This window comes from Hibiscus syriacus, unplaced genomic scaffold, assembly GCF_006381635.1.
Source record: "Hibiscus syriacus cultivar Baekdansim isolate YM2019G1 unplaced genomic scaffold, ASM638163v2 tig00000340_pilon, whole genome shotgun sequence".
NCBI classification, from domain to species: Eukaryota; Viridiplantae; Streptophyta; class Magnoliopsida; order Malvales; family Malvaceae; genus Hibiscus; species Hibiscus syriacus.
Window position 1 is genome coordinate 3,612,317 of NW_024061783.1, and position 72,089 is coordinate 3,684,405.

Below are 72,089 nucleotides of genomic sequence, written 5' to 3' on the forward strand. Positions count from 1 at the left end.
TGCATTCTCAAATCCACAAACTATCTACAATGGGTAAAATTTTTAAATACACACCAGCTTACGTGAGTACATTCTCAATCCACCTCCACACCCACTACCCAATTGAATACCCATCATCCATCCCTTATCTGTCTGTACTTGTTCATATCCAGCTAGCAACAACCTCACAGATTACATAAACGATAATCTTCAATTCTAAAAATGTTTATACCTTAACATTTAGTTAAATTACAAGTCACGTCCTATAAAATCTTAAGATTTACATAATAGTATCTGAAATTATGTCTAAATTAATAATGTTCCAGATTTTATATGGTGGATAGTTAGTGGGCCTGCACATGTGAGGCGGGCAGATGCGGAGCATGTAAGGTCTCAAACCCATCACCTACCCACTATCCACAGTCGGTATGACTTTTTACATCTACATCCACCTACTACTCACTAAACTTATACCCATCTCCTCCCTAATTAGAAAAGGTGCAATGTGAAATTCACGAAATTATACTCGTCTGTCATCCTAGGTATATATTATTTTTTACTAACGTGAAAATTATTTATTGTTTATTTAATTTTTTATTTCTACATTATTATTTGACTAATAAAATACTATTTGATCACTTTAAATTCCGGTAAGATTATCTTGTTATCTTTTATTACTCTATCACTTAATATTATATTGGTCAAATATAAACTAGTAATATATTGGTATAATGATAAGAAATACACATAACGTTTGATTAAATAGTCATTTTTGCCCCAATTTTATTTTTAGAGCATTTTGGCCCCAACATTTCATTTTAAGCAAAAAAGTTCTTTCGTTGATAGAAATCGTTGGTTAACAAACATGAAACACTCTAAACCATGGATCGTTTTACCTTAAAATGAAATGTTAAGGTTAAAATGCTCTCATACAAAAGAATAAGGGATTAAGTGACTACGTAGTCAAACATTAGGGGTCTTTTTAGACAAAAAAGTAAACTATTAGAAACTAAAATAATCATTTAATCAAATGTTAACGATATTTTTAATATAATACCTAATATATTAAAAAACTCATTATAAAAATATTGGTGGAAATTAACTCAAATAAATATAAACCATTACTTGAATGAAACCCAACTCAAGTCTCGGTTGATTTATTTATTTATTAAAAGAAAAATATATAGTTTCCAAAACATAAAGCACTCGTGATGGACCAATATTAGAGTATATTAGGGGGGGGGGGAATGAAGTGTCAGTGAAAGAAAAAAACGATGACAATGAAATGAGAGTATATTAGAGTTCTGGAAATGATAAATAATTTTACGAGCAAAAGATTTTTTTTCCGGTGTTTAAACGGAGTGTAATTTTTTATTGATAGTTTGAGCAATCACGATTGCAAGATGTGCATCCGTCGTCAATGGTTAAGAAAATTTCTGAATAGATATTACTCTTATAATCCTCCCAAACTATTAAAAAGTTTAGAGAATTATGAAAATATTTTTTGGGTAAATAATGCGTTTAGTATATAGATTATCCGTTTTGGTCCGTTTTAATACCTAAACTTTCAAAAAAAAATTAAAACATACATAAAATTTAGTTTTTATTTCATTTTAGTATCATACCGTTAAAAACTTTAGGTTTTTTTGGTTTCATTTTAGTATCCCATTCAAAATTTAACGTTAAGTTTTGAAAAAAATTCAAAGTTTAGGTACTAAAACGGACTAAACTGGTAGTTTAAGTACTAAATACGTTAAGTTTTTAATGATCGGGTACTAAAATGAAATGAAAACTAAATGTTAGGTATGATTTTGAAAAAGTTGAAAGTTTAGATACTAAAATAGATTAAAACTAATAATTTAAGTACTAAATACGTAGTTTACTCTATCTTTCCAAATAGCTTACATGAAGTAATTGTCACAGACCGCCAGCTCAAGACCGAGCCCAGTTCGTTCAAGGCTGCCAGAGACTATCTTTGCTACATATTGGGCCTTCTAGAAGACCCAGCAAAGCTGACCCATCCACCTTGGAGAGAGAAAAGGCATGATAATTATTTGAAATTATCTTAGAGATAATTCCCACTGATTATCCTTTAATTTAGAGTTGTAGATAGAGTAGGGCTCTTTTCTGACCGTTGATGTAATTTAATCTTAACCGTTGATTGTAGGGGGCTCCAACTATAAAATGAGGCTCACCCCCACCTCATTTACTCACTTCATATTGAGGAATACAAGTTCGCATTCACTCTAAACTCTCTCTTCTCCATTTGAACGCCAATCTCTTTATTTTTCCCATTTCCTTTATTTTCGCAATGTTCTAAGCATTCTTGCTTAGTGGAGGTTTAAGTTACTTAGCCGATTTTCAACGTTGAAAATGACTAAGGCCGCACGAGCTTGCTAGCAGCAATCTAGGCCCGTGACAAGTGGTATCAAAGCTTGTTTTTGCTAATTTTTGTTGGTTCGAGATGACACCACAACATGGCAAAGCGACGGGTTCCGATGGGAATGAAACTCGCAATGCTGGAAAAAAGAGAGCACCCTCGAAAGATGTTCTCACGTCCATCCAGGAGAATGTTACCAGGCTCGAGTATTCCATGACGGAAGCCAAGGTAATGCTGGACGTGCTGGAGTCCGTAGACCTTGAAAGGCTGGGATCGTTGGATCTCGATAAGCTGGAGTCCTTGGAGAGTATCAGGGAGGAGGTTCAGGATTCACTCAACGAGTTGGATGTGAAGGCAATTGATCGAGGTGATTCCTTAGAAGCCATGGTGGTGGCTTTAAGGAAGGAAGTTGAGGAACTCAAGAGCAAGGGTTCCGATTCTGAGGTGGTCGAGCTGAAGAGGGAGGTCGAGTTGTTCAAGACCGAGCTGCTGGTGTGCAAAGTTGCGTTCGGGAATAGTATAGCCACGGTTGCACCCAAAGCCTTGGGTGACATCCCTAAGCCGGAGAAGTTCAAAGGTACCAGGTCCACCCAGGATGTTGAGAATTTCCTTTGGGGGTTAGACCAGTACTTTACAACCACATGCATCACGGAGGATGCTAAGAAAGTAAGCATAGCTAGTGTTTATTTGTAAGATGTTGCCCTAATGTGGCGGCGACGCAGATGCAATGATGTGAAGGGTGGGAACGCTGCCATCGAGACATGGGCATAGTTCCAAGCTGAGTTCAAGGAACAGTTCTACCCGGAGTATGCTGAAGATGAGGCGCGGTCCAAGTTGAGGCGTCTCAAGCAAGAAGGGTCACTGAGGGAGCATGTTCGAAAGTTTGTCGAACTAATGCTCTAAGTCCCGAATTTGAGTGAAGAGGACAGGTTCTTCACCTTCATGGATGGGTTGAAACCATGGGCGAAGAACGAGCTAAGGCGACGTGGAGTTAAAGAGCTCTCGGTTGCCTTGACGACGACTGAGTCAATAATTGAGCTTTGCGTCAAGAAGGTGGACTCCAAACCAAAGCCGAAATTTTGAGGCAGCAGTGGTGATAGGGACAAGGCATCCAAATCCGACAAAGATTCGAGTGGCACTGGCAATCCATCGAATAGTAAGCACTCGGATAAGAAAGACAAACAAATTATCCAGTGTTACAACTACAAGGGCCAAGGGCATTTGGCGAGGGACTGTCCGCAGAAGAATAAACTCTCGGCCATCAAGGAGAAAGATGGGGAGGAGAGTGAGACTCTAAAGCTTGGCTCTATCCTTAGTACCATAGAGGTCAAGAGGGGTCGGAAGAAGAAGGGGTTGATGTTCGTTGACATCACCATTGTTGGCTAGAAATTGAGTGCACTAGTGGACACAGGTGCCTCAGAGTTGTTCATGTCAGAACTAGTTGCCAAGAGACTTGGTCTTCATGTCGAGAAGAAAAGTGGTTCTATCAAGACCGTCAATACCAAAGAGGTTCCGAGTCGCAAAGGGAATTAAGATAACCGTTGGAGGTTGGTCGGAAGGGAAGCCATCAAGGTGATTCCTCTTGATGACTTCGACTTCGTGCTTGGGTTAAGTTTCTTGGACCGAATCAATGCTTTCCCAGTACCTTTTGCCGATTGTTTGTGCATCTTGGATCCAAAGCAACAGTGCATTATTCTAGTGAGCTGAGGGCCCGGAGTAGGGGCCAAAGTTTTATCCGCAATTCAATTCTCGAAGGCAGTGTACAAGGAGGAACCAACATTCTTAGATGTCTTAGTGTGTGATGAGCTAGCCACGACCAAGAAAGTTCCCGACATGGTGAGCCACGTGTTGGCAAAATTCCAAGATGTGATGTCTGCCGAGTTACCTAAGAAGTTGCCTCCAAAGAGAGAGGTGGATCACAAGATTGAGCTTGTGCCGAATACAAAGACACCCGCTCGAGCCCCTTACCGAATGGTTCCACCCGAATTAGAGGAGATGCGTAGACAGTTGAAGGATCTCCTCGATGCCGGATACATCCGACTATCCAAGTCCCCCTATGGTGCCCCAGTATTGTTTCAGAAGAAGCACGATGGTTCTTTACGGATGTGCATCGATTACCGGGCTTTGAATAAGCTCACGGTGAAGAACAAGTACCCGATTCCTCTCATTGCGGACTTATTTGATCAGCTTGGTGGTGCAAGGTGATTCACCAAGTTGGATTTGAGATCGGGCTATTACCAAGTCAGGATAGCCGAGGGAGATGAACCGAAGATAGCCTGTGTGACTAGGTACGGTTCATATGAATACCTTGTGATGCCCTTTGGCCTCTCAAATGCTCCAGCCACTTTCTGCACCCTGATGAACAAGGTGTTGTAGCCTTTTCTGGATCGATTCGTTATTGTCTACCTCGACGACATCGTCATCTACAACAAGACGTTGGAGGAGCATGTTGAACACTTGAAGCAGGTGTTCCTGGTGTTGCGGGAGAATGAGCTCTTTGTAAAAGAATAGAAGTGCTCATTCGCCAAAACGGAGGTTCCTTTCCTTGGCCACATTAATGGAGATAGTAAGATCTGGATGGATAGGGACAAGGTTCGAGCCATTGACGAATGGCAAGTGCCAACCAATGTGACGGAGCTGAGATCATTCCTGGGGTTGGCTAACTATTACCGAAGGTTTATCAAAGGTTACTCAAAATTCACAGCCCCCTTAACCGAGTTATTGAAGAAAGAAGGCTTGGGATTGGGGCCCGAAGTATCAAAGTGCCTTTGACGAAATCAAGCTTGCTATGATAAGCGAACCAGTTTTGGTGTTGCCAGATCACACCAAGCCCTTTGAAGTATTCACCGATGCATCGGATGTTGCTATTGGTGGGGTCCTAATGCAAGAGGGACATCCGGTTGCTTATGAAAGCTGGAAGCTCAATGAGACCGAGAGGAGATACACGATCTATGAGAAAGAGATGATTGCGGTTGTCCACTGTTTGTGCACATGGCGACATTACTTGCTTGGGTCCAAGTTCATTGTGTTTACCGACAATGTTGCCAATAGTTACTTCTTAACCCATAATAAGTTGTCACTGACGCAGGCTCATTGGCAAGAGTTCCTTGCCGAGTTTGAATTGTCCTTGGGGCATAAACCAGGGAAAGTGAATTTTGTGACCGATGCCTTAAGCCGAAGGTGTGACATGGAGTTTGTGAGTTTGCCGACGGGACGGATGCAGGAGCGCATCAAAGAGGGGTTGTCACATGACCCGATAGCCCCTTCATTGATTGAGCTTGCCAAGGAGGGCAAGACTCGAAAGTTTTGGCTAGATGAAGGCTTGTTGTATGCTCGAGGACACCGCCTCTATGTGCCACAATTTGAAGGATTGCGAAAGGAGATAATGAGGGAATGCCATGATTCCAAGTAGACGGGACATCCGGGGATTCACCTGACTTTGGCCTTGATAGCAGAGCACTATTATTGGCCGCACATGGGCAATGATGTCGAGGCCTGTGTGAAGACCTGTCTTGTGTGCCAGCAAAATAAGATAGAGCAGAGGAGACCAGCTGGATTGTTGTATCCTCTGTCTATCCCCGAGAAACTATGGGAAAGCCTTTTCATGGATTTCATTGTCGATTTGCCTGTTTCTGACGAATTTTCTAGCATCATGGTCGTGGTGGATAGATTTTCCTAGTATGGGACCTTTATTCCAGCATCCAAAGTTTGTCCAGCCGAGGAGGCCGCTCGTCTTTTTCTCAAGTACGTGGTGAAGTACTGGGGTGTTCCAAAGATGATTATCAGTGATCGGGACACAAGGTTTACTGAGAGGTTTTGGAAGGAGTTGTTCAAATTGATGGGATCAAGCTTGAACTTTTCAGCAAGTGTTCATCCACAGACGGATGGGCAAACCGAGAGAGTGAATGCACTCGTAGAGACATACTTGAGGCACTATGTGAGTGCCACGCAACGTGACTGGCCAAAATTGTTGGATATAACCCAGTTTTCCTACAATTTGTAGATGAGTGAAGCGACCAATCAGATTCCATTTGAGATTATTACAGGGCAGCAACCGTTAACACCAAATGCGGTTGTGACCGGGTACCAAGGGCCGAATCCAACAACATACCAATTTGATAAGGAGTGGCAAGAAACACATGAACTAGCCCGAGCTTGTTTGTACAAGGCCGGGAAGCGGACCAAGAAGTGGGCGGATCGAAAGCGTCGAGACGTAAACTTTGAGGTTGATGATGTAGTCCTTGCCAAATTAAGTGGTATTTTGCGCAACCCATATCACAAAGGGCTTGTGCGAAGATACGAGGGGCCATTCAAAGTTTTGAAGCTAGTAGGTACCATGGCCTACAAATTGGAGTTACCTTCGACCATCAAAGCTCATCCTGTGTTCCATGTGAGTTTGTTGAAGCCATATCATCAGGATGAGGAGGAGCTAGATCGAGGCAAGTCACACCGAGCGCCAGTCAGGGTAAAGGTCTCATACGAGAGAGAAGTAGAAGCTATCCACGCAGAGAGAGTCGTTCATGGAGTGGGAAAACGACCAAGGCATGAATACTTTGTTCAGTGGAAAGGACTTCCAGAGAGTGAGGGTGGGAACCTTCCGAAGCCTTGTGGCAATTCCGAGATAAGATAGACCAGTTTCACTCTAGTCGCGCAACGAGGGAGTCGCTAGAACTAGTGGGAGAGAATGTCACAGACCGCCAGCCCAAGACCGAGCCCAATTCGTTCAAGGCTGCCAGAGACTATCTTTGCCACATATTGGGCCTTCTAGAAGACCCAGCAGAGCTGGCCTATCCACCTTGGAGAGAGAAAAAACATGATAATTATTTGAAATTATCTTAGAGATAATTCCCACTAATTATCCTTTATTTTAGAGTTGTAGATAGAGTAGGGCTCTTTTCTGACCGTTGATGTAATTTAATCTTAACCGTTGATTGTAGGGGGCTCCAACTATAAAATGAGGCTCACCCCCACCTCATTTACTCACTTCAGATTGAGGAATACAAGTTAGCATTCACTCTAAGCTCTCTCTTCTCCATTTGAGCACCCATCTCTTTATTTTTCCCATTTCCTTTGTTTTCGCAACGTTCTAAGTATTCTTGCTTAGTGGAGGTTTGGGTTACTTAGCCGATTTTCGACCTTGAAAACGACTAAGGCCGCACGAGCTTGCTAGCAGCAGTCTAGGCCAGTGACATAATCAAATAAACACATCCTTAGTAATATTGTATGGTAAAATTATCTTTTTGACCCTTCAATTTGATTACTTTAGTCATTTTAATCCTTAAAATTTATTGTAGTTTTTAATTATTGAACTTTTTATTATTATCAAATTAATCCAAACATGGTGAAACAACGATACCGTTTTATCCTTGTTAAAATGTTGGGGTAAACTATTTGTCCATTTCTATAAATATCGTTTTTGTTAAATTTCATTTAAATTTTTATGACATGCAGGGAAAATAAAAATTAATTAACGTTAATTTAATAATGTTATTATTCTCTACAGTAAAAAATTAATTAACAAAAAATTAAATAATAAAATATATCATTTTGACTCTAATAATTAAAAAAATAATTTAAATTTTTTTCTTGTTGAAATGGATAGTTGAAAATTCGAGAACAAAAAAAAAAAAAAAAATTAGAGAAAAGTGATTTGACTATCGATTTACAGTAATTTATTCCTGATAATCTTATATTTCTATTAATAATTTTACATTTCCATTTATAATATTATATTTTATAAATCAAACGCACCCTTAATATTTTTCCATTCCTTTTCTCGGCCACCAAACGGGAAAAACACGAGAAATAATAGAAAAATAAAAAGCAATTACTGGAAAACAGAAAAGTAAGAAGCAGATACTGTTAATCAAAGCAACATTTCCCATGAATTAATATTAATATTTTTTTGCTTGTATTTATATTTTAGCAATTAGCATTATCCCCGCTGTTATTTTCTTTCACTTTTCCGTTTCTTTCGCATTTTTTTATTCCCCTTCTCCCTCTATTCTACCACTCGTAATCAGATCATATTTTTACATTTTCTCAACACTTTCTCGTTTTGTATTCCTTTCCACTTCCCCCCCAGATTTTCTCTCCTTCCAAACACTTCCCTGCGTACATTTCCACCTTCATTCTCAATCGATTCTTTTTCTTTCATCCCCACCTTTTTGTTTGCTTGATCACTTTCACTACTGAAAACTTTATTCTGTCCGTATTACTGCCATTGGAATTCCGAAAGGGGTGTAAAAGAGTGAAGATTGGGGTTAGCGAAATTTTCTTGATGGTAGAAACCCGATTTTTTGGAGATTGGGTGGACTTTGAGATCTTGAAGTTAGGGCTCAGCTGTGGAGAGGAGCTAAAAGTGAAGGGTTATTTGGATGGAAGGGTTTGGTTTCGAAAATGGATGAGTTTATTTTGAACATTTCTTAAGGGAGTTCGTTTTTTCTTTACTTGTTTGGATCCTTGACTCTTTTGAGTGGGTTTAGGTGGTCAATTTGATTTGGTTTAGTAAAGTGTAGTTTCTTTTATGTCAAGAACGGACAGGATGTCTTCCGATCTTAGCAGAACCGGCCCCGTCGAAAGAGACATCGAGCAGGTTCTTTTTCCCCCTTTAGTTGCTGATTTTCCTTGTACTTCAATTACTGAATTTGATTTTGCTGTTTGTTTGATTGAATTTTTTTAGTTTTTTTCTCTCTCTTGCTGATTCCATGCCTTCAACTTGAGGATGTCTTAGTAGTAATTGAGACGTTTAACTGTTTTCCAGTGATGTGTATGGGTAAATTATGCTTAGTTGTGGGATCGAGTAGAGAAAATGGTAGCATATTCTTGTTGTAGCTTGTCTATGGTGAAGCCCCATTAGAAATTCTGAGCTTATTTTAACTGTAAGTTGCTTTTGCAAAGCTTCTACTGTTCGACTTTAGTAGTGCTAGTGAAGGGAGGGGGTGGGGGAATCAGCTGATCTTGTTATTGCGATGATTGAATGTTATTAGAATTCACCATTCGAATCACTATGAAACTAAAACCAGTCACGTGTCAAATGAATGGAATACCAAGCACTGTATGTTCTAGGAGTGATGAAATTTGTTGGCATTTTATTATGCGGCTACTTTACTTTCTGGACTCAAATCAAATTGAGTGCTGATACTTCTCTGCTGGTTATTGTTTTCTGTTTCACCATGAGTGATCATATCTTATTTGAATATTGTTATGAGGTTGCATTTAGGATATGTTAACAGCTTATGGCATTTTCTTGTTTTGTCTTCCATGAGTAATTTAATACTTCTGCAGATTATTTCTTCTTGGGTAGTTGAAATTTAAGTACTAAGTCAATGCTACGCAAATTGATAACTAGTAATAGATAAAGAAATGGAACGTATATAATTTCCATGTCACATCTATAGACACAAACCATCCTTTGTGAGAATCTTTTATTTGTCTCTGGATCCTTGGAGATCCTGATCTAAGCTCTCTGAAGTGTAGGCTGGAGGTAATTCTAATGTATGTATCTCTTTTTCAAGTTGAGATGGATAAATACATTGCTTAGATTTTGAGTATTGCTTGGTTGCTGAGCATTAATGTGGTGTTACATTAGTCAAGGCGGGAGTCGATCTGGAATTTGCTTTGGTCAAAGGGGATTTCCATAAGGCAAATTCCATAAGAGAGGTGGGCAAAAACACCCTTAGGTTGTTGACAGGGAAGGTCAAGGAACATAAAGAATCGTGGTGGTGGAACAACGAAGTCCAAACTAAGGTGAAGACAAAGCAAACTTGCTTCAAAGAGTTGCTACAATGTAATTGCGACGAAGAAAGATCGAGAGTTAAACAAAGATACAAGGAGGCAAAGCGGGAAGCCAAGAAAATAGTGGCTAAAGCAAAGGATAAGGCATACGAGGAAATGTACAAGAGATTAGACACCAAGGAAGAACAAAACGACATTTTAGGCTTGCAAAATTCAGGGAGAATAGGAAAAAGGATCTAGGTAGCATTAGGTTTATTAAGGATAACAATGATGTTCTTTTAGTGAAAGATCATGATATTAAGAGGGTTTGGGATAGTTACTTATTTGACTTATTTAATAACGGTGCCTCTCCCTGTAGAGATAGTAATGTTGATGGGTCAGCCGACCATCATACTACGACCAATGACTGCCATACTAACAGGATCGGGATTGAGGAAGTCAAAATAGCCCTCAGAAAGATGGGGAGGGACAAAGCTGTCGATCCAGATCAAATTTCTATCTCTGTGTGGTTGACCCTAGGAGAAGAGGGAGTTAAGTGGTTGACCAACATCTTTAATATTATTTTAGAGACTGCCAAGATGTCAGAGGAGTGGAGAGAGTCTACGGTGATACCAATCTATAAGAATAAAGGAGATCCCCAACGTTGTGGTAACTACAGAGGTATTAAACTATTCAGTCATACCATGAAGCTATGGGAAAGAGTGATAGAGGCTAGGTTGAGACAGGTTACTAGGGTTTCGGAAAATCAATTTGGCTTTATGCCAGGCAGGTCTACTACGGAGGCGATTCATCTACTTCGACGGCTTATAGAGAAATATAGGAAAAAATAGAGATCTTCACATGGCGTTCATTGACCTTGAGAAGGCGTATGATAGCGTACCATGCGATACGATCTGGAAGACCTTGGATACGAGACGGATCCCAACTGCTTATATCCGGGCGATTCGTGATATGTACTGTAGATCTACTACATACGTCAGGACTACAATTGGCGACACCTAGGCATTCCCGGTGGAAATCGGACTCCACCAGGGGTCGGCTCTTAGCCCTTACATCTTCGCCTTGATTATGGACAACATCTATGGGGCGACAGCAGACGGTGTTCCAGGGTGTATGCTTTTCGCTGACGACATTGTCCTAGTTACTGAAACAAAAAATGAGCTGAATAGTAGACTGGTTACCTGGAAGACTGCTTTGGAAGAAAAAGGTCTAAGGATCAATATTGAAAAGACAGAGTATTTATGTTCAAACTAAAGTGGGAACCAAAACGATGAAGATGTAGAAGTATGCGTCGAAGGACACGTTCTCCCCTCAAAGGATTGTTTCAAGTACCTAGGGTCTATGATACATAAAGATGGAGTGGGATGACACAATTTGAGAAAGCTGCTACTGGAGTCTTGTGTGACAAGAAGGTGCCTCTAAAACTTAAGGGAAAATTTTATAGAATGACAATAAGGCCAGCGTTGTTGTATGGATCAGAATGTTGGGCAATCAAGAAGGATCACGTAAGGAGGATGGAGGCCGCAGAAATGAGAATGCTTCGATAGACATGTGGTAGGACTCTGTGGGACATGACACCAAACTCTGCAATTAGGATGTCCTTGGGGGTGGTGCCTGTATTCGAAAAATTGAGAGAGGGAAGACTACGGTGGTTTGGGCATGTCCTTAGGCGACAACCGTCGGATGCGGTCAGGAGGGTAGAGTCGATTACAGTCGACAGTTCCAGAAGGAGAGGACGACCAAGGAGGAAGTGAGTAGACTGCTTGAGATCTGATTTGAAGGAATTAGCCCTTACCGAGGACATGACCTCTGATAGGAAAGTATGGAGACTTAAGACCAGGGTGACCGAGTAGTGTGGGTCACAATCATAGGGGTGCAGCATCTCTGTCTTCTTTTTAATTGCCTTTGTAGTAATTTCCATTGACCTCTACTTTTTATACGTTTATGTTATTGGAGTTTATTCCTTCTCATAGATTGTTATCGATGACTTCTATGTATCCTTCTCTGCATATGAAGACTGTTCAACTATGTATTTATTTATTTACACATGCATTGTACTTTATCTTTATTTTTAATTTTCTGACTGCCGGAGGTCTTACACGGAAGCTGCTCTTAACCTGGCTTTGGGAGCACCCTACTACCCTACCTCTCCCTTACCCCATTGCATATGAGAATATGGTTTTGTTGTTGTTGTATTATAAAGAGTTTTTTCTTTTCTTGAATAATATAATGATGCAGTGGATGTTTTCCTTAATTTGTCATTCTGCCACGTGTAAATTCATCTTGGGAGGTATAATTATGTCAAGTGTGCAAAATATGCCATAGTTAGCTTATTGGATACTCTTTACAACAGGCCATTACTGCTCTGAAGAAAGGGGCATACCTGCTGAAATACGGAAGAAGAGGAAAACCAAAATTTTGTCCCTTCCGCCTTTCAAATGTAAGTTTTGGCTCATTTTACAGTCACATGCTTGAAACTTTAATATGATTCTTTAAAACGTGTATCTGTTCTAAAGCATAATTTTCATTGTTTTCAGTCAGCCTCTATTGCGGATGTGAGTAATGTTTTACACATGCTGTTCAAGCCATGAAAAATCATGTGAAAAGTAAATTTAGCAATTGTATGTAATGAAATATGGAATGACAAGTATTCTAAAGAGGAGAATCAGGTTCAAAGATGCTGATAATTCGTTTATTCATAGTGCTAATCTGGATAGTTCAAGTTATTTTTATTTGAATACCAATAATTCTTATTCTGCATGATGATCCTTTATTCGTCTACAAATGCATGAAATAGCGTATGTGGATTGTAAAAGCCTGAGATGGAAGCTTGGATTGCAAATGCTTGTTTCAATTTAGCATTTTTCTTGTGCTTGAAGCCTAATTCTTCATTGTAATTCTCCTTTCAGGATGAGTCTGTTTTAATATGGTTCTCGGGGAAAGAGGAGAAACATCTTAAACTAAGTCATGTGTCCAGAATCATATCTGGGCAGCGCACTGTAAGTGGTTTTCTGTAGTGATGGTTTGTTTTCTGTGGCTACTTTTCCAAGAGGTTGGCAATATTTATAGAGTTAGTTACTTGCCTGATTAAGATTTAAAGGAGAAGTCTGTTTTTTGGTGATTTTTTTTAATCATTTTCCTTTTCTCTTCTATGCCTCCATGATTCATATTTTATACATCGACATTTATTTTTCATTAGGAAACTTGATTAGAAATTATGTAAACTTTACCCCAAACTGATGTAGAATTTATCACAATTGCATGAAATAGTGGGTAATGAGTTGTTGTAGGTCTATTTTGTGTGTATTATTTTTATTACAGTGGCTCCTATATATTCTTTTGTGGTAGTATTTTCTTCATCATTCGTGTCTTGTCTTCAGGACACTGACATTGTATTATTACAACTTTTTTTTTCATCTAGTACTGATTAAGAATGGTCTATTTGATCTCCCAGCCTATCTTTCAAAGATATCCTTGGCCCGAGAAAGAGTATCAATCTTTTTCACTTATATATAATGAGAGATCTCTGGATTTGGTAAGAATATGCCTCTTTGTAAGCATGACTTCTTGTCTATCTGATTGCACCTCTTTTCTTGTGCCATATCCAAACAGCTAAAAGTATTTATATTGTTATCATATATTAGATCTGCAAGGATAAAGATGAAGCTGAAGTCTGGTTTAGTGGTATAAAAACATTAATCTCTCGTTGCCACCAAAGAAAATGGAGGACAGAATCAAGAAGTAATGGCATTCCTTCTGAAGCAAGTAGTCCAAGAACATACACACGAAGAAGTTCACCTTTGAATTCTCCATTTGGCAGTAACAATAGCTTGCAGAAGGTATTTGCTTCAAACCCCCCCCCCTCCCCTGCAGAATCTGCTTTAACACTGCAAGATAATGATTTTAAGATGCTTTTTCTACTTAAATTCAGGATGGTAGGGATCACCTTGGCACCCATAGTCCGTATGAAAGTCCTCCGAAGAATGGTCTGGATAAGGCATTTTCAGATGTCTTATATGCAGTTCCTCCAAAAGGCTTCTTTCACCCAGATTCTGCTAGTGGTTCAATTCATTCTTTGTCTTCCACTGGATCAGATAGTGTACACGGTCACATGAAGACTATGACAATGGATGCTTTTAGGGTTAGTCTTTCAAGTGCTGTTAGTTCATCAAGTCAAGGGTCTGGTCATGATGATGGTGATGCCTTAGGTGATGTTTTCATTTGGGGTGAAGGCACTGGGGATGGTGTTTTGGGTGGTGGACTTCATAAAATTGACAATTCTGCTATTAAAATGGATTCATTATTGCCCAAGGCTTTAGAATCTGCAGTTGTTCTTGATGTCCAGAATATTGCCTGTGGTGGTCGACATGCTGCCTTGGTAACCAAGCAGGGGGAAGTTTTCTCCTGGGGAGAGGAATCTGGGGGTCGGCTTGGGCATGGTGTAGAATCTGATGTTTTGCATCCTAAGCTCATTGATGCCCTTAGTAATACTAACGTTGAGCTTGTAGCATGTGGTGAGCACCATACTTGTGCTGTAACACTTTCTGGTGATTTGTACACATGGGGTGATGGTACATGTAATTTTGGTCTTCTTGGTCATGGAAATGAAGTAAGTCATTGGGTGCCAAAACGACTGAATGGACCCTTGGAGGGCATACATGTCTCATCAATCTCTTGTGGCCCCTGGCATACAGCTGTAGTGACCTCTCCTGGTCAGGTGTTTACCTTTGGTGATGGAACATTTGGTGTTTTGGGTCATGGAGATCGGAATAGCGTGTCAATTCCAAGGGAAGTGGAATCCCTAAAGGGGCTCCGCACTGTGCGAGCAGCTTGTGGAGTGTGGCATACTGCTGCCATTGTTGAAGTCATGGTTGGAAATTCGAGTTCTAGCAACTGTTCCTCAGGGAAGTTGTTTACATGGGGAGATGGTGATAAAGGTCTTGGGCATGGTGATAAGGAATCAAAACTTGTTCCTACTTGTGTTGCTGCTCTTTTTGAACCAAATTTTTGTCAAGTTACTTGTGGACACGGTATGACAGTTGCCCTTGCAAGATCAGGGGATGTCTACACTATGGGAAGCTCTGTTTACGGGCAGCTGGGAAATCCTCAGGCTGATGGAAAGTTTCCTACCCGTGTTGAAGGAAAGCTTTCTAAGAGTTTCGTTGAGGAGATTTCTTGTGGTGCTTATCATGTTGCAGCTCTGACTTCCAGAACTGAAGTCTACACATGGGGGAAGGGAGCAAATGGTCGATTAGGTCACGGGGATGTTGATGATAGAAACACCCCTACTTTGTTAGAAGCACTGAAAGACAAGCAAGTTAAAAGTATCGTTTGTGGAACTAACTTCACTGCAGCAATCTGTCTCCATAAATGGGTTTCGGGCGTTGATCAGTCCATGTGTTCTGGTTGTCTCCTCCCCTTTAATTTCAAACGAAAACGTCACAATTGTTATAACTGTGGACTTGCCTTTTGTCACACATGTAGCAGTAAGAAATGTCTTAAGGCTTCCATGGCTCCAAATCCCAACAAACCTCATCGCGTATGCGACAATTGTTTTAATAATTTGAGGAAAGCTTCTGAAACTGAGGCATTATCACAATCTTCTGTAAGTAGTAGGGGAAGCTTAAATCATGGGACTATTGTATTTGTTGATAAAGATGATAAGTCAGATTCCAAAAATCGTGCACAACTTGCTTGGTTTTCGTCAATGGAATCCTTGAAGCAAGGAGAAAGTCGATCAAAGAGGAACAAGAAGCTAGAATTTAATAGTAGTCGAGTCTCACCAGTTCCAAATGGAGGATCCCAGTGGGGAGCCCTTAATATTGCCAAATCTTTTAATCCAGTATTTGGATCATCCAAGAAATTTTTTTCAGCTTCTGTTCCTGGATCAAGAATTGTTTCTCGTGCAACATCACCAATATCAAGGCGTCCTAGTCCTCCTCGGTCAACTACACCAACTCCAACTCTTGGGGGCCTCACTTCTCCTAAATTATTTGTTGATGATGCTAAGAGGACCAATGATAACCTTAGTCAAGAGATTTTCAGATTAAGAGCACAGGTATACTATCTCTTTTGCACTTCACAATGATAAAAATTAGGTGCTATGCTTTAATTTTTGCAGGATATTTACAGTGGGGAAGATTTAAGCTTGTTTCCTTTATTAAGCAAGTTTGTTTAACTTGCTTTACAGATTATGCAGTGCTTATACTTGTGTTACCAATCTGTACAGGTGGAGAATCTTACACGTAAAGCACAGCTTCAAGATGTTGAGCTGGAGAAAACAACGAAACAGCTCAAGGAGGCAATAACAATTGCAGAGGAGGAAACTGCAAAGTGCAAAGCAGCAAAAGAAGTTATCAAGTCACTTACTGCCCAAGTAAGATGGATTTGTGTTTTACTCCATGGATATTGTTTTCATAAAACTTTAACCCTATATCTATACCTTGCGATGTGTTACGAGTGATCATTACTTTGAATTTTGAACTATAATTTTTTGTCCTCTGTTGTTTACTTACCTGATCATGTCATTCCATAGTTTTTATACTCGGGTTTCCTCTCATATATATCCGAATGGGCCTAAAGTGGACAATATCTTGCAAGTCAGTGTGAGCCATGACTGAGCATGTCACAAGATCACAAGCATGCTCAAATTCAATTATACTACGCTTACCTTTCAAAAAAAAAAATACTACACCTTAGGTTGATTATATCGCTGTTGTGTTCTTTTAAGAAGTTAGAATCACAAAGCTATTCAATGGATAGCGATATAGATCATGGAATCATAATGGAGAACTACTTCTCATGTAGAATTTTTTCAGTTGCAGATTAAATGCTTTTGTATATTTAATGTATTAGCCTTGGTGCATACTGTTATTGGTGCATTACGAGTTTTTCCAGCCTATAGTTTAAATGCTTTCTAATTGCATCACTAGAGTCAGTCAAGTGATTGGTTGGACTTTCAATACTTTAATTATGTTTTTTTTTTACTGAGGTGGATTATTATTCATGTGTTGAACAGTTAAAGGATATGGCTGAAAGACTGCCTGTGGGAGCTGCACGGAGTATCAAATCACCTTCATTTACTTCGTTTGGCTCTAACCCTGCTTCCAGTGATGCCTCTAGTGTTTCAGTTGACAGATTGAATTGTCAAATAGCGTGCCAAGAACAAGATTCAAATGTATCAAACAACCAGTTGCTTTCTAATGGATCCAACACTACCAGTAACCGTAATTCTGGCCACAATAAACAAGACCATATTGAACCAGCAACAAAAAGTGGAGGTAGAACAAAAGAAGGTGAATCTCAAAATGAGAATGAATGGGTTGAGCAAGATGAACCTGGTGTGTATATAACACTTACTTCTCTACCAGGAGGTGCCAAGGATCTCAAGCGAGTTCGCTTTAGGTATGTTTTTCGTTACTCTCTTTGGCAATTCTAAATTTTGTAGATAAGATAATGGAAAATCAGGAGTAATTTGTTGGAGAGGACATTTCTGCGTGTAGCAAGCTAAATGAAGATGATAATTAAGAAAGCGTTCATAAACAGCCCAGTTTAGCCTGATATAAGGTCTTTCGTATGATTTAAACATGTGAAAAAATCAATTCAAACTCTTGCTTGGCTTTGACGAACGGCTAAGTAAGCATAAGCTTTGAGATGTACTTCTAAATGCATTGTTAAGTGCTAAGCTTGCAACCATATTTTGGGCCTCTGAACTAAGTTCACGTGTGTTAAATTAAGTGAAGATGACTGTTGACATGATTTACTTTAAAGCTATAACAATCCACTTTACACACTCCAAGAAATATTTAATGGCCTAAAAATAACCATTCCTGTTTAGATCACCCTTGATATGTGTGACTATTCGGTATGTGTGACTATTCGGTGTAACATATCGACTGTCAACGTTTGATATGGTAACATTGAAGAGAAATAAACGGTTTTTGAAATTTTAAATGCAGTAAGAAGCGGTTTAGCGAGAATCAAGCAGAACAATGGTGGGCAGAGAACAGAGCAAGAGTATACGAGCAATACAATGTCCGCATGTTAGACAAGTCTAGCGTTGGCATTGGGAGTGAGGACTTGGCTCATTAACACAGTGAGATAACCATATGTACATGTAATATTCTATTGCAAGATTTCAATCCCAATTATTCGGATGATCTCAGTTGATCAAATCATACTCGGCTTTCCATTGTTCATCAAGAGTTGAGGGAAGCAGAAATGGCAAAAGTAAAGATGAGAGTTTGGCTTGAGTTTTCTTTTATTTTTCCCCTCCTTTGATATATAAGTATATACACCCCTTTTGTGTTGTGTGGGAGGGATCGAGGGTGACAAATGTAAATTCTTAGTAGTTTGATGGCTCTGGTTGAAACCAGTAATGTAAATTCATATGCAAATGAATTCTGCGGGAGCAAGAAATTATACCCTTTTTCTTTTGATTTATATAATAATTTCAGTTGAGGTTTGTTAAAAGTTTATGCTATATAGTGCTTTTATGGGCTGAAATTCAGGATTATGAGTAGTTTCACTGATGAGACACAACCAGACTAACATTTCCATGATAACTGTCTTATTGCGGAAGGGATCTGAACAGTCTTTTTGCACGGCTATACTCGGCGTCTGTATTTCGAAGCAGTCTCACACAAGAAGTTGACTAGTTGGATTTATAATTCATCTGGGCTTAATGGTTGTGGCAATTAAAGCTAAGTCGGAATAAAAACAAAAGAAAAGTTTTTAATGAATTTTTGCTAATGATGTATCCTTCGCTATGGACAGGCTACGACAATGCTACTTCCGACGTGCTAGTAAGTGGAGCTACGGAGCAACTATAAAATATTAATGGTCAACTAAACTAACTCAATTTTATTTGAGAGGGGAATTTTAATAAGTTCACTCCAAACAATCAAAAATATGAGGCATATACAAGTAATAATCAAGTGATTGAACAGAACAAGAAGCTCCTTTCACGTAGATCTCCTCGTGTCTTGGATGAAAACCATCTCCGGACCTGAAAACATGCACTCGACCATTGACCATCACCCAACTACACTCACCTTCTTTCTTAACACCACAATGGGTCATCAATGCCCTGACTCGTCGGACATCTTCCCACTGACCCTTGGCCGCAAAAAGATTCGCTAGTAATATGTAATGGGAGGCTATACCAGGGTCAAGCCCCAACAGTTTCTCTGCAGCACTTTCACCAAGTTTGTCATTCCCATGCCTTGCACAAGCCCCTAAAACTGTCTCCCAAATCAAGGGGTTCGATGTAATCTCCGTGTCGTTGATGAAGCTTTCGACTTCGTTAAACTTTCCGGCTTGGGCTAATACATCGATCATACAAGCATGATGCTTGATTGTAGGTGTCATGCCATAAACCTTGGTCAAAGAGTCGAAGTGCTCTTTCCCTTCTTTGACCAAGCCTGTATAACTACACGCAGATAAAACTGCAATGAATGTAACCTCATCTGGCTCAATGAATTTATCTAACATTGTATTGAAAGTTTCTAGAACATTCGATCCTTGCCCATGTTGCAAGTATCCGAATAACATTGTATTCCATGAAACAACATCTGTTAACACCATGCCCTGGAAAGCAGCTTCAGCTTCTTCTATGCAACCACAGTTGGCATACATATCTACAATCGCAGAAGATACAAACACATCATCAAAACTCCCAGCTTTAATCGCCATAGAATGAAGCAACTGCCCATTTTCCAACATCGCCATCTTGGAGCAACTACTCAAACAGGTGGCAAGAGTGAATTCATTGGGTTTCACACCTTGCCATTGCATCTGATTGAAGTACTCGATAGCCTTCTCCGATCGATCACTTTTGGCATAACCAGAAATTAATGTTGTCCATGATAAAAGATCTCTCTCAATCAATTGACTAAAAAGTAGATCTGCATCTGCCAAGAATCCGTTTTTAACATACAAGTCGATAAGAGATGTTCCCACTGAATTATTCTCATTCAGGCCATTCTTTATTATATGGACATGCACTTGCTGTCCAAATTTTAGATTTAAAAGATGGGAACAAGATTTTAAAATGCTAGTAAATGTATAGATATCAGGCTTAAAACCTTCAGCAAGCATCTTGTGAAAGATACCTGGTCCCTGATAACAAGTTTTATCGCTATGATATCCGGAAAGAAGAGCATTCCATGAAGCTAAATCCCAAGAACTAATTTCCTTAAACGCATGCCAACCATTTTGGACTGACCTGACTTTCATATACATTGCAATAAGTGCATTGCACAAAATGATTTCAGATTCAAATCCATGTTTGAGTATACAAGCATGAATGGCTTCACAATAAAACTGATCACCCAAATTAGCAGCTACACTAGCAATACTTGCAAACGTATGTTGATTGGGGCTTACCCCTTTGTGTCTCATTAGGCAAAACAACTCTGCTGCTTCTCGAATCTGACCGTGCTCATCAAGGCAGTCGATCATCGCACTCCAGGCTACCGTATTGGGCCTTTGAACCCTTTTAAATACCTTAAGTGCATCCCTAGCTACTCCACATTTTGAATACATGTCAAGAAGGCAACAACCAACAAATTCATCGTGCTCACATCCGGTCTTAATCACCAAAGAATGCGCAATCAAGCCCCATGTTACATTTTCCGAGTACGAACAACTTTTGAGCACATTTGACAAAGTAAACTTACTGCACCTCAATTCGGATTCCGTCATCCCTCGGAACAAATCCAAAATCTTTCCTGCATCACCCTTTAGAGCATATCCATTAAGCAATGCATTCCATGACACAACATTCTTTTTATCCATGTAAACAAACACTCTCTCTGCCAATTCCATCTGACCACATTTTGCATAAAGATCAACAAGAGAGGAACCAACAAATACATCAAACAAAAGCCCAACTTTAACACCTTCTCCATGCAACAGTGTCCCAAAAAACAATTCTGAATTCAAAGAACAAGCTTTCAAAGTAGTCACCAAGCAATGCCCATTTGGTCTAACTCCATCTTTCTTCATGAAACAATAAAAACCCAACACATCATTTCCATACCCTTCATTAACTAAACCAGAAAACAGAGCAGTCCAAGACACAACGTCTCTTTCAGGCATTTTATCAAGCACTTTACAAGCATATCCGAAGCTCCCACATTTCGCATAAACATCCACTAAAGAGTTCCATAAAAACAAATCTGGATCAAACCTAATTCTTATTATCTTCCCGTGAAGAACTTTAGCTGAACTCAAATACCCTTTCGAAGCACAATCATGCAGAATCTTAGAATAAAGTTTTAATTTTCCAATTCTTTCGAGCTTTGCCTTTTCTTTGAAAGGTGGGACTTTTAAAGATGGGTTTACTTCATTCGCAGCAATAAGGGCAGTGAAAGAGGAAACAAACTGAAGTGTGGCCGGAAGGAACTTTGTCGAAAATTGAACGAAAAGACGGTTCTTTCTTAAGGGGAAAAATCGAAAATCAAGGGATTGAATAAGCATTGAAATTTACCTGGGTTTGGACTCTTTGAGTAAGGGCTATAAAGTTTGAAGCTTTAGCACACTATCGCATAACTTGGCTGGCTCTTCGTCCTCCGTCGGCCAACGCACAAAGTGTTTCTTTCTCTGTTTTTGTTTTAAAAACATTTTCTCACCAAGAGGTTTACATGTTTAGGACCAGAACTTCAAAACTAATTTTTTAAACTAATAATAGATTAATAGTTGTTTGTTTTAAAAAAAATAAAAATTAAAAAAATTATTTATCCAAAAAATTAAAAATTATAAAGTTTTGAAAAGAGTATACAAGATTAAAATAAATTAAATCATATTAATTGATATTTCTTTTATAAATTATTAATATCTATAAATTAATAACAAAATAATAAAATAGAATCATACAAACAAAAACTTAAAAAGGAATCCAATATAATATACTATAGGAATAGATAAAAAAACATTCATTATTTTTACGAAAAAAATAATTTAATAAAATTATTTAATTTAGATATGTAAAATAAAAACGTTATAAGAGTTACGATAAAGCTTAAGTAATTTTTATATAAAAAGCAAATAAAATAAAATAACTCAAAATCATCATAACTAATTCCCACATTATATTAATACCATTTCACTATTAATTTTATATAAACATATATTTTTATCATTACTAATATTTAATTTACTAATTAATTAATTTAGATCGAGTATTAAATTAAGATTCAAAATACTTTATAGATGGAATTGTCAATTTTTTAAAACATAAATAAAATTAAAAATATAATTAACAATAGAAAATAAAGAAATAAAATTAAAAATTAAAAAGCATGAAGCCATAGATTATAAGAACAATTCAATTATTGTCTAAATTATAATTACAATCATGGGTGCCCTAAGCTCTCAAGTATTTCAGCAGCAATGACTCCTCCTGAACATGCCATTACCAGAATAAGGGTAAGTCTTCCTCCCGGAACAAGCTCCGGCAGCTTAATCGATGTTGATGAAGTCCGGGAGTACCGGTCCGACCACGACATCGCAGCAGGAAGTATTCCGAAAAACATCAGTACTGACAATGTAACACCCCCAACTCGTATCCGACCCGGATCCGAATCCGAAGTGTTACATTGACTTTTCAAAACCTTTACTTGTATAAAATAGTGAGTAATTTAAAATTTATTATTACATATAACTTATTCAAAACCTTTACCGAACTATTATTCAGAGCTTATACAATATATTATTTTGAATACATGCCAACTAGAACTTTATGTATTAAAATACATATTATTCACATTTCTTCTGATCTGACCTTTGGTAAGAAGAACTGACCTGTCTTGCTCCACATTGCTCTTTACTCTTCTCACTTCGATAACCTACGTGTGAAACAATCACACGCTAAATCTATGACTTAGTGAGGCAATAAACATAAAATATAAACTATAGTTTGTAATCATGCATGAACAATTACTACTATCACTCATACCCTTATTCATGTAACAAATCCCTATAACACATATGCAATATATCATTACATATAAGAACATATACACACATATATTCATCACTCATCATTTTCATCATTAGCCTTATTTCATTATCAATATTATTATCGTTTATATCACTTAATACATATCCTCTTGTACCTAGCATTTTAACCAACATTTGCCTCATTTAATCATACAATCCACATATCATCATATAAATCATATAATATCATTCATAGCTCAAAAGCATACAAATCACATGTAATATATTTGTTATTTTTTCTTTATTAGCCCATGTACACATGTGAGAACTATATATATGTGAGTCTATAGAGGTTGTGCACTAATGCTGTCACCACAGCTCGTATAAATGCACCGAAGTGCCACGTAGAATTGCACTGTAGTGCCGCGTAGAAATGCACCGAAGTGCCATATAAGGTTGTCCCTAAGGACCACGTAGAAAATTCCTTAAGAATCATATACATATGCCAAGGATCAAGTATGTGTCTCAAAAGACCTCACACATGTTCCAAAGAATACATATATGTCCCGAAGGACCGCGTAGACCCTCGACTCTTGGCATGCCAACTATACCCTAACTCTCATGACACATAACATGAGCATCGCCATTTATGTCATTTCACATTTTCACATAAACACGTAGTTCACTTTCACATAGCACGTAGATTATGTCACACGAGTTAAATCATATATACTTATAAACACGTAAATCACTTTCACATATCACGTAGTTCATATCCACTTTTCATACTATTTCACATTTCTTGTCACATTGCTTATATCTTATTTTTATGTCTTATTATATATATATATATATATATATATATATATTCACATGTTCATATAATCTATCATTTCATCATCTAAATGTGTATTCATATAATTCATCTTCCTATATATATATATATACATATCATTTTTCCTGTACTTGTATTCACATCATTTATATTCTCCTTCTCATAATCTCATATATCCTGATTAATAGCTTATATCATATATGTATAAAATAACTTATCTCATATCATATAGCTTATACCTCATTCTATGATATTCACCTAGATCATATCACCCCTTTCATACTCATAAACATATGTCACTTCTATTATTTCATTTATATACTAATCTAATCTATTTACCTAATTCAATTCATATAGTACTTATAACTTTCTAATATGACTACGTAGATTTCCATCATACAACCCATTTATCATAATTTTATTTAAGCATATGTATTTTTACCATCTAACTCATCTTATATGTTCCTATTATCACTTATGTTCAAGTCTCATATCATCATATAGGTCAATATTATCTATCTTGTTTCAATTCTCATTCAATGATATAATTCTATTTTACTATTTCACATAAATGTTCATACCACTATTCACTTACCCAACTCACATTCTTATTGTTTATATAACCTTTACACTTGATTACTTCATTCCTATCATTTCTTCTAAACTCGCTTTTTACCATATTCCCATATTATTACCTAATTTATCCCATATCATGTATTCGCGTAATCTTATATTCCATTTCTATATATCTCAAAGATCTTATCACATAACTTCTCTTTTATATTCATATAATTTCTTATCATATCATATAGTTTATATCATCATAACATAGCATATATTCACATCAACCATGAAATACATATACAATAATATGTCAACACATACCATAACATATAACTCAGACACTCATAACAAACACATGTTCATGTTCATTCTTCATGCACAATACTATAGAAAATAGACTTGTCGCAAGTCTTATTTCCCATTAAACATCATATATAAAATAATGCGCGCTCACCTTGGCCTCACTAAGTTCCAATCCATTTTTTATAATTTCCTCTCTTGCGATCGAATCATAACTTGATAATCGTTCCGGTACTTGTTCGTACTCGATATCTATATAATCATACATTGATACATATTAGTATCCAATTGATATACACTAATCTATCATTTCTTAGACCAAAAGAAAGGTATAATTCTATTTCCTTTAAAGTGCATCGATGCACTACCCATGCATCGATACACCAATCACCTTCAATGTTTTCATTTTAAGGGGGTGCATCGATGCACTCCTTATGCATCGATGCACTAATTGCATTCGATGTTTCCATTTTTAATAGGTGCATCGATGCACTTCCTGTGCATCGATACACACTGAACAAGTTCTGGAAATTTACCCTTGATGCATCGGTGTACATTGAATGTGCATCGATGCACATACCCCAGAATTCATTTTTAAGCCCGAAAATCTACTCAAATCAACTCAAATGCTTCATCTTTCAACCCCTTTCATGTTCTCAACTCATATACACATGCTTAAACCAATTTATATCCATATAAATCATCTTTAACTTCAAAATTCTATTCCTCATATGTAACTCAAGAATTAAACCAACTTTGCAATATGTTTTAATTCCAATTCTATGGCTTCTAACTTCTTAATTAGACCCTTGACAAGTCAAATTTAACTTCCAACTCTAGTTATTAACTCTATTTCAAGATTTCACCCAAGAACCTCAAATCTTTAATCCCTCCTAACTCCATCATACTTTGATTTTAAGATAACTTAAGCTTTCCTTAAGCTTAGTTATCATCTAATAATCAAAACCCAACCTTAAAATTAAAAATTAATCCATAAACAAAGAAACTCACCTTTGTGCTTGGAGATACGGGAGGAGGAAGAAGAAGAAAGAAAACTCTGGATAATTCTCCCCTTTCCCACGTGATTCCTTTTCTTATAAAAGAAATATAAAAATATTACTTGTCAATTTACCCTTTTACCCTTTAATCCATTCAATAATTACTAAATAACCTTTATCATATTTCCAATAAATCATTGAACTATTCAATTATCCTACTTTAATCACCAATTTCTGAAACTTTATAATTTGGTCACTAACCTGATATTAAGGATGTTACAGGCACAAACATGGAAGGTTTGATCGCTTTCGGGTGTTTACAAGGCAAAGGAGTTGAGACTCTTAATGAAAACAACAATTGGTTTTGTTGTTTGCAACGCAAGGTACCGAAATCCCTTTGCAAATATATATTCATCCGGATATGTATCGGTCAATAAAGAGTTCGAACAACGTAACATAATTAGTTTAGTTGCAGGTGCAAAATTGGTTTAGAGAATTACCTCCATATGTTCCGGAAAAATCCAAGGCTTTAAAAAATATCTCCGGGTCTAGCAAAGCAAGTCCTAGAGGTGGAACCAAGGTCAAGAGATGGTTGAGGCTTATTCTCACTGGCCGGAAGTTTCAGCACTGAAGTGATCGGAAAAAAATGAACATTTTCATAAGGCCAGAAATCTTGAAAAGAAACTAGGCAATCAGAGCATTATAACAAGATATCCTGTACCGAAATCAAGCAGTTTCATCAATACAACACATGCATATGCATATGTAGCCAGAAATATAAAGATGGTTCACTAAAGACCCTCTAGACATGTAGAAAACATTGCCAGTGTCCGACACATACTCATATCCTACATTTCGTGAGATCAATACTGAAGGAAAACTCACAAGCAGCCAGGAAATCGGGAAGGCCCAAAACGAATCCGATATATGATGTTGCAATGGCAAGAAGTGAGAACACCTCAATTATTGGCTGTAAATTCGTTTCAGAAACCAAAAATGGTCACTTAAAAACTCAATCCGATGCTATTCACCCTGAAAATTTCGACTCAAAATCCATTAAAGAAAAAAGAACTTACTGCAACAGATCCATTACTAGATCGCAACTGTTTCAATGGATCTATCATCTGACCTGAGCTCATGTCAAGATTCGAATTTATCCTAGAATAACACCATTCCACACAAGAAATAAACCAAGTGGTATTGCTGTTCCTAGAACAATAGCAGTCCTGCAAGAAACAAAGATTCAAAGAGAACAAATGACACAAACCTCGTGCCACCATGACCGAAACTTAGGATTTGAGAGTTACACAATTTCGAAACATTTGACAGCGAAATGAAAATGGAGGGGAAGGGCAGGGGAATAAAAAGAGACTTAGAGCTTAAATGGTAATACCAGTAGTCACCTTACTTTTGACATGTCTCCTTCAAGATTTGTGCATAGAACTGGTACAACATTCTGAATCGTGTAGATACAAAAGATGTTACAGCAACTTAATAAAATGTTGGATTTCACTACGATGGAAACCGATAATGAACTTGTATTACGGATTTCCGCAACTAATCGTTAAAGATCCTACCTGGTAAACAAATGACAGTGCAGTTATTGGTATACTCATAGGAACAGCTGCAAAGTTGGCTTTCAGAAGTGCATCCCAATCTCTGTCTCAACTTGCCACAGACTAAGCCAAAAAAACAAGTAAAAACTAAGCAATATGAAATGAAATACGTTTGATGGGAGAACAAACATCATTTTCTTAGTGATATAATGCGAAAGAATCGACAGTAATCAATCAGATATACTTAAGAGCAAACTCCAATAAAAAAGGGCTTAAGCAATAAATATTGAAATTTAAATCATATTGTTAATAACAGTCAAGGAATTACCACAAGAAGCAATGATTCCCAGGACAAGAACTCCATTAACGGCACCGACAAAGCGCTGGATATAATTGAAACACAAATCAAAGTTAATCTTAATTTGTTCATTCTAAACGAAAGAGGAAAAAACATATCGAACACTTATAAATGAATAAAAGGAAGCTGAACCATGTTGTAGCCTTTTATCAAATAAAATGTCATGTATTCAGACGGTCCTTTTTTTCTTTCTTAAAGAGATATAAAATGTAGGAATAATAGTCTAGCACAATGGTAAATGCATCAATGAGGGTACTGGTATCCGTTCGACACGGATATGTTCAATTTTTCAAAAGTTTCTCCTCGTGTATTTGAAGGATCCTTGGACGGTCATATGCCTATACGATGTCAGCAGATGTGTCAGATATAGATGTTGGACACAGGTACTTCAAGAAAAATGAAGAGCCGGAACAACACCAACCTTCCAAAGTAGCAAAGGCCACCAAAGACCAATGAGAACAATGTTGCACTTCCCCATCTGCAAATCAAAGACAGTGATCAATATCTAAAAGCAGTAAGAGCAGCTGTTTGATACATTAATTATATTACAAGCATGGTATCACGATAAGTAACTCAGAAAATTAGAACTTGAACTCAGGCTCGTACAAGGGAATGCCAAGATAATTTGTCAAAATATCTGAAGAACGAGCTACATAAGCAACAAGAAGGGCATAATGTATAAATATGTAAGACCAACTGCAAGCCAAGTAGACAAAACAGAAAATGATACCAGATAAGATAAACCTCTAGAAAAGTTAATTATTTTGTTAAAAATCAAGCAGAACGCTATATTTTCCGCCACAAGCAATGAAGTAACTTGACTTTTAAGTTATGATATTCCTTTATGGATATAAACTATGCTTCTGATATTGCATAAAGTACTTGAAAAAGATAAAAATGCCTACCAAGCAATTTGAACTCCAACTGGTCCAAGAGTTCTCCTGGCCATGGATACCTGCAACAGTCCTTGTGGAAATAGGAAGTAATGTTACTTGAATTTGAGGCGAGTGTTGGATACGAGTATGTGTCTGACACGAGTATCCTTAGTTTCCCCCCCCCCCGGATCCAACATGTGATCCAATATGTCCTACATGTTTCTACACAAGCAAATTCCTTTTCTTCTATCAGTAAAATTGAGAGGCTCAGAGGCATGAGTCTCTCCATATTTCTGGATACAGTAAGGTCATCTCTGTATAAACTATGAATACAAGTTAAATGTAATTAAACTAAAAGTAAAACTAAATCTATTTTTTTTATTATCACAAAAGATCCAGCCAATATGTGATATTGCTAGAGGAATCGATTTCAAGGGATGATAGATACACGTAAAGTTACCTACCAGAGAAACACCACCAGAACCCAGTTCACACTTCTGTTGACATTTACTTCAGCAATCAGCAACCCAGTAGCAACCTGGAATGGTTGATTGCCTTCAATAAACAAGCAAAGAAAAATGATTTCTTTTGCAAAGAAAGAATATCTTAGATTGCCATGAAAATCCAACAAAGGATACAAGCAACAGGAGAGGCCAAAAATCCAGATTCTTGCGTCACCGCTGGAATGGCCAGGATCCCTGCACCCACCTACAGATTGAACCAACAACAGGCAAACAAATCAGCACACGTACGTGTGTATAAAGTTTCATAAGAAAATTAAACAACAGACAACATAGCTGAGAAAATTAAGGCCATACCGTTGTACCAGCCACCAGGAATATTGCATTGGATAAACTTCCTGGAGAGGATCATAGAACTCAAAAGTGAATATATATATATATATATAGGAAAAACTCACGATATAATGTTTTCAAAATAAATAATTCACGAGATAATGCACTCCCCATATTATTTGTTGAAATAGGGTGAAATCCACAGTTTGCCGTAGGTCGCCATGCCTTCCGGACGACCCACTACGTCGCCATGGCTTCCCGGCGAGCTGCACAGAGATAATGGACATCTGCATGTGCAATGCACGTCCCCAACACCCCCAACACAGGTCGCCATGCACTCCCAGCGACCTACAAGGTCGCCATGCACTCCCAGCGACCTTGTAGGTCGCCATGCACGCCCAACGACCAACGTTGTGATTCCAGCTGCTCTGCTTTGGTGCTTTGCATGGGCCATGCGTGGCATGGGATAGGTCGCCATGCATGCCTATGGTCTGCTCTCGCTGCGCCTCTGCTCCTATCAGCGTGAATTCAGCTGCATTATTACAACACTTATTGCAGCCCTTATTGCTGCATTATTGCAGTCATTCAGCTCACGTGAATGACAATTTGAGGGTGAATAATTGAAGCAGAAGAGGTGGGTGGTTGTATTATATATTGGATGGAGGGTTAATGAGTGAAACATAAAAGAAAGAAAGGGAGAAGAGAGCAAGGGAAAAGAGGAAGAAGAAGAAAGGGAAAAGAGGAAGAAGAAGAAAGGGATAGCACAACATCGAGATAAGTTTTTTAATTATTTAAATTAGTTTATTATTTTAAATTATTAGTTTGTTAGTTTATGGTTTAAGGTAAAACCAAATTTTAGTTAATTATTTAGTTAGTTTAAGGTAAAACAAATTTTAGTTAATTAGTTTGTCAGTTTAAGTTTTATTATTGTTAGTTTAAGTTATATCATACATAAATATAAAATTATTTAATTAGTTTGTTTGATGGTTATATATTAAAAAAATAATTAATTAGTGTGTTAATTAGTCTAATATTTAATTAGTTTGTAGTTAGTTAAATAGTTAAGTTATATATATTTTGGTTGTTGAATTTATATTATATAAAAAAATTAGTTAATTAGTTTATTAGTAGTTTAAGTTTTATTATAATAAAAAAATAGTTTATTAGTTTAAGTTATATAAAAGAATAATTATTTAAATTATTTTATTGTTATAAATTATTAGTTAATTAGTTTATTATTATAAATTAGGGTAAAACAAAAAATTAGATAATGAGTTTGTTAGTTTAAATTATATTATTGTTAGTTTAAGTTATATCATATAGAAATAAAAAAATTATTTAATTAGTATGTTTGATAGTTACATATTAATAAAAATAATTAGTTAGTTTGTTAGTCGTTAGTTATATATAAAAAAATATGTAATTAGTTTGTGTTAGTTAAATAGTTAAGTTATATTTGTTTGTTGAATTTATATTATATAAAAAAATTAGTTAATTAGTTTTTTAATAGTAAATTATAATTAAAAATTGTTTATTAGTTTAAGTTATATTAAAAATTAGTTTATTAGTTAAAGTTATATTAAAGAATAGTTAAAGTTATATTAAAGAATAGTTTATTAGTTGTTTAAGGGAAAATTAACGTTTAACTTATATTTTAAAAAGTTTAGTTTGTTAGTTTATTAGTTTAATAAATTATAAGTTATTATATTAAATTTTTTTGTTGTGTTGTAAATTAGTTAGTTAGTTAGTTTATATTAAATTATATTAAATGATTTTTTAAATATTGTTGTTTAATTTTTTTTACAGATTCATTCCAATGGCTGACCAAATTCCACTGCTGAGACTTGACAATGAACATATTTCAAGTCATTTGGGAATAATGGTGAATAAAATATTTGTTTAATGAATTATAATTAATAAATATTTGAATATTATTTTATGATTGTGATAAATATTTTGAAATATTTAATTGCAGGAGGACGAGCAGCGAGTCCTTCGTCTTTGGCTACATAAAGTGCCCAAGCCACACCCATTGATCGAAGAAAACTTGCAAGAGGCTGGATTTTGGTATATAACATTTGTGCGAGATTACAAGTTGGTCCCAGGTTTGATCAATGCGTTGATTGAACGTTGGAGACCAGAAACGCACACGTTTCATTTGCTGTGTGGCGAATGTACGATAACTTTGGAGGATGTGGCAATGCAACTCGGGGTCCAAACAAATGGGATGCCAGTGGTAATGTCACATGAGTTTAATAATGTGGCACAACTTTACAGCTTGTTTCTTGGGAAAGCGCCCGTACCACCAGAGTGTAGAGGGTGGCGTGTGAGGTTGTCATGGTTGAAGAATGAATTTCAGCTTCAACCAAATAGTACGGAGCACGAAATTATATATATGCAACACGAGCATATATATTACAGTTGATTGGGAGAATTTTGATACCTGATAAATCTGGTAGTTATGTTCACACTCAATATCTTCTTTTTTTAAGAAATTTTGAGTATAGTAGGCAATATAGCTAAGGATCGGCAATATTAGCGTTCTTGTACCATGAGATGTGCAAGGCGTCATTAGTCGTGAATGATAATAATACATCAGAAATCGGTGGATGTCTGTTGCTGCTACAATCATGGGCTTGGCATAGACTTCCGTTTTTGACACCGATTAGTCGGACTGCGGTTGACTTTCCACTTGCCGGAATGTAATATGGATCCTCTATTTTAATATAAAATATTAATTATAAAATATTTATTTTGATTAAAATTATTGAACAAAATGGCCATATTTTTGTTTTGATTGATATACAGATTGAGGCATAAAATTGAAGGCACGGGGTTGGTACACAACAACATTAAAGAGTTCAGGCTGAAGATCGACATTAAGGCCAAAAAGGAGGTATGTATAATCTGTTATTTTTAATTATTATTTAAATTAACTATATTATTTGATTTAAATAAATTTTATTGTTTTTGTAATTTTATAGTTTAATTGAAGACCATACATGAATGAAGAAATACTTGCGTTGATACCGCACGATATTTTAGATGGGTTTCAATATTGGTGTGCTGTTACACCATTGATCAATTTTGCTTTTTTTGAGATCCAATTTGGGGATAGAGTGTTGAGGCAATTCCACTTCCACCAACCTATTCCGCGGAGTCCATGGGATCATGACCTCCTCCAAAACTTAGATGGTCGTCGTCAGGTGAATTGGGTTGAGATGCATGACGACCTGCACAGATTTGATGGTCGTCGTAAAGAAAATGTTAATTGGGTTGAGAAGCATGCAACCTACATTAATGCTTGGAACAGTAGGGCTTCATTCATGCCAACTCTTGACGACATTCAAGACGATGACTTTAATTTTGAGACTTCGGTTTACCTTGCTTATTTTTAAGATAATGAAAGCCGTTCATGACAATAATGGTAGAGAGGCGACAATTTTTGAGGTTTAAGAAAAGATTTGGTAAAGCTGAATACTCTCTACTGAGTGGGAGTTCATCTCAACAACCTGAAGAGGAAATGACCAATGTGGATAATAGCGCACCACAACCATTCGGCAATGCGGGATCGTTGCATCACGCAGTTGATGATTCTACTGTACCGGCATACATACCAGAGTTTGTGCAGCCTGAGGCACCCATCTACTCTCCCATGTTTTCGTTGACGTATGACTTTGAACACATGACAGTTCAAATGCCCCCAATGAATGAGGAGAATGGGTACCATACTCCTGAGAAACCGCAACGGCCACAACGTATCAGACGTCCGCCCCGACATTATCATTCAACAATACCCCGGCATCGACAACAATTGTAAACTCGTATGCTATTTGTTACAAATTATATATTGAAATTAGACTAGTTTTTTTAACCTTAACAATGATTTTTAGTATCAAATCATTATTATAATTTCATTACTAGTAATTATTAGTAAATCATTAGTATCAAATAATTAAATATTAATAATAAATCATTATTAATAATAATTAGTAAATCATTAGTATCAAATAATTAAATATTTAAAAATCATTAATAAATTCGACTATTTATAAATTTAAATTCGAGTAGTCCACACTAATACACTCATTTGTTATTATTCCATAATTATTAGCAATAATTATTAAATCATTATTATAAAATTATTACTAAATCATTATTAAATCATTATTATAATGATTATTATTAAATCATTATTATCATTATTATTAAATCATTATTATAATGATTATTACTAAATCATTATTATAATAATTATTATAAAATCATTACTAAATCATCAAATCATTAAATATTAAAATCATTATTAAATCATTATTATAATGATTATTACTAAATCATTATTAAATCATAATATTAAAATCATTACTAAATCATAATATTAAAATCATTACTAAATCATTATTAAATCATTATTAAATCATAATATTAAAATCATTACTAAATCATCAAATCATTAAATATTAAAATCGTAATTTCATTATTACTAATAATTACTAAATCATTACTATCAAATCATTAAATATTAACAATAATTTAATTATTACTAATCATTACTACCAAATCATTAAATATTAATAATAATAATTTCATTATTACTAATCATTACTAAATAATTATTATAATTTTAAATATAAATTCATTATTAAATCATGATTAACAAATCATTACTAAATCAAATCATATCATTATTACAAATCAAACAAGTGTTCCATGGATGAGTATTAGTTATGTAACGAAAATGGCGTTAATTGAACCACACGTCCATTCGAATATGTTCAAGTCCTCGAATTATAAATCATTACAAAATTAAATCCGGATAAATACATAGAAATACATATATGATTACTAATGATGAGGCTTATATCTTGGTAAATTATGACAATTATTTTTTGAATGGCATTCACCCCTACATAATCCGCATCTCTTTGCTTGACCTCTCTCTCTAGCATGGAAATCCATACTGGTATGAATACGAGTGGACTCAGGTCGACCTTTTGGACTTCTGCGAAGCATTGGATTTGGCAGCCATTCATCATGATCTTTTTTGGGCCAATATGATTCATTCGGGATCTGTCTGAACGCATAGCTGTAGACATTTAATATCCTACGTAGGTGAAAGCATTCATCAACATAAGTGTATGCGCTTACACCATCATACATACATGCAGCGACTGCATGAGCACATGGATATTTCCATGCTTGAAACGACCACAATCACACCATTTGTGTCGTAAATCAACTCTAAATGTTTGGTATTCTCTTCCGACGTTACGGCGTATGCACGACATGACAAAAGTATGACCAACTAGGTCGAAATTATGAACAACCATTGATGTTTCCAATCGCTCATTTGCTTCCATTGACTCCGCCACTGTAGGAGCCCAAGTTTTACCTCTATTTATGAGACTCTCAATTTTCTTGCCTTTATCCGACCAAACTTTAGCCAATCTAAAGTATGTCTCTTTCACCACACTCACTATTGGGAGATGGCGTGTACCTTTTAGTATCGAATTAATGGTCTCAGCAAGGTTTGTGGTCATATGTCCGTATCTCCGACCTTCATCGTATGCTTGCGACCATTTTTCCCGCGGTATTTTTGAAGCTCACTTCCAAACACGCTGATCATTGTAAAATACCTTCAAATTCTCCAATCTCTTGTCAAAATTTGGTCGACGTAGTTCGTATCTTGTTTCATAATATATTGTGTTAAACCGTAATTAAAAAAACCACGTAAAAATGCACAAATATTGAAAATAAAACTTACCAATACTGACTATCTCGCTACGAATGTATATGTTATGAAATTGGTCGATACTATTCTTGCCAATATGACGGATACAAAATGTCGGATATGCATATGGAGGTATCCAACGACTTCCTGATCGTTCAATTGCCGCCAAAATACCCGTTCCTCTATCGGATATCAAGCAAACTCCATCTTCACGAACGACATATTGACGTAGATTGGTCATAAAGAAATCCCAAGCCTCTGTTGTCTCTCCCTCAACAATGGCGAATGCAATTGGGAAGATATTCTGCTCACCATCTTGAGCAACTGCCATTAAAAGTACATGCCTCTATTGACCATACAGCCACGTACCATCTACTTGGATCATACGTTTGCAAAATGGAAATCCTTCAATACATGCCTTGAATGCCCAAAATAGTCTATGAAATATTTTCTTCCCTACCAGAAGTTGACCTTCTTCGTCATATGCAGCCATGGTTTGAGACTTCACTATGATTCCTGGGATAAATTGCTTCATTGCTTGTAGCAAATGTGGTAGCTCATTGTACGATGTATCCCAATCTCCATACGTCAGCTTCATTGCCTTCATCTTTGCATTCCACACCTTGCCATATTTTACTTGATATCCAAATTGGCTTCGAATAGGTGCAGCTAACACTGAACAAGATATCCTTGGATCCTTTTCAACCATCGCCTTCATGTATTTGCATATTACATCGGAGTCCAATAGTCGGTGGTCTTGTTCGATGGAGTTTCGCAAACATGTGTGCTGACCATTGTACCTCGTGATGACCCAAACATCGTGCCTTTGATTTTTCGACACTCTGATCTTCCACTTTCACTCTGGGCCATATTTTACACACTTCGCGTATAGGGTTTTCTGGTTGGACTCTGCAACATGGACATCAACATGGCATTTGATGCAGTACTCTTTAATCGCCAGGGTAGCTTCATTTTTTCCTCTGAATTGTACCCCAACTGAAAATTCATTGGAATTATCGAATGATTCAGTCATTTGGTACGGAGGTAAATGTGGCATGTCTGGGAATTCAGGTGCCCTCATCGCATCATAGTCTATCTCAAACATGTGAGAAGTAGCTTCATACGGTGCCGAAACTTCATCAATTGCATCTCCACCGAAAATATTTTAATCGTCGCCCAAAATGGGTTCTTCGGTTTCTTCATCTTCGCTTGAATCATCATGAATTTCTCCCCATCGATTTTCAGCATCAATATCAACAACCAATTCTGGTATGTTTCTCGTCTCATACTCTGCTGTTGCAGATGTCCCTCCGACTTTGTTGAAAACATTTTGATATTTCGATATAACAAATTAAGTTAAATGAATTTTAACATTTTCCAAAATGATTTTCTAAGTATATTCGATATAATTATTCGAATATCAAAACATTACTCCAAATATTTCAAAAATCATTTTTAATCCTTACTTAAGTGTAAAATTAAGTTTTAATCTTAAAACAATTTCAAAATAATCTTTCAAAGTATTTTGAACCATTTCAAAGCCAAAAATTCCAGATTGCTCAGAGGGAACTGATTCCCCCCAAGGGGGTACCGATTCCCCCCTGAATGGTTTGGCTCCGAGATTTCCAGAATGCTCGGAGGGAACCGATTCCCCCATAGGGGGTACCGATTCCCCCCTGTTCAACGGTCGAAATATTTGAATTTTACACTTAGGGAACCGATCCCCTATGAGGGGGAACCGATTCCCCCCACGCTCCAAGCTGTTTTATTAATTGTTTTCACACTAAAACGGCTATATGATCTTCACTAGTCATCCCCAACGTTCAGAAGTGATTCAAGGTGTATTTAAACAAGTTCTGAAGCCCTTGATCAACAAGAAATTATAGAGAAACAAGAGAGAAAGCATCAAACACCAAGTTTGTGCAAATCAAGCCAATTTTCCTTTCAATATTCATTTTGCTTTCAAGAACACCATTTGTGCTCATTTGTAATTATCTTTGAGTGTTCTTTTCTTGTTCTAGAATTATGCAAACATCTTACCTTGTGAGGTTTTCCTATAAGTTTGCAAATTTGTAATCTTCTCTTTGGGAAAGAGTGTTCTCAAGAATTGGGGTATATTCTTGAGGGTGTTGTAAGGTTATCTCTTTGGCCTCAAAAGAAAGAACAAATTAGTGAATTTGTTGGAAAATCCTTAGTGTGGATAGCTAAGGTAGTGGACGTAGACTTTGATTGAGAAAGTCGAACCACTCTAAATCGCTGTGCAATTACTTTCAATTTTCTGCAAAAGCTTCCACCAAATTTTTAATTGCCAATTCACCCCCCTCTTGGCCAAATCCGTCAATCGATTAACTCAACAGACTTCATTTACACTTTCCAATAGTGCCATAAAACTGTTCGGGAACCTGTATGTCGGCTCCTCAAACTGACTATATAAAGCCATTTCAGATGGATTTTGAGCCACACCTCTTGATGACTCAGGAACATCACATATGTTACGCACATCAACAAATAACTCAATAACTGTTATATTGGTTGACTCATGTAATCCAACCATGATTCCAATATCATCATCTTCTTCAAGTGGAACTACAACATATCTGACTGGGTTGAGGCATATCATAAACCTATACCTCAAACCATCAACTACAGCTCGAATTTTTCTTTCTATCTTATGCTTCATTTATACAAATGTGATGTCTTTTTTAAACATCATATTTATTGGTTTTTCAGACTGAAAAACTACTCCGACCTCATTTTCCATAATCTGTCCATTATAATGGACAATCGTGAAAAAGTTGTTGCTCATTTTCTCTACAAATAAAAAAATCAATAAATTTAGATTAAAAAATTATATAAGATAATTTCATAAATCATTAAATAATTAAATATAATATATAATATACTATTATATTAACGATCAAATAAAATTTGTTATTTAACTTGATTGTTTGATTACTAATATTACTAATAATGATTTAATAATTATTATTAATCTAATGATTTGATATTTAATGATTTAATAATAATATGATTTAGTCATTATTACTAATAATTATTTATTATAAATATTTAATGATTTATATTTGATACTAATCATTTAATAATGATTACTAATAATAATAATAATAATATTAGTTTGATAATATTTTTTTATTTTTTTAAAATATCAAACACATTTGTTAGGTAAGACTGTCGAGATAATGTTATCGAAAAAATTATTTCACGAGATAATGTGTTGGCCAGATTATTTCATTCAATTAATTTTTACTCCTTACTAATTTACACATATAATATAAATTAAACAAAATATTTTTTTAAAAACACTAAATATTTTTAAACACAATTTTTTTAAACGGAAATTATCTCGCACAAATTATCTAATATAAACTTACTAACTAACTAATTTACACATACACAACAAATAATAATAAATTACCTGCATATTTGTGCATTCTTCCTTTCCTTTCTTTTCCTTTCTTGTTCAAATCTTCGAATCAATCTGTACGTAGGCAAATGTTGTGGAATAATGCCATGTATGTGTAAACAAAATATTTCTTTAAACAACAATAAATTAAACAAATTAATTTTATATAATCTAATATATTATAATATAACTTAAACTAATAAACTATTTATTTATTATAATATAACTTAGTTAAAATAACAAACTAACAAACTAATTAAGCACTAATTAATTTTTTTATAATATAACTTCAACAAACAACCTAATATACGTTTAAAGATACTAACAAATTAATTAATTTTTTTATATTTAATAACTTAAACTAAGAAACTAATTAACTAATTTTTTATATAATATAATCAACAACAACAACAACAACAACAACAAAACCCTATTCCCATATGTAATGGGGTAAGGGGGAGGTAGGGTAGTAGGCTGTCCCCCAACGCCAGGTTGAGAGCAGCTTCCGTGGAGGACCTCCGGCAGTCAAAAAATTAAAAATAAAGATAAAATACAATGCATACTTAAATAAATAAATAAAATACGTAGTTGAACAATCTTCATATGCAATCCTCATATGCACGTCTGTAATGGTAAGTAATCCCTGCAAATAAATCCCTGCATAAAAATATCTGCATATAGACAGAAACGTAAGACCCGGCCAAAATTATAAAGAGGAAACATGTTGAGCAGTATACACAAAATTCAACGATAGCAGGCTTCGAGAAGGGGTAAAGTCAAATGGGTTAGAACATAAACTAAGGCAAAACTACTCCGCTACCTTAGTTCTAGGCCTTCATAAATTCCAATGACAGAAACGTATAAAAAGTATAAGTAATGAAATTACTACAAAGGCATTAAAAGAAGACAAAGATGATACACGGATGTGACTAATTAATTAAATTTTAGTTTTACCCTAAACCCTAAGCTAACAAACTAATAATTTCATATAATAAACTAAATTAAATAATAAAAAATTACCTCAAAAAAGAATGTTTGAGCCTTTATCTTCTTTTCTTCTTCCTTTTCTTTCTCTCAGTAAAGTTTCTATATGTGCTACTTCTACTTTTACCCTAAACCCCCATATCCTCTATATAAAGAAAATGAGCGTTGGAGAGCGTCATTAAATTTGACTGTTAAAGCAAATAATATTGAGCATTGAATCGTGTAACTATTGAGCGTTGAAAGGCTACAATTCAACAGCAATATTTGCTGCATTTAGCAGCTAAATTAACGCTTATGGATGCAGGAATCTCCTAGCTATGGATGCAACGCATGCATGAGGGTTAAAGCTTGGCTGCAATCTCCCAGCTATGGATGCAGGAATCTCCCAACTATGGATGCAACGCATGCACGAGGGAGCAGGGTTAAGTTTGGTCGCCGGGACTGCTTGGCGACCTACAAGGTCGTTGGGAGTGCATGGCGACTTGTGTTGGGGGTGTTGGGGACGTGCATGGCACATGCAGACGTCCATTATCTCTGTGCAGCTCGCCTGGAAGCCATGACGACGTAGTAGGTCGCCCGGAAGGCATGGTGACCTACGGCCACACTGTGGATTTCACCCTATTTCAATAAATAATATGGAGAGTGCATTATCTCATGAATTATTTAATTTGAAAGCATTATATCGTGAGTTTTGCGTGTGTGTGTGAATAAAAACAAATAGATGACATACCAGGTTCTCTTTTGAGCGTGGCTTGGTTAAGGTTTGAAAAGAGCCTCTTGAATTCATATTCTTGCAGCTGATCATCACCAGTAGAACGTCTCTGGGAGGAGCATTTGAAGGTTCTCAAAGGAGCATGAAAGTGATGATGACAATGGTGGAGTCTCTGTGTAAGCAGTGATTTTGGGTACTGGGTTTGAAAGTGTAGCGGAGGTGGAGTCCTTGACCGAGAGATTAGAGAAGTGAGGGTTTGGAGTGGAACAGAAATGGACATTTTTGTTGTGTGTTTCCCTTTCCCACCACAGAGCGTGGAGGACGCCACCAGCAATGGATAAGAAAAAAAAACGAAAGCAGGAAGGAGGGAGGAGAATTGTAACGTGGTCAACTCTAAACCACGTTTGACAATAATAATTATAAGGGTAAAATATATAAAAGGGTCACTCAATTATAATAAGATTACAGAGGAGTCATTCAAGGCGTAAGGTATATAAAATATATAAAAGGAGAAGCAATTATAAAAAGAATAATAATTATAAGGGTAAAATATATAATGAGAGGAAACAATAATAATTATAAGGGTAAAATATATAATAGGAAGGAGGAAGGAGGTTTTTTTCACTTGAATGATATTCAGCGGTAATCAACTCAAAACATTAGCATCACAAGAACCAACACTCGGCATCAAATCCAAACACACTGTCTCTCTTCTTTCATTTTTATTTCATAAAATTTGTTCCCTAACTTAGAGGTGAGGGAGACGAAACAAATTGTCTGGGTAAGCTAAACAGATCATTCCCTTCAAATGGTGAACTCCACTCATGTAAGCCCACAGTTGACCTTTCTGTAGGATCCACTCCATCCCCATTAGACGGCGCCAATCTCATTGCTGGTTTGGCACTTAATCGGTTTGAATTAGCCTAATAAATGTGAGATGTATTCGTAGAAGATGTCAGTCCCGGCCAAATTCCAGCGATAATTGGAGAAGACGACGACCCCCTGTCCAAGCTCCAATCAATATTGGTATAATCCAACTGTTCCATTGAGCTACCACTAGTCCAGTCAACCAGAGAAGAGGCTCCTGATGTAGTAGTAGAATTCAAATCAGTGAAAAGTCCGAGAGAGGATGCAAGCGCAAGCATTGGTGATGCATCTGTTCTACTACTCCACAAACCGTTTCCTCGACTTGTTTGTGGAGATTCTCCAGGACCACTGTCGGATGTGAACTGTTGCTGTTGGGGATAATAAAGCAGGTGATGCATCTGACTTGAACTTAAACCATTGGAAACGAGGCTTCTAGCACTTGAAATATGGGGCATAAAGCCATTAGATTTTGGTATTTCAACAGTACTGGTAGGAGGTTGTTCCGGGGGAGAAGCGCTTGTACTGTAGTTGGAACCTGCTTTGGATTTAAAAATTGAGGCCGCTGCATCATCATAACTGGTTCTATATTTGAAGGCTGAAAGTTTTTAAAATCATTTCCCACAGCCACATAACGGCTTTCTGTCTTTGCTGGTGAAAATGAGGCCTGCAAAGGTGATGCTAAGGAATAAGAAGCAGAAGGATTTGATCCAGAACTTGGCCACCTTTTTCAGCTAGAACTGCACTTTGTTTGGGTTTTGCCCATTCTATCTTCGGTAGTATTCTCTTCAAAGACTGGAAACTTTTACTTGTGGATTCTGACGGACCTCCCCCTATAACTGCTGCTTTTGAATAGTTAAAATCCCCCTCGTCTCTTCTTTATTGTATTGGAGGAGTTGGATTTTGCTTTGGTTGTGGCCTTACAGATAGGTTTTGACTAGCTGACATCGCTACTTTATTGGTACTTAGGGGATCACCACTTTCTTCTGCCTTCGGTGTAGGCAGGTCTAGCTTCAGCTGCACTGTCTAGATCACCTTCAGCAGCAACAATTGCTCTTTCAACTTCCTGCCTTGAACACTTGTATCTGATTTCCATATCAGCAATCCGTGCAAGCTCTTCTGATATGTCAATTTTCATGTTCCCAGAACCAATAGTTGATTCTTTATGCTTAACTGCTTCTTCACCTCCTTCAAAAAGCCATGCCACAGATTCCTCCACTTTGCCTTCATTCAATATAAGAGCCATTGTTGCCCTATCTTGTGAAAATCCCATTTCTACAAGCTGCTGAGCAAGTGCTTCAAGCTTTCTCGACATGAGATAGCCACTGCATCGCTCGTGCAACTCTTGAGCTCGCTTCTCCTTCTGACGCTGATGTTTCCTCTCATTCTTCTGACGAATTTTCTCTCGTTTATCATTGTCAGCTCCAGGTATGATTTCTTGCTTGACGTGAGGATTAGAAGTTCTCTCTTTGTGATATTCTGATTCACCGGACAAGCTGTCATTATTGGAAACAGAATCATACTCAGTACCAGCTCCAAGTGTCTCATCTATGTTTTTGAAATGACCATTGCTTTGAAAAGGTGAAGCAGAGGACAGCGGCGCTGTTTCAATGGTATGGAATGTTCCCAAAAGAGGATTATAGGCACTAGCTGGAACACCACTACCTGCATTAGCAGGTCCTGAAGGCTTTGAAGGAGTCTTCTGAGATTCCTTGCCAACCTTTTTATCCTTCGACTTGGACTTGGATGCAGCAGACATCGTGGTGGCCGAATATGGTCCTGAAATGTTTAAGACAACAACTTACCAAATCAATCAGGTTTTAAGCAGCAAAGAAATTGAAAAGAAGAAATGAAAAAGTAACTTCTGACGATAAGTTCATTAAACACAAACACAGATGATCTTAAAATAAAATAAAAAAGCGATGGAATAAAAAATCTTCAAACCAAACACTAGACTAAAACATACAATGTTGTTCCTGGACCTCATTAAAGAAGCATATCAAAATTAAACCTGGAAATTATACCAAGAACTTACAACTCAAACACATATGTGCTTTTGGGAGAGATCTTTACCCTCAAACTTGAATTAAGAATTTCAAAATTCATTGGTCATGCATGATACAAAAGATAATTCAATTAACTAGTTCTCATGGCCCTTATTCAAAACTTAAGGATACAATCAGTGCGAACCTCTATCACCTCAGACTAAATCATTATGCAAAAAAAATGAAACGACCAATTGACCTAATAGAACCTAGCTCTATCACCTCACACTCAAGGATAAAGTTAGAATCTAGCTCACTGCTCACCAGATTCAATATTTGTTGGGACTTGGGGTTGTGCTAGATAGAGGTAAATTACTTACAATTAGCAGGCGAGAGACATTAAAACAAAACTGTGGCAGGGAATTTTGGCTTCTTTGGAAGCTCTGTTTTCTATTTGTACCTTATTTTATATTTTACCAATGCAAACAAATTATCCCCAATCATATTCAAAATAAGTCCGAGTATTTTGTAGCATTCTAACTAGATCCTCACACGTAAAAGAGTGCTTCTCTCTATTTCCAAAACAGTTTCCCGAGTTTCTCACTTTTGCAATTCCTCAGAGCAGATAATAGAATTTACGGCTCTATTAATCACTTAGTATCGTGAAGTCCTCCTAAACACAACTGTCATATATCTAATCTAAAAAAAAAAGGAAAAGAAGAGTAACAGTGCCAAGAAGTAAAAATTCACGCAATCAGTAAGGAATTGATACATAAGATCAGCTGTCACACCCCCAACTTAGAGCCTAAATTTTTCTTAAAATTTTTCTGAGAACTAAATTGGAATTTTAATTAAATTCAGAGAATTTTTTCTTTTTAGGAATATATAATCCCAAATCTTGAAAGTTTTCTCTTTTGGAAACTCCATTCTCTCTCTCTTCAAGATTTTCATGGTAGTTGGGAAGATTTCTTGCCATTAGCCGAGTTTGCTTACAATAACAATTACTAGACAAGTATTCACATGGCACCGTGTAATGCTCTGTATGGACGTCGATGTCGTACTCCTATCTGTTGGACAAAATTGCATGATAAGAAGACTTTGGATGCAGAGTTAGTTCGAGAGATTGAAGATATTGTCATATTGATCCATGATCGCCTGAGAGAGGCGTTTGATAGGCATATATCATATTCATATCAGCGATGGAAGGATATCAAGTTTGAGGTTGGGGATCAAGTCTTTATGAAGGTATCTCCATGTAAGAAAGTGTTGAGATTTGGACGTAAGTGTATATTGAGTTCGAGATTTATTGGGTTGTATCGTATTCTGAAGAAAGTCGGACCTGTTGCTTATCAGCTTGAGTTGCCTCCCCAGCTCAGTCACATTCATGATGTTTTTCATGTATCCATGTTGAGGCGATATCGTCCAGATCTAGGTCACATCATTCAGGCTGAGGAGGTAGAGTTGAGACTTGATTTGTCCTATGAGGAGGAGCCCGTTCAGATTTTAGATCGGGATGAGAGAGTTTTTTGGAATAGGCGTATTCCAATGGTCAAAGTTCAATGGAGTAACTGTGGCCCTTCAGAAGTTACTTAGGAGACATTGGAGTCGATAGTGGATGAGTTTCCGCATCTATTTCCATCAGGTAAATTTCAAGAACGAAATTTCTTTTAAGGGAGAGAGTTGTCACACCCCAACTTAGGGCCTAAAATTTTCTTAAACTTTTTTCAAGAACTAAATTCGGGTACCAAAGTGAAATTTTAATTAAATTCGGATCCAAATTCAGAAAGTATTAAAAACTATAGGACTTATGGTATAATTTTACCATTTTTTCTTTTTAGGAATATATAACCCCAAATTTGGAAAGTTTTCTCTTTTGGAAACTTCATTCTCTCTCTCTTCAAACTTTCCTCTTTTAGTAGGAAATCTTTAATCGATGTTTCATTGTCGACTATTATTTCGTTTTTGACACCTCTCGCACCATCGTATTCCTTGCATCATCCTGAGTCCACCGGTGTCCATCTTGTCTCCGTTGCCGCCGATATGTGAGGGGTGAGGAAGATCAAGTTTTCGAAATTGCGAAATCGAGCTCTCCGTCGTTCACCACTGTGAACCGAGCTTCGTAAGCTTCTCAAAACCCCTTAAAAAGCATATAGAATTTTTTTTCGCTATTTTTCCGACCCCAGATGTCCCTGAACGTGCCCCTACGCATTGTCGCTGTGCGTGGGGGAAGTGCCACCGCATGGTGGGTTTCTAGAAACGGTCTGACCCGATCCGACCTACCTGTCCGACCCGATCCAACCTGATTCAACCCGAACCGAACCGTCATTCGTTAACCATTGATCGTTGACCGACCGTTGACAAGCGTTGATTTTTTCACAACCAAGAAGAAAAAGTTGGAATATTAGTCTACATTTATCATTAAATTCATTCGATATGACAATATTCATTATGATAATGTCCAATGATAAAGTTTCGAAACAAATAAACCTCTTAACGTTTAAATGAATATTAAACTTACATCACAAATTAAGTAGCCTATGTGGTAAAGATATTATTACTATATTTTGAGGACTCATGTTCTATATGGTTGAACCAATTACCCTCTGATTGGTGAGAAAAATATATTAAATTAAAATAAATTTAATTTTCCAATCGGATTGTAACACATGTCATTATACTTGGCAGACACATGACACCGTTTGATTTTAGGGTTAAGTTTATTTTAATTTATTAAAATTAGGACAAAATTAATAGAATGTATAAGTAACAATGACCAAATGTGTAATTATACCAAATATTTTAACTGTCATATCATTTTCTCCATTAAATATTAATGGCAAGTGACTTAATCGAATGCATTTAAATAGTTGAGTGACCTGATTGACAAAATTTAAAAAATGGCGGTCAAAATGAAAAGACACAATAGTTAGATGATCACTGGCATAATTTACCTTTAAATTTTCAACTAATTTATAATTATACGTCGTGTCTTTTAGAATTTTTAATTTTTATAAATTAAACTAATGATGCTCATTATTAGTGGTACTCGTCGAGCATGGGAGATTCATCCTAACATATAAAAATATAATATATATATCTTAATAATAAATAATATTGTACGTAATATATATAACATATAATAATATAATATATGTCTTAATAATAAATAATGAGAATAAAATAAATAATAAATGAAAAATAAATAAGTAACGCTAATAATAATTAACTCCGGACGAAAATAAATACTTATGGTATCAAAACTAGATCATCATCTCTATATCTTTATTCAAAACGTTTTTTGTCACATTTCGCTCAACAAATCACATGTCCAATATGGTATGCTTTGTTACGGGTAATGGTGAACACGGTCACTTTGTTAGGAACAAAAACCTTTAATTTCAAAAGTAGCGATTAACAGACGCACCCAACTTTTTGAATACAACAAACAAGTAAGATCATTTATATTTTCTACCATAGAAGAGTCCGACTGTGATACCTGACCATTAATATCTGAATGAATATGTTGTAGGGGATAGTGTCCGATACGGGGACGGAGTCCATTTTACAAGAGCTGGTGCAGGGAACCAGGTCTACTTCGGTATAAACTTTAATAGAACTCAGTTAATCTAGAATTTCCTATCAATATCTATATTCTTCCAAAACAAGAAAAATAAAATCATAAAATAACAACTCTAATATTATAACTCAATCACCATTAAAATTGTGATCTTAGATGTGTTTTATGTCTTATTGTATTCTTTTTTATTTTATTAGTTTGAGAAATTATTATGAAATAATGTGTGTCAGGGCTGGTTCTGACTATTTTTTCTACTCGGAGAGAAAATAAAAATGACCCATAATATAAAAACTTTAAAAATATGTAATATAAAATTTTTATTAAATTAAACGAATAATAAATTCATTACAATATAAAAATTTCAATATATTTAAGCATACAAATATCTATAAAAAAAATATTGTATTCGAACATTTCTTGATGTAAAATCATTTATGATAGTGTCAACATCAATGTTTTCCAACATATTTTTCTTAGTACATAATATAATATTTGAAAATAAAATAATGATATTATCTAGAATTTAAAAATATATAAAAATCAAAAGAAATAATTTGAAAACGTGATCTACCTAGAATTCTAATAACAGTCTTCAATATGATTCAAGCACCACAATTGATGATAAACAATTGTGACTTTGTGTATGTGATAAATACGATAAATTAAAAAATGAGAATAATAATTTCCAAAGGAATAATAAAACATGGAAGAGAAAATAAACATACTAAATTATATTTAAATGTTTTCCTCTTATCGAGTTTTGAAGAAAAAATCACCGTTAATAAAAAATTTCATTGATATATAAAATCAGGAAAGAGATTTGGTAAATTGATGGTGGGAATTTGGAAAGATCAAAATTAAAGAGATTCAATTTAATTTTTTATTAAAATTTGGGAAAGAAATATTGAATTAGAATTGTATGGGAAGAATATTTTATTAACGCTAACATAAAATTCAATGATAACAAGTGACACCTTAATAAATCTATGGACTCTATTATTTTATTAGGTAAATTATGTGTTTAATACCTAAACTATCAGTTTTCGTATGCTTTAGTACCTAAACTTTTAAGTTTTTTAAAATTATACCTAAAGTTTAGTTTATATTTCATTTTAGTACCATTCGTTAAAAACTTTAGTTTTTTGTTTCATTTTAGTACTCCATTCAAAATTTAACTTTAAGTTTTAAAAAAAATTGAAATTTTAGGTATTAAAACAAATCAAAATTGATAGTTTAAATATTAAATGCATTAAATTTAAAAAAAATAAAAGTTTAGGTATTTAAACGAATAAAAACTAATAGTTTAAGTACTAATAACTTATTTTATTTTATAATTTTTTTAAATTTATTATAAAAAATTAATTAAAAAAATTATACTATTTTTTAATTTGTGGGCCCTGGGCGGGCGCCTCTCCTACCCTGACCCAAGGCCGACCCTGCATGTCATGTTAATGAGTCAAGAAAAAATGACATTGAAAATAAAATAATATATATAATCGTCATTATTTTTTAAAGATTAATGATTAAAATAAAAATAGCTTAAAATTAGTGACATTATTAACAAAATAATTTATTTGATGACTAAATTGAATAAAAAGAAATAGTTTGAATTTTAAGGGTATAGTTTAAAATTTTTATATTTATTTTTTATTATAATTATGTATGGTGTTAAAATATTAATAAAATATAACATATTATATGAAAATAATAATAAAATCATTTATATCATTGAGTGACAAAAAATTTAGTTATTAAATTAAAAAATATATAATGAGTAAAATAAGATAAAAAGTAAAGTTAAGTGAGTACATTATAGAATTTACCCTTTTATTATTATTATTCTTCTATTTGTTGTTCAAAAATCAATATGTGAGCCCAACTCAACTTTTTAACCCCATAACAATGCCACGTGTTCTTCAACGGCTACAAAAATTCTAAAATAAGGCGCCTAATAACCGTTAGATTTTCGTTCAATCAAACGGCCAGAAGTTGGATTTCAAAAAATTATACCGTTTGAGGGACCCGTCCCTTCCAAAACACTGCTGAAAAAAGGAACTGGCTGCAGGTTTAAAAAATTACGAACAAAATTTAACTGAGACAATTAATTCGTTAAACCAAAAGAAAAAGATCAATTCAAAAACTGGAAATCAGCAAAGGGACAACAACATAGATCAACTCAAAGAAGGTTGTTTCATTTGTTTGGCGGTGACGAAAAGAGTTGTAGGGTGGCGACTAGAAGAGACCCAGAAGAGGAGGAGGCGCGAGGAAGCCGTCTTCAGGTGTTCCTTTCGTCTTTGTTTTCCAGCCTCGGCGTAGTTTTAAGCCAGGTCGTTGAACAAGAAGAAGAAGAAGGACCGGAGATGGCTTCTAGAGCGGTTGTTCCTCAGCGTGAAAATAATGGTTGTTTTTTCAAAACTTGGTTCTTGATTCTTTGTGTCTTTGTCTTTTGAATTTCGAGATTTTTGCACTGATTTTGGTTCTGTTCCGTTTGATCTGAGGCTTTTAATATCTTTTTTCTAGTTTCCTTTAGTTAATAAATGTGGAATTGTTTGATCAGTTCCTGGAAATTTTGAAGGGAAAGATATATCTAGGGAATTTGAGAAAAAAGCTGTTAGATGAAAAGCGTGTTTCAGATAAAGAATTACAGACATGAAGTCAGATATAAGATTTATTGTGAAACTTATTCATTGTTCTATATTCTTGAAAATCAGATATTTTTATACGTTCTTTGTTTTCAGAAGAAGTGAAGCAGAGAAATGCAAGAGCAGATGGAAGGAACAGAAGAGTTCTTCAAGACATCGGCAATTTTGTGGATGAACGAGCACCACAAGGAAAGGTAGTTCCACTAAGCATAAAAAATTGTTTCATTTCATTTTTTTTCTCCCTGTTAGTTGTAGATACTTATAGTTGCAAATATCAGCAAAATCACTAATTGCTCTTGGTTTTGCTTGTAGAAACCAATCACTGAAGGAGTTTTTGCTGTTACACAAGCCGTGAAAGGAGCCCAAAGGAAGGCAGCTGACAAGGCCGAGAAACTGAAACCCGAGGATGTGATAGTTATAAGCTCTGATGAAAAAAGTGAGAGAAGTAAACATGTTAGCAAAAAACAAGGATCTTCAAGGAAGCAAGTCAAAACCCTCACTTCAATCCTCTCTGCTCGAAGCAAGGTAGTGAGTCCAAGTGTATATGCAGATCATGTGAAGAATTTGTTGCATTTTTTCTCTTATACTTGTGTTGTTTACTGTTTGTTGGTTGAAATTCAGGCTGTTAGTGGACTTATCAATAAGCTTAATGTTTCAATTGAGGACATTGATGGAGCAGATGCTGGTAATGCGTTGGCTGTCAGTGAGTATGTTGATGATATCTACAGGTTCTACAAGCTGACAGAAGTAATACTCTTTCACTTTTTTTAATATTGATTTTTACTTTCTACTTTATATGAATGTTAATATCAATTTTAATGCAGGATGAAGGCCGAGTACGTGACTATACGGATTTGCAGCCAGATCTCAATGCCAAGATGAGATCAATCCTTGTCGACTGGTTGATCGAAGTCCATCGCAAATTCGAGCTTATGCCAGAAACATTGTATATTACCATGAATATTGTTGATCGATTTCTTTCGATGAAGGTTGTACAAAGAAAGGAACTGCAATTGGTAGGCATTAGTGCAATGCTCATAGCATGCAAGTATGAGGAGATTTGGGCACCAGAGGTACTTACTTTTTTGCGTGCATTTGCATAACTGTGAGGCTTTGCTCTTTTTACTGATATTGTTTCTCTTACATTAATTTCAGGTCAATGACTTTGTTTTCATATCAGACAATGCCTATGCTAGAGAGAATGTTTTGGTCATGGAGAAAAAAATCTTGGATACGTTAGAATGGTACCTAACTGTTCCTACACCGTATGTGTTCCTCGTCCGGTTCATCAAAGCCTGTATTCCATCTGATGATAAGGTAATAATTTGTCGAATGACCCACTATCCTTTTGGAATTAGTTAGTATATACTAATTTGGTTTCTTTTCGGTGAAACGGAATGCAGATTGAGAATCTGGCATTTTACCTTGCTGAGCTTGGTCTGATGCAATATCCAGCAGCAGTTATGTATAGTCCGTCAATGTTAGCTGCAGCTGCGGTGTATGCTGCAAGATGCACCCTTGGGAAAAGCCCTCTGTGGAGTGAAACTCTGATGCACCACACAGGCTACTCGGAAAACCAACTAATGTAGTCTCTCCCTCCCCTGTTCTTTTTAATCAATGTATTAACCATCTTCTGATATAAAGTGTGTGGCTGCAACAGGGATTGTGCAAAACTCTTGGTAAAATTCCACTCAACAACTGCAGAAAGTAAACTCAAGGCATTGTATCGAAAATTCTCGAATTGCGATGCCGTGGCGCTTCTTGCACCAGCAAGAAGTCTTCTGCCGATGCCAATCAATCACGGAGAGTGATTTACCTGATGATTGTGGCTGTTATATTTTGATTAATTTTCAAAGGGGTGTTTCTTTTTTGATCCTTTTGAAGGTAGGATTCTTTTGAATTAGGATTTTAACTTGTTACCAAGTGTGGGTGTTTTATTATTTCTCTCATATCTAATGTAAACATTGGGTCTAATTTAATTTCATCAAAAAGTGTTGTTTGTAATTTCCAGCATTTTGCCTTTCATTGAAATTTCCAGGAAAAAAAAGAATTTTCCCAGAAAAAGAAATGTTCGAATAAAAAATTGTGGTTTCAATAAATTATTACGATGACTCTATCTTACCTAAGCAGCCCAAATCCAAAAACAGAAGAGCTTTTTCTAAAATGGATAAAGTAGAATCCCTATGGGATGAAGTGAGGGAGATCAGCCTAGGAACCACCGTGAACCGCCTTCACTCGCCGCCAACAGCGCTTCAATTCCTCAGAACAAGCCCTGCATAATCTCCAATGCCATCTCTCACTGGCCAGCCCTTTCCCTTTGGCCCAATACTTCTTACCTCCCCACCGCCCTTTCCTCCTCCATCGTATCCCTCTACCTCACCCCCGACGGCCACGCCGACGCCCTCGTCCCCCACCCGTCGGACCCTTCCCTCTGTTTCGTCTCCGCCCACGTCCAACCCACCCCTTTCCCTCAAGCCTTCGACCTCATTCGCCGACCCCCAAAGCATTTAGTAGCATATTTACAGCAGCAAAACGACTGCTTCAGGACTGAGTACGGTGAGCTCGAGTCTGATTGCGATGGCCACATTCCATGGGCTTCCGAGGCCTTAGGCTGCCTCCCGGAAGCCGTCAATCTCTGGATCGGAAACCATCTCTCGCAGACTTCTTTCCATAAAGACCATTACGAGAATCTCTACGCTGTCGTCTCCGGCGAGAAGCATTTTTTGCTCCTCCACCGACCGACGTTCACCGTATGTATGTCAAGGAATACCCAGCAGCTCGATACTCGTATTCCCAGGTTTTTACTTGAAATTGGGTGCTTTAAATTACAACCAGAATTTGGAAACCCTGTTTTGTTTTGTGAATGATGTATTTGATTTACAGGAGAAGGGGGGGTTTCAATTAGAACTCGAAAAACCGGAGAGATATGTCCCATGGTCTAGTGTGGATCCTTGCCCCTGTAAAGGGGAGTCTGAAGCAGGAGAGCTTGAAATTCTCATTGTATTTTAAAGGGCCTAAGCCATTTGAGGTTACTGTCAAAGCTGGAGTTGTTCTTTACTTGTGAGTCTTCCTTCTCCAGTTATGATCCTTTAGAACTGATCATGTTAGAATCATTTTTAAGAACAAGTAAAGTTTAGATCTATTGCAGTGATTTGTATGCTAATAAATGAAACAATAAGCTCTTTGTTTCATTCCCATCTAATTATCCATATGCATTTGTGCATTACACTTTATTTCCAATTCTCCGAATCCGGGTTTCATTGTTTTCAATGAGTATGGTTATTAAGAATTGTGGTTTTCATACCATGTTCAGAGGCTTTATGTGGATAATAATCCCGATGTTTTGTCGGTGTGGTGTAGGCCAAGTATGTGGTTTCATCATGTTAGTCAGAGTCCAGTAGATGACGGATGCATGATCGCTGTAAATTACTGTAAGTATAAGTGATTTCTTTGGTTTCTTATTTGTTGTGATTTTTCAGAAGTTGAAGTGTGCAGGTTTTTATTTGCAGGGTATGATATGCAATTTGATATCAAGTATGCATACTTCAACTTCTTGCAGTCTCTTCCTTGTCGATCAATCATTGATCCTACTACACCATATAGTGAATGTGAGCAGGATTTGGGACCTCATGCTTCTCCCTACCAATTAAACAGTAGATTCTCTGGTGATGAATCTGCAACAACCAATGTGGAGATTGATAAAGACCGCGACAATGTTTAACTACTGACATTTCGTTCGCAATGGTTCTATATAAGTGTGTTTCTTTTGAGGCAGTGAATGCAAGAAAACCGCAACGACTGTGATGCTGCTTTCGGTCGTCCACGACACCGAAATTTTCGTGGTCGAGAGAACTACCGTGTTCTACCTGAAAATGGTGGCAACACTAGAGAGATTCTTTGAAACATTTTTTATTGGTGTTGAATCTTGATGCCCTCAAATAGAGGACATAGAACATGGTTGTAGATCATGAAACTCAGGTTCATATGCTCAGTTAGATTTGGATTTTGTTTGTGAAATACCATCGGCTATATTTTATCTATTATTTACTGATTTTTAAATTTTGTGCGTGAACCTCTGTGGACCGTATGTTGGACAGATGATAGGAATATATAATAATACAAATCTAGAGGAAACCCAATGAAAAACAAGCATGATGAGAGCCGTCAGAGGGGAAAGTTTCTCTATGTTTATTTCAATGGTTTTGGTAAACCATTTTTTAGCTGTTTCTATTTCCATTATAAATCCATTATGTAACTAACAGGAAACAAAACCAGCCAAAGAAGCTCCAATTGTGAAAGATGGAAGGGGGCAACTTTGTCTTCCAAGGGTTACCCAGCCATGGCCTCTGACCTGTGGGACTACGGTGACACAATGCTCCAGAGTTGGCCACCAGTTAAATGCCATCGCCCCTCACCAACAGCCGATCTTAGTAGGCCATCACCGGTTACACTTGAATCAATATGCCCTTTGTTCCATTTGATCTGAAAACCAAGCCAGTAGAAGGGTAGAGAACTGTCTATGGGAATGACTATAACATTTGTAGATATCAGGTAAATCACCATTTTTAATGTTGTTTCAAGCACAATTTGTAGATCCCAACGATGCTTTCTATAATATTACAGGAACCTGGAGAAATGGAAGCTGATCAGTTTGTAGGGATTGGTACAAAGTTTGACAACAAAAGTGGCTTTAGTGATAGAATCAACCGTTGTCGAAACATCGATTGTATCAGATAATAATCCATATGCATTCCTTGATTTAACCTTGTATCTGTGTGCTTGTGTTTCATTATGATGACGGAAACTGGGAACTGTTGGCACCATGGGCTGGTTGTGAGGTAAATGCAGCGACTAAGTTCGTCGTGGGCGATATGGACCTGGTTTATCATATTGCCTGGCATTAAAGATTACATCCACAATGGTGGGTTCAAGAAGGATGTGCCATTGTTGCAGGAAGTAGTGGTAATGGAAGAAGTAGGGCACTTCAACCACATTGAAAAAGCCGATGAGATTAACTACCACATTTACGACTTCTTCCAGTTTGATTGGCTTTTTTTATCCTTAAATCCTTCCATGTTCTACCTATATCTAATAAAATTTGGCTATCTTAAGGACTCTAATCGAACATATATCTAATAAAATTTGGCTATCTTAAGGACTCTAATCGAACATATATCTAATAAAATTTGGCTATCTTAAGGATTCTAATCATCGCTTTATGCTCAAATAAGGTTCAAATCTTAGTGTTGTGAATTTCCATCGTTATACCCCCCCCCAAAAAAAAAAACCATCCATCGTTCACACATGATCAATCCTTTTGCATTAAACCGTTCAACAAATAGAAACAGATCCCGAAAGAAATCCTCCAAACGTAAGTGAATATTTTATACTAATGCAATAATAATTAAACAACAACAAAGCAATGCCTAGCGTTGGGAGAAGACAATGCTGAAGGCAAAGGCAAACATAGGGAAAAAAGAATGGGTGGAAACCAAATACAGGGAAAAAAACAATGATGTAATGACCTACTGTTACAAACTTAATGATGCATGATGGAAAAAAACCCCGGCATAATTACAACTAATTAGCATAACAGAATCCTAAGCAAGTCAATTTAGGTTTCTAAAGAAGCTCTATCATCAGGGCCGGCGAGCATGATCTGGCATTTAAAAAATATAGATATATAAATGAATAAATAAATCGTAGGTTTCTTCTACGACTACAAAGCAAAATTTTGGAGAGCCACAAAACTTACATTGCAGTCAAAAGCAAATCTCCTGCCAAGCATAATGGCAGCATTCCTCTCTCTCTCCGATTCAAATGCCAATACAACTGAAAACTCTTTCTTTGCTTGCCAAAACAATGCTTGTGCCGCTGCATTTCCGCCCCCTCTAACTCCACACAGCTAAAGCATATATAAGCACAAGAGGTTATGAAACAAACACGGTATATATATATATGTGTGTGTGTGTGTGCGCGCGAATATCAGAAATATCATGTTTTGTATCAATTTGTCAATTATTTGTACCAAGTTTTTGGCTATGTTACTCTAGTTCTTCCTTTTCATTGGAGAACCTGTGCCGACACCCATGTCTGAAACACTGGGACATACCAGTTGCACACATATATTCATATCTTACGCTCACCCCGTCTCTAAGCAACTTGGGTTCCATTTCACTCCTTTTGTCAGTGCCTAATATGTATTATTTCTTCTAAAAAAAATAATACTCCAAATCAAGGAACAATGTGAAGGATATATGTAGAATCATCCCCAAACCACAAAATTTCTCTCTTTCGCCTCTTTACTGTTTGAGAGAACACAAAAATCTTTTATTGCTGAGAAATTTTACTAGACTTAATACCTGCATTGAGCTGGAATAATATTCTTTAGAGAGTATTGCATTGCCTTTACATAACTTCATCCTCATCTTTCCCACATGTAGTGCATGAATAGATTCTGATGGATGATCTTCACCATTCATTTGGGTAACAATTACCTATATAATATATATATATATATATATATATATATATATATATATATATATAAAGAGTAATGATATAATATTAGAAGCCAAAAAAATGAATAAGTGGTTAAAATCTATACAAAAGATACAATAAAATGCACGTATATAAGAAGCAAATACAAATTTTTAGCAAATACATGTAACATATTCTCATGTACCAACTGGCCTCAAACAAGTGAAAAACTGATGAGATGAAAAAAAGTCAATTAATGATGTTAAAAGCTTTAAATCTTTTTTGGCATCTCATTCCCTGACCCAAAACCAGATGCAGAGAGACACTGATATAACAAGAGCTATTAGGATTGTGGAGTCTATATGGTCAATGTGTAGTAGTGTCAACAAGCAAATCTGGGTTTAGGTAACCAAGCAACCAGCACTTGCATTCGAGGTTGAAGTTGGACTGGAAGTTTTGCTTGGTGTAGGAACTCTAAATTCAACACTATTCTACAATTTTAAGGCTTTAAGACCTTGAAGGATTTTTTAAATTTTAAAATTCTCACTAGGATAAAATAAGTTTAGATCTTCAACGCTCCAATGAGCTGCAGCAACAGGAGAGATTTTTCACAGATCAATGCAATATAAGAAGAAATAAACAGAGAAGGGGTCATTTCCCCAAGGAACCACAGTTAGAAAGATAGCAATTGCAGAACATCTTAAAAAGTGAAGTTTAAGGTGGAAACTCATTCTGCTCTGGAGAACTAAAAGAAGTTCGCTTAAGTAAGATTTTAACTAAAAAAAATTATAAATCAATAGAAAGATACAACAATCAAATCCTATTTGAAGTACCCAAAACAAATAAAGGCTAACACTACTCTTATAGCCATGTAAGGGATACTGTTGTGAAGCAGGACAACATACATTGAATTCAACATCATGTTTCCGCACAAGTGCCTCCACATAGTTCCCCAAACCAGCAGCTGCTCTCAATAACAAAAAGCAAGAGTTACAAATCTCGATAAATAACGAGGTAAAATCTTCAACAAAAAAACCCTAGCAAACCTGGATCAATAGCACCAGCAGTTGTTAATATGATTAGCTCGCCATCATAAATAATCTCGACCTGCAAGATTCGACCAACATCAAAAGGCTCCGGAGCATAAACTGATTTGCTGGCACCTGGATAAAGCAAGTAGACAAATATATCAGATCCAAAAAGGAAAATGATCGTTCTATTGCCCATAAGAGTCAGGATTAGCATCTCATCTCAATAATGCTCATTTTGTAAATGTTTTCCGTGTAGGTTACCAAAATTATTTTGTTATGGTAAATATTTGTACTCGGGTGTGAGCATCAGACGCGAGTATGTTATCCAAGATGAGTATGCTAAATTATTTTAAAGGTTTCTCCAGGAGGGTCATATCCCCATATCCATATCTGAATATACAAATATGCTTCTTCTCTAGCATCTAAATAGTATGAAATTAAAAGCAACAGATGAAAATTCAAGCTCAAGCTGAAGTCGTAAATCTTTCATCAAAACAGACCTAATCTGTCCATAAACAGAATGTCATAAAATCTTTCTTAGATGCATGATGGTTCTCAAGAGACTCATTTATATGAGAGTTGTACATAAAGGCTAAGTAATAAACAAAAATATCAACTAATCCGGTCACCAACTTTAAAGTCAAATTCTATATGACCATCCTGATCCTAAACTCTGCAAGGCAGAAAGGATCTAACCTTGAATTTATCTGTAAAGATATTAAGAAATAGAAACCTAGTTCCCAAATGAATGAATTGAAAGTAGCAGAGGATTACCAATCAGTAGTAACAGCTACCTTCTGTTTTTACATTGAAAAAAAACGAGTAAAATTTATAATAGCTGTACCTATACTGCCTACCAGGGAAAAGATGACACAAAAATCATGTTCTATCTAAAGTAATTATTATAAATCCAGAGGCTTAATAGACAATATAAGCACAATATTTTAAAGTTCATTGAAAAGTTCAAGGAAATATGATAAACCTCAGCTCAGGTTACAGTAACAGGGAGACCAATTCCACTGATTTTGATGGGACAAACTATTCGATTTTCAGTACCATAAGATAACATGCTATACCATTGGATAATATTTGCATTTCAGAACGTCTAGCGGCATGCTTGAACATGGATGATTCTACTTAGCATGCATAACCTCCGACCTTAATAAATCAAAATTATATTTTCTGATAAAGTATTTTAAAATTGTATGACAGGCAACAAGATTTCAACATGTTATGACATTTATATTTTTTTTTTATCAAAAAAACCAGTTAGCCATGAATCTAACTTCAAAAGAAAAAGCTTGCCATGCATCAAACACCACCTGTTAACCTTAAACATAGAGAAGAAAGAATCAATGGCTATCTTTACCTGATATAAGCTCCTTTTTGCCACCTTCAGATGAAATACGGTACCACTGAATTGAGCATTTGGAAAGCTCTGGAGAAATATCAGAACAAGGTTTAATCCGCAAATATGAACCTAAAATTTCAGCACCATCTAATTCATACAAATTAGATAAATTTCCCCCAACTCTCTTGCTTCTTGCCAGCTGCAAAACCAGTCACGGAAAGCAGAAGGTTAAAGAAGTAAATGATTAAAAAAAAAAGAATGGAACACAATCATATGCACCTGTCAATTCCACACAAATGCCTACAAGAAACTAGAAAATAAATGTAACAAAAGAGTTAAAATCAAAAACCTTCAAGCCGGATACCATACCAGTATATTACTACTAAGTTATAAAAAAATGAGAAGTACCACACTAGTTCTACGTAATCAGTAATTAAAATGGAACAACAAACTTATGAACTTAGGATATGATTACTTTCTTCTTCTTATTATTAGGCAAAAATGCATCAGAGGTCCCTGTACTTTTAAAAGAAAACCAATGTGGCCCTTGTATTATTTTCTCTCAATGTGTCCCTCCAACTCAGAAAATAAACCCAATATGGCCCTTTAACCAACATTTTTCGTCGTTGGTTACGATGCTGACGTGGCAGTTCACTGTACTGATATGGCGATCAACAGTGGTTGATAACGTGGCGGATCACATGACAGATAGGCTAAATTGGTAACTCAAACATGGCAGATGGACTGCCACGTCAGCACCGTGGATCGCCACAACATCACCGTGAACTACCACGTCAGCACCGTAACGGTCAACGACGGAAAAAAACGTTGGTCAAAGGACCATATTGGGTTTGTTTTCTGAGTTAGAGGGCTATATTGAAAAAAAATATGAGAGCCACATTGATTTTTTTCAAAAGTACAGGGACATCTTATGCCTTATTATTATTATTTCTTTTTTCTTTTTCTTTTTTTTTGGGGGGGGGGAGGGATCTACTAGGGATGAAGTCCGTAAGTCCGTTTGGATTGGCACAAAACTGTACAATCACGTGTATGGCATTTTGAAACAGAATGCATAAGACTGTTTCAAAAGGAAAATCAGGGTCTTATCTAAGCTGTAGATGATATAATATTCACTGTTTCAGTCTTATTTTATATTTCTTAGAAATAGAGGTAATAGACATCTAAATTTGTCCAAGCATGTGAAATATTCATCAGAACCCCAAACATATGAAGGCCTATGCTGAAACCAGAGAATTACAAATCAATGCATTAACCCAAAGAGCATTGACCTTCCCAAATTTTTAGTTTCAGAATGTCCTACAACAAAGCAAATACCAATATGATAAAGGACTAGAAAATGAGAGAGAAATGGAAATTGTTTGGCTCAACATAGTACCAGAAAATAAAATGATTTAAAAAATACTTTAGAAGAACCAAGAAGAATATACAAATATTCAACTAATGGAAATAGAATGGCTGGAAGAAACTGATTAACTAAACATGATAAAAGGTAAAACCTCTTTCAGAAGAAGTAGAGAATGCTTAGACTTCTCTGCAAGTTGAATCCTTAATGCACGAAGCTCATGTTCCATATCCATAACCTGCAAAATGTTATAGGTTTAACTCATCCATTATTTCAACTAAAAATGAATTGAAACGGGTAAATCTAGCAGAAATGGTGTCAATTTAATTTGTCATGCTGCAAAGCATACATGCTTCAGAGGTGGCTTCTACATATATCACTATAATAGATTTGATAAGATTTGTTTACTTTGTAAGTACCCTTAAAATTAACATGCCTATCCATAGCTTGATTCATTTTGAAGCCAAAGACAAGCCATTTTTCAATTAGAGAGCCCTATGGGAGAAACCAAGCAAAAAATTTAAGAATGCAACACTTCAACACAAATCCTAATGAGCATATACCCAATGTTTACATAAGAGTCTGCTCTGTCCTCATAAGTCAAGACTCCAATATTCATGCTAAATTCAAATTGCATCATTTAATACTATGCAATATGCATCCCACTCCATCGTTTCTTCACCCTAAGTCTTGAGGAATGCCACAGAAAAAACAACCAAGAGGATGCTATTTTTTTATAAGAATAGAAGGCCTCGTTAAAAACCCCCTTCATGATTAATGGAGCTCATAAGAAGCTCCTTAATCAGCGGAAGGAGAAAAAGAGTATCTTAGAACTTCATTAAAATCATAAAAAGTACATAATGAATTACAACACCCTAAAACTCCCTAAATGGGAAGTAGAAAACCAAAAAAACATCCATAAACAACAACACATAAATCAACCTATTCCAACCTTAGCTAGGACATCTGCCTCTAGGTTAGCTGTCCTATTAACCCATCTAACAACACCTTCAAAAACTTTAAGTCTATCAACAATATCTTTAACAATAGAAGCATAAACATCTGGACATAATTCAACTTTCTTAATCCAGTCCACTGCCACCCTGCTGTCACTCTCAATAATTAAACGATCCTTTATCAGCTCTCGAAAAGAGACAAAGAACCATAAACCCTTTTGAATAGCTTTTAATTTCATCAATGTAGGAAGATCCGGACCAGCAGACTCCTTGAAAGAGCCTAAGATCAAACCAGAATCATCTTTTAAAACTCCTCCTAACCCACTTCTCTTCCAGTCACTAGTAGTAGCAGCATCAACGTTTAATTTGATATAGCCCCTGGGAGGTGGAGACCAAGGGAACTTAGATACAATCGGATTAGAGTAGTAAGAACAAGAATCCCCTAACGAAGGATCAAATATAAGTGAATCCTTAGGGATAAAAACCTCTTATACTTAGCTAAGAACCATGAAGCAAGCCTAAACCTTGCAAAGAAGAAGAATTCTGCCTGGTCTAACTTCCCCCCTTCAAACACGATAGAGTGCCTGATTTTCCAAGTGGTCCAAAGGACAACCCCTGGAATAAATGTCCATATAGTTGAGTTAGTCTTCAAACCTTCCCAGGCTAGGAGAAAGCTTTTAGCATTTTCATGCAAAACAGAATTGATCCTCCAAAACTTCATAAATTTATTCCATAAAGACCACACAACCGAACAAGTAAAAAATAAATGAGAGGAAGACTCTTCCACCATCTTGCAAAGAGGACATAACACATCTTCAATACCAAGTGGATGCTATCATAATGATTTTCATGTTTAGAAGAAAAATATTCAGTACCAGCAGGTCTATTCAATAATAAATCTTTCCATCCGGTAATCCTATCTATATAAGTCATACTTGGTCACCTATTCTCTTTAAAGAATGGTATTGATCATTGTTGAAGCTTAAACATATTAGTTGGACCACTTTCTATATGCTTAAGTGTTTAGGACAATTGGTCACCTAATTTAACATGGTATTAAAGTCCATGTGTGTTTTTTTTTACTGCACAACCCCAAGTAGGGTCAACCACCCCTAGTTAGGTTGTCCACGTGTAGGCCATTAGTGAGCAACACATAAAAGGGAATGTTATTTGTTGTTATATCATATTATTAAATCTTGGGTCTCCTGTGGCTCTATATTCAAGTTGGGCCCCTCACCTATTGCCTACTGGTTTTAGGTTGGATGGTCAACAATCATATGAACAAATTTTATTCAAGAGAGGACCATGGTCATAATGTGTCTTTGGTAATTAGTCTTTAAATGACAACAACATCAACAATAAAACCACTCAAATATTAGGGTACTTTACCTTACCCAAGACAAGCCCTAGATTTAAATTAAACGATATTAGCATAAACCAAGCACACGGTAATAAACGAAAAATTACATTTGTTGTTTTTTCACATGTAATATATTTTATTTTTATCTTTAAAGATGGATTTTTCCTTAACAAAATCCAAAAGAATGCTTAACAAGGCTTAAGCCATTATTATTATTAGGGGCTATGAAACAGGGATTAAACAAGAAAACTCATCAATCCCCACCAGCCATCCTGACCTCCAGAGAGATGATAAAAGTACTCCAAGTCTCCAACATTGTTTTCCATATTTAAAATACATAAGAGAAAATATATTCTAACATCTTTGCACTTCATATACTGTGAGTTATATTACAATAAGGATTAATTATTAGTATTTTATGAGTTATATTACGATTATGATTAATTATTAATACTTTATTTTCTTAGTAACTCTAGAAAACTATTTTGTAGAAATTCTATCCTATCTAGGACACACAACTAAACTTGTATAAAAACAGCATTGCAGTAACTTCTCAATTTACAATAAGAAAGAAAAAAATATGTTTTTAATGAATCCTATTTCCGCATGGTATCAGTTGCCAGCGGTCTTGATCGCCCGATTGCTTCCGTCACTGTTTTCCTTGTTATCTTTCTCTGTCGACGTTGTTACCATTCTGATCAACAAATCGTTGCTTTGCTTCGCCGTATATCATCGCCTGCACTCCTTTGCTCAGCAACCCGAATTAGCGTCCAATCCTCGTTCGTCAACGCTCTTTGCTTGTTCGTGGGATCTCCCTCTCATTAATCGTGATTACAATTTGAATAAATTAGCTGCAAACCTGCTAATTGGAAGTGTCCGATTAATCAATTGCGGACAATGGTTCTATTCGGATTAATCAGCATATTGTTTTATCTCCTGTACTTTATGTTCCGAATTTGACTTGCAAAATTCTTTCGGTTAGTAAATTGTCTGCGGATTTGGGCTGCATTTCCTGATTTAACTTTGATATTTGCGAATTTCAGAATTTGAGCTCGGGGATAATGATTGGTACTGCTAAGCGTCGTGGTGGACCTTACATTCTTGACTCCCCTCCTCCAAACTACAAGCCCTCGACTAGTGTGTCCTCCTTTGTTTCAATATAGCCATCACCTAATGATGTGTTTGTTGAGATTGTTTTATGACATTTTAGGTTAGGTCACCCCAGTTTTATTTATCTTGTCAAGTTGTTCCCCAAACTCTTTATTCATAAAAATCTTGCATCTTTTTCATGTGATATTTGTCATCTTGCCAAACACATTCACAACACATATCCTCCTTCTCCATACCGTTCTTCCAAGCATTTTTCAATGATACATAGTGACATTTGAGGTCCCTCTAGTGTCAAAAGCTTAAATGGTGTTCGTTGGTTTGTTTATTTTATTAATGATCATTCTCGTACAACATAGACTTTTCTTATGCGGGATAAATCTAAGGCAAGGGATATTTTTAAACGGTTCCACAAGATGATTGAGAACCAATTTCAGAGTTCTATTGGCATATTTAAGTCTAATAATAATAGTGAATATTTTTCTCACTCGTTGGGGTCTTTCTTTTAGAAAAAAAGAATTGTCCATCTCACTTCCTGTGTCTATACACCTTAACAAAATGTTGTTGTTGAACGAAAAAATCATCATCTTCTTGAGGTAACCTGAGCACTTCTTTTTTCCACTCATGTTCCTACATATCTTTAGGGAGAGGCTCTCTTAACTGCCACCTATCTCATTAATCGCATGCCCAGTAAAATCTTTGGTTTTATAAGTTCCAGGGATGTTCTTTCCCAAATTTTCCCTCACTTTAAATTGTTTCCTACAAGTGTTCCTCTTCGTGTCTTTGGTTGTACCGTTGTTGTTCATGATCATAACCACACTGAGTGTAAACTTGCTCCTCGGACAATCTAATGTGTCTTTGTTGGTTACTTTTCTCTTCAAAAGGGTTATCGGTGTTATTCTCATTCCACTAAGAAATTTTTTATATATATGGATGTCACCTTCCTTGAACATAAACCTTTCTTCACTAAATCTGAAATCCGGGGGGAGAGTGAGTGTGAATTTAAGTTTTTTTCGGTTAATGTCGAACTACCCATCAACCTCTCACCCATTAGACTCTCCTAAAACATCAAATTCACCTAACACCACTACCACACCTGAGATTGAAAAAATACTCCAGACCATTAATCCATTGGACTCTCCTAAAACAACAAATCCATATGTGTCACCATATCTTACCTACAAACATCGACCCAAACACATCCATGTTCCCACACGACCTGCGTAGTGCCAAGAGCCAGAACCAGGTTTAAATACCTTGGAAAATGAAGAAGGCAATAAGAGTAATTTAGGTTGATACTAGTGAGTTACCAATTGCTCAAAGAAAGAGTATGAAGAAGGCGATAGAAAGAAATTATTTATTCCAGAGACAATAAAAGCAGTTCTAAAAACTCCCGAATGGAAGAAGGCAATAGAATAACTCTCTGCTCTTGAAAACAACAAAACCTGAGTAATTATTGATCTTCTTAAAGACAAGAAATCAATTAGCTGCAAATGGGTCTTTACTGTGATATACAAGGCAAATGGCAGTGTTGAGCGGTATAAGGTTGTACTCGGGGCAAAGGGGTTTACTTAGACTCATGGAGTACACTATCAAGAGACTTTTTCCCAAATTGCGAAGCTCAATACTGTAAGAGTACTATTGTCCTTAACAGTAAATAAAGACTGGATACTTCATCAATTGGATGTTAAAAACGCATTCCTCAATGGTAATCTTGAAGAAGAGGTCTATATGTGGATTCCACCAGAGGTGCAGGTACAATCTGAAAATCAACAAGTATTAAAATTGTTGAAGTCTCTATATGGTTTAACAGTCTCTTTGTGCTCGGTTCGACAAATTCATGAAAGTATTTTTGCAAGACAACTATAAGTAATATCAATATGATCATACTTTGTTTGTCAAAACCACTCCAAACAAGAAAAAGACAATCTTAATTGTCTACATCGATGACATCATCATTACATGTGATGACTCAGGAGAAATCAAGAAATTGAAGGCGTTGCTAGCAAGAGAATTCGAAACCAAGGACTTACTTGAGATATTTTTAGGGCATGGAAGTGACATGATCGAGAGAAGGGATTGTCATAAACCAACAGAAGTACATTCTAGACTTACTCTCTGAAACCGGAATAACTGGTTGCAAGTCTTCGGAAACTCCCATGGAAGCAAATCTAAAGCTTAGGAAAAATAGGAATCCAGTAAATAAGGACCAATACCAAAGATTAGTTGGTAAAGTCATTTATCTGTCACTTACTAGGCCAGACATAACCTTCTCTGTTAGCATTGTGAGTCAATTCATGAATGAACCCAGAGAAGAACATTTAGAGATGGCATATCGAATTTTGAGGTATTTAAAGATGATACCATAACATGAATTAATTTTCATAAAACATGAAGATAGAACAATCATGATTTTCTCCGATTAAAGCTAGGCTAGAAAATTAACAGATAAGAGATCAACTACGAGTTATTGTTCATTTTTTTGGAGAAACTTGGTGACATGGAGAAGCAAGAAACAAGTCGTGGTTTCCATAAGTAATGCTGAAGCAGAATATCGGGCGATAGCACTCGGAATCTGTGAAGGTGTTTGGTTACAAAGACTCCTAACTAAACTAGAGGTGTGAAATAGAACCTACTTTAACCTTTAGAGTGATAGTAAGTCAGTTATAAGTATTGCTAAGAATCCAGTTCATCAATACAAAACCAAACATGTAGAGATCGACAAACACTTCATCGCCGAAAAGGTGAATAGTGGGGCAGTATAACTAAATTATGTCTCTTCAAAAGATCAACTAGTCGATGTCTTGACTAAGGCGCTTCCAAGGATCAACTTCAACGAGATTACATCCAAGCTGGATCTCTATAATATTTACTCCCCAGCTTAAGGGGGAGTGTGAGTTAATATTACAATTAGGATTAATTATTAGTATTTTATGAGATGTATTACGATTAGGATTAATTATTAGTATTTTATCTTATTAGTAACTCTAGAAAACTATTTTGTAGGAATTCTATCCTATCTAGGACACTCAACTAAACTTGTATAAAAACAGCCCAGCCATAATTTCTCAATTTACAATAAGAAATAAAAAAACATATTTTTCATGAATCCTATTTCTACATCTACGAGTATGAGTTTGTAGGACTAAGAGATTGTGAATTACTACAGCAGACACATATAACATGCACAATGAACAAAAAAGGTAAGCTGATTTTCATGGTTAAAAAATTTGAGCCAGCAGTATGTCAGAAACCAAAAGCGACTTAAAATAATTTTATTTTTGAATATTTAAGAAAAAAATAATCAGTATCTGAGATAAACCTTGCTTGGTTGGTGCAGCATTTTGATCCGTCTAGCCTCTTGAACCTCCTCCATTAATTCTTCCAGATCCTGAAATCCATGGAAAATATTTGCTCACATACAAAAAGACAAAAACAGAGAAAATTGTCACACTAGAAAGAACACATAGCAGAAACCTCTATGATGAATGCAGTAGGTTCACAAGAAAACAATATAATATGAAATTTGTATTAAGTGATAGCAAAATATATTTTCACAGTTAATGGCTTAATGCAATGTGGAAAGAGAGGAGTATAAGTACAATGCTAGATTTATTTAGAGATAGAACTTTATCAATGCAAATTTCAATTAGCTTTAAAAATTCAATAAGCAGAATATTAAACAGAAACCTGTTTGCCTGATGCTCGAGACATTTGTTCTCGCTCCTGAAGGGCCTCTTCCACTCTCTGAACTGCTGCTCTAGCATTCTCAATTTCAGCACGAGCAAAAGCTCTTTCATTATCGACAAGTTTCTTAGCATCTTCCGAAGCCTATTTGGAGACACAAGTATGCAACGTAAAGCAGTAACAGAAGAATTAGCATCTTATATGCATTGCAGTAGAAAAAGGGAGTGAAGCAAATAACTCAAGGACCCAGGCAAAGCATGTTTAGATATCCCAGATATTACTACAGCAGCCTTCTTCTAAAATAATATGGGTAGTTCAGGTTCAAGGTTTTCTTTTCTTTCTTTAATTCTCAAAACACATTTCTAGAAAGCAAATAAGTTAGGAACGTAATTTCTAACATAAGATTATATTTGAATAACTTAAACTGAAAAACAAAACTTGAAACAATGTGAATACAGATGAAAACAAATAAATAGCATTATTTTTTAGAAATGGGGTTCCTTGAGAACAGTTCCCTCAAAACTGTTCATTGAAAAAAAAACTTATAGTTTTGAGAACAAAAATAGTTCTGAAAACAAGAAGTAGAAAATAGACCTTCCCCAGAAAAACTTGAGAGAAATATAAAGATTTCACAATTAGGAATGCAAGTCTTTTCATTCCTTGCCTAGATGAGGGTTAACAATCAGGAGAAACTGGGAAAAGAATATAAAAGATTGCCAGTATAATCAGAAAGCAAAGTACCAAGCATTCTACCACCATTGTACTATCAGTAACTGTTTCATGACAGCAACCAGAACAAGGTGAAAACGAAGATACAAATTTAGGAGAGAAAATATTAAAGTCAAGGTTAGGTTCATAAAGAATAGATGAAATAATCAGTTACGTGCACCGTTTAAATGAATAGCAAGCACAACATTTTCTAAACTATTATTTTTATTCAAAATTTAAATTGGATATCCTCACACTCCATTTCCAGATATCAATTTGAGGACTTGAGAGAGCCATAATTTAACTGATATCATTCCAGCTAAAAAGATCTGTAGTTCAACATAAGAAAATGCTTTTTCCACTAAACTATAATAACTAACCAAAAGGTGTCATACTTATTCACTATTCAGCTAAATCTCTCTTCATGGGTACTTCTAACATGAAATACTGAAAGCTCAAGTGAGACAAATGCATCACTGGCTTTTTGAGATAAGACATTTATATTTTCAAAATTTTGATCAAAATTAAGTATCTCTCTTACCAAAAACACACTTATGAAGCACAACATGGATATGTAACAAATAATGTATTTGATTGTTAAGCATTTTTGGATACATTGATCAATGTTACAATTATACTTTCTTGAACAAATTTATTATGAAATAAGTGAAAAGGATGACAGATCATCCAGCATTTATCATAAGTTATATTACCTGCTTCAGGAAAGTTGCTAGTTTCTTCACTTCTGCCTTTTCTTGAATCAACTCTCCTTCTCTTTGAGTAAGTTGAACTGCCAGAGCTTCCACCTGGGGAAGTAACCATAACTCAAAGCCTTACTTGAAAGATTTAAGGCAATAAACAAACTAAGAAACCAAATAGATGGATTCACTAGTAGCTGAACCACAGAAAGCGGTAAAGATATGATCAGGGATTAGAAGAGAATCTCAAGCATTGAAGGATTTTCTTGCTGCTTTTTTTTATATCCATTTCCCCAACCAAAAGGTTGAGAAAAACACACATTCTCAATGCTGATATATTCAAATAAGATGAACAATTTTCTCCTATAAAAGAAGTTGGCTTCATATCTAACTACACTATAGATGATAGGTGTAAATTTAACAACACTTTCCATGCTATTTCTAAACCCAAATCCTTCTTTAATAGAAGGCTCCAATGGGTATAGCATATCACATTAAGTGCAAAGTAAACTCCAGACCTAGTGCTTTACCAATAATAACAAAGGGGAAAATGTTTGGAACAATATTGAGACAAATGATAATAGCATCCTTGAACCTAATAACTGAAGCAACAAATCAACAATCACACCCTTAAAGTTACAGCATTTTCTTCCTAATATTTCACCATGAACATTATTTCCTATGCACCAAAACTAATAGCGAAGTTATATTCAAGTAAAAATTAGTAATGAATTTTAAATATGGAATATATTATTTGAAAAATTGCCAGTGGTAAAAATTCCACAAATAATATTAGAATCATAAAAAGTGTCCCTTGTGGTATATTTAAAATTTTAAAATGTAAATAAATGTGATACTTGTCAACAATTTAACCCTGCTTGTGGGAAAAAAATTACAATGGCAATGTACCTGATAATAATCCTTTTAAATATTAGCATATAACTTCCAAAACAATTGTAAATAGGACTGGCACATCACTGACGGGTCACAATTCAATGATAGAACCACAAAACATAGAACACTAACCATGGCAATAGCTTGCACTACATCATCCTTGTTTCTTCCAGCGACGCACCCTTTTAAAGATTCCAGGGCATCCCTAAGCTTCTTCAAAAGGACATGTTTCTCCAGTGAAGCTGCCTCTCTAAGTCTAGCCTGAATCCAGTAAATAAATATAGTTTGTTTGTATGACAATCTGTATAGATTAAAATTTAATAATAGTTCCAAAGCTTCTCAACTGTTAAAAGAAACAACAGACAGAGACGAATCACTTGCACCAACAGACTACATAGAGACCCAACCTAGTTCTTCAATCCAGAGATACTCCAAGGTGCATAAACAAATCATAAGAACCTATAAACCAAAATTTATCATCCAGCTGACCTTATTGTCACACAAACAGAACACTGAGCTAACCTTTTATCTTTAGATTTAAGCACAATCCAAATTAAAACGTAGTTCCCAACAATCTACCTCAAATTCCATGGATTCTTCGCAAGGAAAAAATAAGTCAATCTAAGAAGGTGTAAAAATTAAACAAATGTCTTAAGCAATCTATCTAAGAAACCTGCATAAATTAAATTTGAAAGAATTTGACCTCTTCAGACAACTTAGCAGCAGCAGCTAACCCCTTCTCAAACTTATTAGCAAGGTCACGAACAGATAGACGGTTCTGCTGGTCCAACAACAATGTGGTCTCCCGAGCAACAACCTCCTTCATAGACAAAACTTTAGGATCTCCTTTGGCATTCACAATCTGATTATTTGCCCCAATTTTGTAATTGGGAAAACGACTTGAAGCAAATATTACATCAGCAGATACAGCTGGACGTGCTTCCTTTTGCACAGTATCACCAAAATTCCTACTTACCCTCGTCATTGTTCTGAAACCACACTCTGTTATATCACCAACAGAAAAGGGGATTTAAAATTAGTAATAAGATAATTGAAAATTCATTATGAAGAATAAGCTTTTGAACAGTTTGAACTAAAATGTAGATCACTACTAGCCAACCTAAATTAATTCAGTTAATTAATTATCTAATTAGTTATAAACATCTAACTCAACAAACGGATTTTACTCATATAATTTTAAGTTTGGTAAATAAGCACATATAAAATACATTAGTATTCCCATCATGCCTCTTAACAAAAACAAAATGATAGAAATTTTAGATCATTTAAAAAAAAACTCTGAACGCCAAAGCAAAACGCCACATTAAACACGTGTACAACAGGGGGAAGAGGAACCATAAAACTAAAAACACGATAATGTATAGTTCTATGAAACCCTAACTCAAGCAAAATTTTAAAATAACAAAGGAAAAAAGAAAAAGAAAATTGGAACTTACAGATCATGAAAAAAAAAAGTAAAGGAAAAGGAAAAATCAGCAGCGGAATTAGAATGTTGGATCAGCTAGAATGAAATGGAACTGAAGTTTTAGGAATTTGCAGAGAAATCTATATAAATGATTGACGAGGAAAAGAAAATTAAAGAGAAAATTGCAATGAAGGAAGACTGAGGAGATTGTTGATTCTGCTTTTTTGAAATGGTAAAGGCAAAAACATGAAGATAGGAGCGAAATGACAAACCCGCCCTTCCTTTTTGTCTATGGATTATTTTAGGCTTACTAAAAAAATAAATGTTTAAGTTGCATTTTAAATTGACTTTTGGTGGCACTTTAGGTTTTGGAGTCTGGACGTTACTGGCGTTAAATTTAACCGTTATTTGATATATATCATGCATATAAAATTTTATTTTTTTATTAAAAATTACTTAATATTATAATTTTAAAAAATTTAAAATTTATTTCTTTCACCGTCAATTGACTACCGTTGATTTGTAGTCATCACTGTTGATACTATCAGAATTGCCTAGCCGTCACAGCTAAAACTCAGTCTCCATCAACTGTGAAACTACACTTATTTTGATTTTTAAGTTTTCCTTTGATGTTTTATGATGATTCCAACAACTCCGACTATTTGTGCGTTATATGGCCGTTACTATTGAGTTCCCCGTCCTACTCTAAACAAAACTCGACCTGTGATGACCATTCGCCGTCGAATATGGGAGGATGGGAGCGAGAACATTTAATGATATGCATCTAAAAGTGTAACGGAAAGAATATTAGGCATCTATTTTTAACGAAAAATTCTTTAGGCACCAAAAGTCAATTTGAGTTATAATGCACTTATTTTTATATTAAACCATTGTTTTATTACTTCTCAAATTTCAATATTTTTTTTCTAAAATACTTAAACTACCTTAATTTCATGAGTATTAAATAATGGGTAAATTATACCATGAACACTTAATTGTAGAAAAATTTAATCTGATAATCAGTTTTATAATTTTGTCGATAACATGTATGTGGCAGAGGAATTGATGTAACAATTAACAAAATTGATATAATTTTACATCTTTATTAATTTAATTTTAAGTTTTAATTTAATAAATTTAATCATTCAATCAAATGATCATATTAAAATTTCACATAATTCGTAATCACAAGTTTAAATATATATTTGGATTTTTAGGATAAATTTGAATTTCTTTAATTTATCCTGAATTTGTTTCTTATGAAATATTATATTTGTAAGTAATTATTAATAAAAAAAATTAATTTTAAGTACGTTAGGAAGAAGTGATTTCTACGCTTAAGCTTAGAATTTTAAAACTACTTTTGCATGGACCCGCGGGAGACAGATAAAAGAGGGACTGACCCATCCATCAATTATTGTTCTTTTTAAGAATCAAATGAGTTTGAAAATTCTGGCAAACTACAGCTTTGCAGGCCCAATAAAACCACTTTTTCATCCACCAACGCTGCAACATTAGTGTCTTAAATTCCCATAACCTGTCTGTCTATGGCATTATCATGTGGATTGAAAATAAACTCCAAATCTATGAATGAAGAAAACTAACATAAATTTACCATTACAGAACCTTCTCCACGGCTTTCGTTAAAAGATGATGGCCCCTTGTACTGCCAAACCATCCAATAGCCGTTCACATGGATCTGGCAAGCATACAAGTGAATAAAGGAAATGTCAAAGGCTCTTTCTTGAGAAAATGTGATGATCATGTGCTAATGGTTGCTCGATCGAT

The 72,089-nt window shown here is 35.7% G+C and overlaps 4 protein-coding genes and 3 pseudogenes across 5 annotated transcripts; 3 read left to right on the plus strand and 4 right to left on the minus strand.

Annotated features, from left to right (window-relative positions):
* The first annotated feature begins 8,404 nt into the window (after positions 1-8,404).
* On the plus strand, positions 8,405-18,568 carry LOC120203075 (PH, RCC1 and FYVE domains-containing protein 1-like). Its single transcript, XM_039203439.1, has 9 exons — positions 8,405-8,954; positions 12,450-12,536; positions 13,006-13,095; positions 13,551-13,631; positions 13,741-13,935; positions 14,028-16,154; positions 16,326-16,472; positions 17,115-17,500; positions 18,055-18,568. Exons 1-9 carry the CDS (start codon positions 8,886-8,888, stop codon positions 18,185-18,187), a joined length of 3,315 nt encoding a protein of 1,104 aa, XP_039059370.1. The 5' UTR covers positions 8,405-8,885; the 3' UTR covers positions 18,188-18,568.
* A 399-nt stretch (positions 18,569-18,967) lies between these two features.
* On the minus strand, positions 18,968-21,727 carry LOC120203086 (pentatricopeptide repeat-containing protein At2g33680-like). The gene has a single exon (XM_039203443.1). The coding sequence runs from the start codon at positions 21,575-21,577 to the stop codon at positions 18,986-18,988; it is 2,592 nt and encodes an 863-aa protein (XP_039059374.1). The 5' UTR covers positions 21,578-21,727; the 3' UTR covers positions 18,968-18,985.
* Positions 21,728-22,452: 725 nt separating this feature from the next.
* LOC120191196 lies at positions 22,453-29,056 on the minus strand (annotated as a pseudogene).
* An 11,859-nt stretch (positions 29,057-40,915) lies between these two features.
* On the minus strand, positions 40,916-43,020 carry LOC120191284 (annotated as a pseudogene).
* A 5,753-nt stretch (positions 43,021-48,773) lies between these two features.
* LOC120203113 (G2/mitotic-specific cyclin S13-7-like) lies at positions 48,774-59,553 on the plus strand. The gene is made up of 9 exons (XM_039203469.1): positions 48,774-48,998; positions 49,337-49,434; positions 49,553-49,765; positions 49,862-49,987; positions 50,065-50,313; positions 50,396-50,557; positions 50,644-50,825; positions 50,901-51,065; positions 59,544-59,553. Exons 1-8 carry the CDS (start codon positions 48,959-48,961, stop codon positions 51,049-51,051), a joined length of 1,221 nt encoding a protein of 406 aa, XP_039059400.1. The 5' UTR covers positions 48,774-48,958; the 3' UTR covers positions 51,052-51,065; positions 59,544-59,553.
* On the plus strand, positions 51,319-53,372 carry LOC120203122 (annotated as a pseudogene).
* Positions 54,651-70,493, minus strand: LOC120203097 (stomatal closure-related actin-binding protein 1-like). Of its 2 annotated transcripts, none has more exons than XM_039203459.1 (13): positions 70,333-70,493; positions 69,579-69,864; positions 69,008-69,136; positions 67,997-68,089; positions 66,579-66,719; positions 66,211-66,279; positions 59,620-59,703; positions 58,121-58,301; positions 56,767-56,883; positions 56,626-56,684; positions 55,603-55,737; positions 54,996-55,145; positions 54,651-54,899 (listed from the first exon to the last, which is right to left on the minus strand). In XM_039203459.1, the coding sequence occupies exons 2-13, from the start codon at positions 69,858-69,860 to the stop codon at positions 54,855-54,857; spliced, it is 1,485 nt and encodes a 494-aa protein (XP_039059390.1). In that variant the 5' UTR covers positions 69,861-69,864; positions 70,333-70,493; the 3' UTR covers positions 54,651-54,854. The 2 variants fall into 2 exon arrangements, with proteins under 2 accessions (XP_039059390.1, XP_039059382.1); XM_039203451.1 differs by having other exon boundaries at positions 69,579-69,877.
* Between the last annotated feature and the right edge of the window lie 1,596 nt (positions 70,494-72,089).

Excerpts from the sequence above, each read along its gene's own strand:
- LOC120203075 (XM_039203439.1), top strand. The coding sequence starts at position 8,886 with ATGTCAAGAACGGACAGGATGTCTTCCGATCTTAGCAGAACCGGCCCC. Across the intron at positions 13,096-13,550 it reads TCATATCTGGGCAGCGCACT|CCTATCTTTCAAAGATATCC; the intron begins GTAAGTGGTTTT and ends TTGATCTCCCAG. Across the intron at positions 16,473-17,114 it reads TCAAGTCACTTACTGCCCAA|TTAAAGGATATGGCTGAAAG; the intron begins GTAAGATGGATT and ends TGTGTTGAACAG.
- LOC120203086 (XM_039203443.1), bottom strand. The coding sequence starts at position 21,577 with ATGCTTATTCAATCCCTTGATTTTCGATTTTTCCCCTTAAGAAAGAAC.
- LOC120203113 (XM_039203469.1), top strand. The coding sequence starts at position 48,959 with ATGGCTTCTAGAGCGGTTGTTCCTCAGCGTGAAAATAATG. Across the intron at positions 49,988-50,064 it reads GGTTCTACAAGCTGACAGAA|GATGAAGGCCGAGTACGTGA; the intron begins GTAATACTCTTT and ends ATTTTAATGCAG. Across the intron at positions 50,558-50,643 it reads GTATTCCATCTGATGATAAG|ATTGAGAATCTGGCATTTTA; the intron begins GTAATAATTTGT and ends AACGGAATGCAG.
- LOC120203097 (XM_039203459.1), bottom strand. The coding sequence starts at position 69,860 with ATGACGAGGGTAAGTAGGAATTTTGGTGATACTGTGCAAAAGGAAGCA. Across the intron at positions 59,704-66,210 it reads TGCTGCACCAACCAAGCAAG|GTTATGGATATGGAACATGA; the intron begins GTTTATCTCAGA and ends AACATTTTGCAG. Across the intron at positions 55,146-55,602 it reads ATTATTCCAGCTCAATGCAG|CTGTGTGGAGTTAGAGGGGG; the intron begins GTATTAAGTCTA and ends TATATGCTTTAG.